We start from the raw sequence: 60,948 nt of genomic DNA, 5'->3' as shown, positions 1-60,948 counted from the left end.
TGGAAAATGTATGAAAGTTTCCTTAGAAACTAGAAATAGACTTTCCCTAGGAACCAGCAATCACACTCCTGGATATATACCTCAAAAACATTAAAAACATTTTATCAGAGATACATGTTCCACCATATTTACAGTAGCACTGTTCACAGTAGCCATAATATGCAGTCAACCGAGGTTTCCAGTATTAGGTGACTAGATATAGAAAATGTGATAAACACACATGCATATACCCACAATGGAATATTATTCAGCTATAAAAAATGAAATTCTATCATTTGCAGCAAAATGGTTTGAACTGAAAGACATCGTGTTGATCAAAATCAGCTGGACATAGAAAAATAAATATCACGTTTGTCCTTATACATGGGAGCTAAAGATAAAAAAAAAAAAACATGGAGGAGGAAGGAAAGGAAAGGGAAATGGAAAGGATTAAAAGAAAAATATACTGGCCGGCGCCGTGGCTCAACAGGCTAATCCTCCGCCTTGCGGCGCCGGCACACCGGGTTCTAGTCCCGGTCGGGGCACCGATCCTGTCCCGGTTGCCCCTCTTCCAGGCCAGCTCTCTGCTGTGGCCAGGGAGTGCAGTGGAGGATGGCCCAAGTGCTTGGGCTCTGCACCCCATGGGAGACCAGGAGAAGCACCTGGCTCCTGCCATCGGAACAGCGCGGTGCGCCGGCCGCAGCGCGCTACCGCGGCGGCCATTGGAGGGTGAACCAACGGCAAAGGAAGACCTTTCTCTCTGTCTCTCTCTTACTGTCCACTCTGCCTGTCAAAAAAAAAAAAAAAAGAAAGAAAAATATACCTGTGCGATTAGTTCAGTTGCAAATACAGTGTTTTGCTAAAGTTCGTATTAAATGTGACCAAAAGATTGATAAGAATTATATGCTCCGATAGTATTAATGCTTCTGTGATTTTTAAAATTTGCTTTATATGAGTGACGTTGGACATCTTTTCACTTGGTTATTGATTATAGACCTTGCCTATTTTTCTGCTGCACTATGGTCTTTCTATTTTTTTTTGAACTATTTATTCAGTAGAACATTAAACCTTTGTAATATGAATTAAAAATGTCATCTCAAAAACTTTTAATAAAAGTGAATTTTAATAAAAGTACTTAAAGTAGCAGTAGTCAAGAAAACGTGATTCCCTGTGGCCACAGGGCTGTCTTCTTTACAGAATTCCTCAGGCAAGGATGAAGCTGGTCTGCGCAGGGCTGATGGATTTTAAAACAATACAGATTATTAAGTATTTCCTTTGTCTTCTGTATGCAAAAAGAAGTTACTGATAAATCTTTATTTGCTGTGTTTACCAAGATTCTGTTTCCCTCCTGTTGTGTGTGTGTGTATGTAACTGAAGTTTGTCACATAAGCTACCTGTGCAGTGCTTTGAACAAGAGAATAGAATGTCAGTGCTGGGGACTGGTGTGTGAAACATTTCTCTTCCCTGGGTTTAAATTTTAGTCTTCTCTGCTGAGCTGATGTTTGGTAACAGAGAGTTTGCAAATCAAGTAGAAGAAGAAAATAGAAATAAGCTTTCTAAAAAATCTGAATACTTTCCCAAAAATATGTAAGTAAATACATATTAATGAGACAATAAAATCAGTCATTTGATGTAAGAGTTTGGTATCTCAAAGATATCCAGAATGATAACCTAATGTTCCTTTGCCCTCTGTTCCACATTTATCTCATCATAAGGTGGAAACTTCTCATGAAGTATATTACTTAAAAAGGAAAGAAAAATACGTCAGCATTGTGGTGTGGCAGGTTAAGCCATTGCTTGTAACTAGTGTCGCCTATTGGAGTGCTGATTAAGTCCCAGCTGCTCCACTTCTGAGTGAAGATAGCCCAAGGGAGTGAAGATAGCCCAAGTGCCTGGACCCCTGCCATCCATATAGGAGCCCTGGAAGGGGTACTGAGCTCCTGGCCTTGGCCCTGTGGCCATTTGAGCAGTGAATCCATGGATGGAAGATATGCTCCCTCACTCTTTCTCTTTTGCATACTCACTCTTTCTCTGTTGCTCTGTGTTTCAAATAAATAAATTTAAAAAATCACTATTGGCACTTTAATGTTTAATTAATTTCTCAACTATATACAATTATATACATGCACAAAAGTTGGTCTATGTGCCTACAAATAGATAGCTTAGGAAAACATGTGTGGTACCAATTAGGAAGCATATGATGTGTGTTATAAGAGGAGGTACACTTAAAAGGGTACCAGCTACAGGATAATTACCTCATGTAGTATTGAAATAAATCTCAACTGCAAAATGTGGACCATAGATGTTCCAGGCTTTTTGTTTGTGTGGGTTGTCCAACTCATTTCGTCTTAGATACAGCCTGAGGGGAAAAGCAAGCACACATTACATTTTATTTTAGGGCTAATAGTCAAGCCCTACAGTAGGGCTCCTTGGCCTTTATGAAAAGCCTTGCTCACCACATTTAGAACCTCAGCCTTTTTTTGTGTCTTCCTTTGCTTCCTCCACATCTCTCACAGAATACCTTCATCTTCACTAATAAGTACCTCAGTGCCAACATACTGCCAAATCTTTTAGCATCTCCTTTTATGGAATTAATGACATCCAAGATTGATAAAGCATCTGTTTGCAAAGATGACAAGTCCACCAGAGGCTTGATGTGTAATAATACCCAGTAACAGTGCCAGCATTGTGGTGTAGTGGATTAAGTTGCCACTTGCAATGCTGGCATCCCATATTAGAGTGCTGATTTGAGTCCTGGCTGCTCTGCTTCTGCTCCAACTCCCTGCTGATGGCCTGGGAAGGCAGCAGAAGATGGCCCAATGGCTTGAGCATCTGTTGCCTACATCATGCCTCTCCCTCTCCTTCTCTGTCTCTCTCTCCCTCTCCCTCTCACTCTCCCTCTATGTTTCCATCTCCCTCTCCATCCTCTCCCTCCTCTCCCGCCCTCTCCCTTGCCCCCACTCCCTCTCCCTCTTCTCCCTATCTCTCTCCTCTCCCTCTCCCTCTTCTCCCTATCTCTCTCCTTTCCCTCTCCCTCTCCCTCTCCCTCTCCCTCTCCCTCTCCCTCTCCCTCTCCAGAGGAGAGGCTTTAACGTACTGTGACACAGAGCTATCTCTCACCTTTCAAATAAATGAATCTTTAAACAATAATAAAACCCAATAATACAGTGTTTTTTAAGAATGACATTGGTGTTTCTGATTAAAAAACATCCTGATAGCTATAAAATCTGCTTTGCCAAGTAGTGTGTACATGTAAAGCTTACAGAAATATTTAGAAACTTACATAAAAATGATCTAATGTTGCTTCTCCGGTATGAACACATTGTTTCAAAGGACAAAACTGTACACTGTAGTAACAGCCATTTTTTAGTAGTAGCACCAGGTTTCTCTATTTGAGGGGCTTTGCTCATGTAATGAATCAAAGTTTATTGTTTGTTTACAACCAGATATGGATAAAAATTTTCCATGAAATCCAGCATTTGCCCTCAAAATGCATTAAATGTACGTGCATCACAGGAATGTGTGTATGATGTTCCCTCTGCTGTCTTCTTGTAGGACTTTGGATGTCACTAGAGCCAGTTCAGGTTTCCAGCAGAGTAGGGTTGGATGTGATGAATAACAAATAAACCCACGTGCAATTGCAACCACCTTAACTCTAACCTGAAGAATTTTCAAAATCTTTTTTCCTTTGGATTGTAGGGTATGTTGATATGATCTTTTCACCCCCACAGAACAAAACCCCAAAGTAGAGCACTTCTAGATTCAGGAATGAGTTTCCAGATATGGGTAAAATGTTCTTTGGAATAATAACCTTCAAATCCATTTAATAAATGCTTTTTAATAAAAAGTTTCATGATTGAGTTGTTAGAGAAATGTGTAATTGGGAGATTATTAAATTATTTCTTGTCTCTCTTGATCCCTCTCTCTCTTATGCTCTCCTCCTTTCTTACCCTCTTGTGCTCTCTCCCCATCCCATTCGGCTTCCCCCACCCAATAATAAACCTTTCCTCTAACTCCTGTGTGTTTTGTGGCAGCCTTACATCAGTGCCATGACTCGGATCCAGCCTCCCGCATTGACCTTGCTCTCCCTTTGAGAGCCTCCAGAAATTGTGCCTTAGATTAGCACAGGTTGATGATTGCTCCTACGTGGATCAGCAATTATTGAGGACCTGCCATATCTTGAATTCAAGGTACTGAGCATAATCATATTGAATTTCACTGGGAGTACATTATCACCACACTCAGCATCTGATTTTAATCCTTTGTAAATTAGAACATAGTCCTCTGGCATGGCCCATGAGGATCATGCAACAGTTGAGTCTCACATAGTTTTTAAATGATCACATTGAGTAAATGCAATAAAGAATGGCGGCTTAGGATTTTCTTGTTTATTATATATCGAGATTATAACAGTTGGCAAAAGAATTGCCATTATACCTTACACACAGGCATTGACGGTTAAGCTGTTTCTATCGGATTTACATTATATCCATACCTGTTGTTTTCTATGAAAGCTGTATTGAACCAGAAGAAGAATGCACATTTGTCATAATATTTGGGGAGATTCTAAAAAGACATGGTTAAAGAAAAAAATGGTTATTTTCACAGTAAAATTGATACCAAGAACTAGTTCCAGAGGATAATCCCTTTGGATTCTTTCCTTTATTCCTCTATATATTGCTCTAACAACTGTACCCATTAAGTAGGCAGCACTCTACCCCTGATAATGCACCTAGAGACACAACAAGGAGACTAATAGAATGCTCTTGCTTTGTCTTTTTGTTTCTATCAGGAATTTCAAGGATGGCATAAGCTTTGGGCATAACAGTTAAGATGCCACTTGGGACACCCACATCCTATATAAGAGTGCCTGGATTCAAGTCCCAGCTCAGCTCCTGATTCCAGCCTCCTGTCTATGCACGGCCTGGAGGCAGCAGGTGATGGGTCCCTGCAACCCACATGGGAGACCAGATTTGAATTTCTGGCTCCCAGCTTCAGCTTTCCCCAGCCATGGCTCTTGTGGGGAGTTGAGGCATAACCTAGCAGATGGGAAGTCTCTTCTCTCTGCCTTTTTTATTTATGTATTTGACAGGTAGAGTTAGACAGTGAGAGAGAGAGACAGAAAGGTCTTCCTTTGCCATTGGTTCACCCCTCAATGGCTGCTGCGGCCGGTGCACCGCGCTGATCCAAAGCCAGGAGCCAGGTGCTTCCTCCTGGTCTCCCATGCAGGTGCAGGTGCCCAATCACCTGGCCCATCCTCCACCGCCTTTCCTGGCCACAGCAGAGAGCTGGACTGGAAGAGGAACAGCCAGGACTAGAAACCTATGCCCACATGGGATGCTGGCACCACAGGTGGAGGATTAGCCAAGTGAGCCATGGCACCGGCCCCTTTTTTTGTTGTTTAATTTATTTTTTAAGGAATACAAATTTCATAAGTACAATGTTAGAAATATAGTTATTCTTCCCACCATACCCACCCTTTCCACCCATACTCCCACCCCGCCACCACCTCCCTCTCCCTTTGCCATTCTCATTCTCCATTAAGATTCATTTTCATTATATTTGTACACAGACCTACCATATGACCTATACTAAGTAGAATTCAACAATTTGCACACACACACAAACTGAGAACTAATATTATAGTTAACTCATAATGAAACTCGTTGAGGGCAGAGGTCCTACATGGGGTTTTAGTACACAGTGACTCCTGTTGTTAATTTAACTACTAACACTCTTATGTATGATATCAGTGAGCACCTGAAGCTCTTGATATAAACTGCCTAGGCTTTGGAAACCTTTTAAGTGCACTGTCAGCATTTGGACAAGGGCATAAGCAAAGTGGAAGTTTTCTCCTTCCTTTAGAGAAAAGTGCATCCTTCTTTGATGGCCACTTCTTTCTGCTGGGGTCTCACAGAGTTCCTTCATGTAGAACGTTTTTTGCCACAGTGTCTTGGCTTTCCATGCCTGCAATGCTCTCATGTGCTTTTCAGCCAGACCAGGAACCTTAAGGGCTGAATCTGATGTCAGAGTGTTATTAAAGCAATCGTCATTCTGTTATTCCACTGTGTGGACTTCTTCCCATGTTGGAAAATCCTCTCTTTTTAAATTCTATCTATTATTATTACCAGGCACTTGATCCTGTGTATACACACACACACACACACATATATATATATATAATTATTTTAACCCTTAATATGATCTTAATATTAATATTATATGTGTTTAATTATTTTAACACTTAATATGATCACTTTAACAACTAAGATGGCATTTTTACCATCTAGCTTAATGGGATTTAGAGTCCCATGACAAGATTTTAAACTGCATCCTTAGAATTAAGTCCACAGGAATGTATGCAGACTTATAGAGCTTTACAATTACAAACTTCCTCTTCCCTCTCTTATTCCCACTCTTATTTTTTATTGAGATCTATTTTCAATTGACTTTATATATATATATATTTATATATATATAAATATATATATTAACTGTTAAGAGTTCAAAAAATAGTATAAGGAAAAAATAATAACAACAGCAAAACACTATTCCTTGACAGTCAAGATAAGGGGAGCTCAAGTCATCCTCTCTTGAAGTGAATGTTGATTTCACTTCTATAGATTTTGTTTTAGGTGCTCTATTATTTCTCAAAGATCAGAGAGAATATATGATATTTATCCTTTAGGATTGGCTTATTTCACTAAGTATGATATTTTCAAGATCCATCCATTTAGTTGCAAATGAACTGATTTCATTTTTTCTTTACTGCTGTGCAGTATTCCATAATGTATGTATCCCATTATTTCTTTCTTTTTTTAATTTATTTAACAGACAGAGTTAGAGTGTTTGACAGAGAGAAAGGTCTTCCTTCCATTAGTTCATCCCCCAAATGGCCACTACGGCCAGAGCTATGCCAATCCGAAGCCAGGAGCCAGGTGCGTCCTCCTGGTCTCCCATGCGGGTGCTGGGGCCCATGCACTTGGGCCATCCTCCACTGCCTTCCGGGCCACAGCAGAGACCTGGACTGGAAGAGGAGCTACTGGTTCTAGAACCTGGTGCCCATATGGGATGCCGGTGCTGCAGGTGGAGGATTAACCAAGTGAGCTATGGCGCCAGCCTCCTATTATTTCTTTGTCCAGTCTTTGGTTGATGGGTATTTATTTTGATTGCATGCCTTAGCATTGTGAATCAAGCTGCAATAAACATGGAGGTGCAGATAACTCTTTTGTTTACTGATTTCATTTCCCTTGGGTAATTCCCAGGAGTGGGATGGCTGGGTCATATGGTAGGTCTACATTCAGATTTTTGAGGTATCTCTGTACTGTCTTACAGAGTGGCTTTACCAGTTGACATTCCCACCAACAAGAGATTAGGGTACCTTTTCCCCCACATCCTTACCAGCATTTGTATTTTGTTGATTTCTGTTTGAAAGCCCTTCTAATGGGACTGAGGTAAAACCTCATTGTGGATTTAATTTGCATTTCCCTGACAGCTAGTGTTCCTTAAAATTTTTCATGTGTCTGTTGGCCCTTTGGATTTCCTGTTTTCCAAAATGACTGTTTAAGTCCTTTTTCCATCTCTTAAGTGGGTTGTCTGTTTTGCTGTTGTGGAGTTTCTTGATCACTTTGTAGATTCTGGTTGTTACTCCTTTATCAGTTGCATAGTCTGCAAGTAATTTCTCCCATTCTGTCAGTTGCCTCTTTGCTGTACAGAAACATTTCAATTTGGTGTAATCCCATTTATTAATTTTGACTTTGATTGCCTGTGCCTCTGGGGTCTTTTCCAAGAAGTCTTCGCCTGTGCTATTGTGAATGGGTTTGATCTTAGACGTTGAATATCAGCTGTGGCATTGTCTGTGTCTACAAAATCTGTTGATTTTTGTGTATTGACTTTATATTCTGCTACTCTCTATAAGTTCCAATAGTCTTTTAGTGGAGTCTTTTGGATCCCCTAGATGTAGAATCACGTCACCTGCAAATAGGGATTGTTTGACTTCCTCCTTCCCAATTTGTATCACTTTTATTCCTTTTTATTGCCTAATTGTTCTGGCTTAACCTTCTAGGGCTATATTGAATAGCAATGGTGACAGTGGGCATCCTTCTCTGGTAACCGATCTCAGTAGGAATGCTTCCAACTTTTCCCCATTCAGTAGGACACTTGTCATAGTTTATTCATAAATTGACTCAATTGTGTTTCTCAACTGTTTCTTCTGTTCCCAGTTTCTTAAGTGTTGTTGTCAGAAATTGCCTTGATTTTTTTTTTTTACCAGAGCATGAAGATATTTTTATATTGCAGAGTAGTATGTTTCACTTTGTGTTTCTATGTGGGTGCAAACTGTTGAAATCTTTATACTAAATTGATCTTCTGTATATAAAGAGAATTGAAAATGAATCTTGATGCAAATGGAAGGGGAGAGGGAGCGGGAGAGGGGAGGGTTGCGGGTGGGAGGGAAGTTATGGGGGGGGGGGAAGCCATTGTAATCCATAAGCTGTACACTGGAAATTTATATTCATTAAATAAAAGTTAAAAAAAATAAAAATAAATAAATTAGAAAAAAAAAAAGAAATTGCCTTGATTGTGTTGAGGAATGTTACCTCTAAACCAATTTGCTTAGAGTTTTCACCATGAAAGGATATTGTATATCATCAAATGCTTTCTCTGCATCTATTGAGATAATTTAGGGTTTCTATTCATGCTTTTGTTGATGTGATGTATCACATTAATTGATTTGTGAATGTTGAACCATCCCTGCATACCAGGGATGAATCTAACCTGGTCTTGGTGGATGATCTTTCTAATGTGCTGTTGGATTCTATTGGCTAGAATTTTATTGAGAATTTTTGCATCTATGTACATTAGTGAAATTGATCTGTAATTCTCTGTTGCATCTTTTTCAGGTTTAGGAATTAAGGTGATGCTGGCTTCATAGGAATAATGTGGAAGGATTCCCTCCCTTTCAATTGATTTGAATAACTTGAGAAGAATTGGAGTTAGTTCTTTAAATGTCTGGTAGAATTCGGTAGTGAAGCCATGTGGTTCTGAGCTTTTCTCTATTGAGAGGGCCTTTATTACTGATTCAATTTCCATCTTGGTCATGGATCTGTTCATTTTCTATGTTTTCATGGCTTCATTTAGGTAGCTTGCATGTGTCCAGGAAAGTATCCATTTCTTCTAGGTTTCCCAGTTTGTTGGCATATAGCTCTTTGTAGTAATTTCTGATGATTCTTTTTACTTCTGTGGTGCCTTGTGTTACATTTCTTTTTTTCATTTCTGATTTTGTTGATTTGGGTCTACTCTATCCTCTATCCTTTTTTTTTTTTGTTACTGGGCCAATAGTAGGTCAATTTTGTTTATTTTTTCAAAAATAGCTCTTCCGTTTGCTGATGTTTTGTATTGTTTTTTGAATTCAATTTTGTTGATTTCCTTTCTAATTTTAATTAATTTTTTCCTACTAGTTTTGAGTTTGGTTTACTGTAGTTTTCTAGATCCTTGAGATGCATTGATAGCTCATTTATTTGGTGCCTTTCCAATTTCTTGATGTAGGCACCTACTGCTATAAACTTTCCTCTCAACACTGCTTTGGCTGTATCCCATAGGTTTTTTTTTTAACTTTTATTTAATGAATATAAATTTCCAAAGTACAGCTCATGGGTTACAATGGCTTCCCCCTCCCAAAACTTCCCTCCCACCCACAACCCTCCCCTTTCCTGCTCCCTCTCCCAATCCCCTAGGTTTTGATATGTTGTTTCGTCACCTTCATTTGTTTCCAGAAATTTTTTTTTAATTTCTCTGTTGATTATTCTATAACCCATTATTCATTCAGGTGCATGTTGTTCAGTCTCTATAAATTTGCATATGTTCTAGAGGTGCCTGGGTTGCTGATTTCCAGTTTCACTGCTTTGTTGTCTGAAAAGATGCATGGTATGATTTCTATTTTTTTTGAATTTGCTGAGACTTGATTTATAGCTTATATATGGTGAATCCTATAGAAAGATCCATGCACTGCTGAGAAAAATGTGTGTTCTGCAACTGTAGGATGAAAAAGTCTGTTGATATCTGTTAGGTTCAGTTGGTCTATAGTGTCCAATAAATCTGCTCTTTCCTTGCTGAGTTTCTGTTGGTTGATCTGTCCATTGCTGAAAGTGGAGTATTGAAGTCCCTCAATACTACTGTATTGGAGTCTAAGTCTCTCTGGTGCCCTGTAATTAGGCGCATATACATTTATAATAATCACAGCTTCCTGTTATATTGATCCCTTAATCATTACATAGTGGCCTTCTTTGTCTCTTTTAAAAGTTTTTGTGTTAAGTCTATTTTGTCTGATATTAGGATGACTTACACCATCTGTTTTTTTGGTTTCTTTTGGTAGGGAATATCTTTTTCCATCCTTTCGACTTCAGTCTGCATGCATCTTGTTTGGTGAGATGTGTTTCTTATATGCAGTAAATAGATAGGTTTTGTTTTTAAATGGTTCTGCCAGTCTGTGTTTCTTATCTGGATAGCTGAGACCATTTACATTCAAGGAGACTATTGATAAGTAACAACTTTGACCTGCCATTTTTCCAAAAATATTCCTATTTTTTACTTTTAGCTTCCCATGAACTTTTACTGACAGATTTTCTTTCTTTACCTTCTGTCGTAGTGATGAGCGTGTTTCTGTGTCTCTGTGTGCAGCACATTCTTAAACATCTTTTGTAGGGCTGGAAGGGTGGTGACAAATTCTATGAATGTCTGATTGTTAGGAAAGGTCTTTATATCACCTTCATTCATATGTGACAGCTTTGGAGGGTATAGTCTTCTGGGTTATCAGTAGTTTTCTCCTAATACTTGGAATATTTCTCACCATTCTTTCCTAGCCTGTAGGGTTTCTGATGAGAAGTCCGCTGTGAGTCTAATTGGAGAAACTCTGAAAGTAATCTGGTTTTTCTCTTGTGCACATTTTAGAATCTTTTCTTTATGCTTTACTGTGGTGAGTTTGATTTACTATATTTTGTGGTGAAGATCTTTTCTGATCATTCTATTAGGTGTTCCATGTACTTCCTGTATTTGGATGTCCCTTTTTTTCTCCAAATTAGGGAAGTCTTCTGTTAGTATTTTACTAATCCTTCCTCTATTTCCACACCTTCATGAACTCCTAGAACCCATATGTTCAGTCATTCGATAGTATCCTATAGATTCCCAATGGTGTTTGTTTTTTTTTTTTTTTAGTTTTTTTTTTTTATTTCCTAGTCTTGTTTTTGGTTTCACTGTATAATTTCCTGTGCTTTGTCTTCTAAGTCCAATAGTCTTTCTTCTGCTTTACTGAATCTGTTGTTTCAGGCTCTCCACTGCATTTTTATTTGTTGTATTGAATTCTGCATTTCATTTTATTTTTCTTTTTTTTATTATTAAACTTTTATTTAATGAATATAAATTTCCAAAGTACAGCTTATGGGTTACAATGGCTTCCCCCCTCCCGAAACTTCCCTCCCACCCACAACCCTCCCCTTTCCCATTCCCTCTCCCCTTCCAATCACATCAAGATTCATTTTCAATTCTCTTTATATACAGAAGATCAGTTTAGTATATATTAGGTAAAGATTTCAACAGTTTGCCCCCATATAGCAACACAAAGTGAAAAAATAAATACTGTTGGAGTACTAGTTATAGCATTAAATAACAGTGTACAGCACATTAAAGACAGAGATCCTACACAATATTTTTTTAAAAAATTAATTTTCTATGCCATTTCCAATTTAACATCAGGTTTTTTTTTTCATTTCCAATTATCTTTATATACAGAAGATCGATTTAGTATATAATTAGTAAAGATCTCATCAGTTTGTACCCACGCAGAAACACAAAGTGTAAAAATACTGTTTCGGTAACTAGTTATAGCGTCACTGCACATTAGACAACACATTAAGGACAGATCCCACATGGTATGTAAGTACACAGTGACTCCTGTTGCTGACTTAACAATTTGACACTAATGTTCATGAAGTCAGTAATCTCCCTAGGCTCTAGTCATGAGTTGCCAGGGCTATGGAAGCCTTTAGAGTTCGCTGACTTTGATCTTATTCTGATAGGGTCATAGTCAAAGTGGAAGTTCTCTCCTCCCTTCAGTAAAAGGTACCTCCTTCTTTGATAGCCCCGTTCTTTCCACTGGGATCTCACACACAGAGATCTTTCATTTAGGTCTTCAAGATCTCACCTTTATAGGAGCAATTTTCTTTCATGTCCTGTATGGATTTCAGTAGTTCATGCATTTGCTTCTGATTACTTCTATGTAATCTTATCATCATTTTTGAATTCCATTTCTTGCATTTCTTCCATCTCATTATCTTCACAATATAGTATTGAAGTGTTGTGTTCTTTTAGGGGTGTCATGCTATCTTCCTTATTCTTCTTTCTTCAATTGGTGCATTTGTTTTTGTTTTTTTGCTGTGATGGCCTTTATCTTTGTACTATGACTCTTTAGATAAGTGGAGTTTCTGCTTTCAGTGACTATCTAGAGGCTTGTAGTGGGTGCAGGGAGCTCTTTTAAGTTCTCCAGGTAAAAGGGCACATCTAAGGTACATACCCAGGTTTTGCCTGGTAAATCTCTCCCAATCATTTAATAGAGGAGGTTTATTCTGCCCAGATGAGATCCTCTCCTCAAAGGAGACCAGTGCCTGAGTTCTAGCCCCAGTGGGTATAATATTCATCTTCTCTACCCCTAAGAACACAAAGGATCTGTGCATTCCTCAGTGTAATTTCAGATACCCCTGCATTGTACACAAGGTAACCATGGAGCCCTGAGTTTGTGGAGTCTCCTACTGTAATTCCTAACCACACTGTAATTCCTCCCACACATCCTCAGTTTTTTTCCATAGTCCTTGCACAGAGGCTTCCCACAGTCACAAGCTCCTAGTCCCCGTTAGTTCTCCCCACTAGAGTCAGGAGTCTCTACTTGGCTGGTTGCAGGGGTGGACAAAAACTGGTACATCTGTATGTATGTTCAAATTGGTGCCAGATTTATCTGCTTGTTGCAGGATGGCATTCTAAAGTGATTGGGGAAAATGTCCCTCCTTTTTCTTTTTTCTCCTCTAGTTTGGCAGGTACACTATAATCCATGGGGCTCCAAGCCAGATTCCTTCTAGGCTCTTCCTGAAACTTTATTGCCAGTGGATTGGTTTTCTGCAGTCTGGTATCACCTCACTTTCCAAGACTGGTGTGTAGGCTCTCAGCTGCTGGAGTCCTGAGTTGTGGGCATCCACACCCTCCATGATGGTCCACCATGTACCTCAAATTTGTGTTTCCTCTGCCGTTTTTTTTTCTAACTCTTACATGAGGCTGAACTCTCTGCACTTTTTTTAAACTTTCTTCTCCTGGACTAGAGCAGTAAGCTCCTTCCCTGCTACACCATCTTAGGACTCTTTCTTCTCTGCTTTTAAATATATAACTTTTAAAAATTTTAGGGGAATGGTGTTGTGCAGCAGATTAAACACTGCTTTCAGTGCCACCACACCATGTTGGAGTGTTGCTTCAAAATCTTGCTGCTCATCCTCCTATTCAGCTTCCTACTAATGTGCCTAGGAAGGCAGCAGAAGATGGTCCAAGGATCTGCAGTCCTGCCATCCATGTTGTTGACCTAGAGGGAATTCGTGGCTTTTATTTTTATCATGTCCCTGACCTAGCTGTTAAGGCCATTACTGCCTCTCTCTGATGCTCTGCCACCTGCTCGTTGATTGAACATCTCCTGGATGCCCAACCCTTTTCCTGTTGACTCTGCAAGGTGTTCTGCTCTCTTCTCAATGGATCTGTGAATAATCAAAGTGACTTTTGGGGTGGGCATTTAGTTTAATGGTTAAAATAGCTTTATCCCATACTGGAGGTTGATATCCATCTCTAGCTCCTGATTACAGCTAGGTTAGACCCTTGAAACCAAAGTGATTCTGTTCCTGTCAAAGAACAGGAGACTGGACTGACTTCCAGGTTCCAGGCTTCCACTCAGCCTCATCATAGCCATTGTGGGCACTGGGAACGTGAACCAGCAAATGGGACCTATCTGTCTTTAATATGTCTCTGCTTCTCAAATAGTTAAAAAAAAAAAAAAACCTGCTTCGTGCGTGTGTGCGTGTGTGCTTCCTCTGTTCTCTCCTGATCAACAGCCCTGAACTTTACTTTCAGTTGGTTTTCTCCTAGGGGGTTTCTATCTTGGTAGGACAAATTGGACAAAGTCCAACAAGGGCCACAAGGGCACTCTTCAGTGTACACCATGGAATGCTACTCAAGAGTTTTTTAAAAAATGAATTCCTGTTGTATGCAAAAAAATGGATGAAACTGAAAAACATCATACTTAATGAAATAAGCCAGTCCCCAAAATATAAATTCCTTATGTTATCCCTCATCTGTGATAACTAACAGAGCATCTAAAAGTAATCTATAATAGTGAAATTGACACTTTGAGATGCAATTACTTTGAACAGCCCTTGTCTTGAATGTTGAGGAACACTTTTATTTTCCATACTATTTGTTGAATGTTTTATTTAGTATAGAGTTAATCAGATGGGTATAAAGTTAAATGAAATAGACCTTAGTAAAAAATTAAGAATAGGAATGAGAGGGAAGAGGAAGAGTGGTAGGAGTGTGGGTGGCAGAGTGGGTATGGTGGCATAAATCACTGTGTTCCTGAAGTTGTACTTATGAAATGCATGAAGTTTGTATTTTTTAAATAAAAGAGTCTGGGAAGAAAAACAGGTTTCTGGGAGAGCCACAGCTGCTACTCACAGGCAGGCACTTAAGCATCAGGTATCTGCCAGGATAATGAAGCATCCTGTGAAAAGCACAGTGTAAACCTCCATGACCACCTCACCTGCAGACCTGTCAGGGCAGGCTACAGTTTACAGCCACCCTCCAGAGAGCCCTCAGGAGCAGATTACTGGGATATACAACAAATATCAACCATTTCTATAAGGAACAGCTGCACTGAATAGCAAGCCCTACTTATTGAAGATGATACAGTGTTGATGATGATAGAAATATCTGACATTTTGAGTGCTTTCATAATCAAAGGTTGGATGTTACCCAAATGCTCTGGGCCAATGACCTTTACACCACTGTTTCTACTTAGAAACTACTGTTTGAGTGAGAATTTAGAGCAGCTCCATTAGGTAGGAGGCCAGCAGCCAGTGTTGTAACTACCCAGGTGACTTGTTTCAACTCAGTGACCATCTAAATACTTACGAGATTCTTTTCCAACAGGCAGCAAGCAGGGGATGAAGGAAGGTACAAAAAATAAATTTTAAGTGCCCCAATATACTTACCTGTTGGCAGTTCTGGTTGATGATTTCATAGGAATATGAATTGAAACTATTGAGGATTATAAATTTGTTATATGCAGAATAATATGCAAATAGAACAATTTATGGCTGGTCAGTAGAAGTTATGCAGATATGTTCAAGTAAAGAAAATGAAAGGCATTCTTATTTCTTATAAATCAAATATAGGCTTAATGCATACTCTTTGTAATAAGCATCAATTTAGAGGAAAGCAAAGTCCCGTTCACTTTATGGCAATGTATTTTAAAGGTATAAAACAAAGAAGTTGTCACTGCAATGTAGTAAAAACATATCTTTTTTAGCACTTTGGTTTTTGTTTTTTGAATAGTAATATATTTATATATATAGATATATATATCAAGTAGAATTTAAAAACACAAATGAGCTTAATACATGTGAATTATATAGAATGTTTTTTTAAAAAGAGCAAAAATTCTGGCATTACATATGTTTTTCTTTTTTGAAAATATGTTAATGATATGATGCTTTTTTCTCATCCCTTGTTAATGATTGACATCTCTTATCTCTTCTCTTGGGATTTGTAGCAACAAACATCCTAAACCAAAATCAATCAAAAGAGCAAACAAGTACAACAGCAGAAGTAATTTCTTGATTACTCACCCGAGAGAGAAATCTGACTTTAACGTCGTCATATAAGATAGGCCAGTTCAACAATTCAATAATGACTTTGTCAGTTTCGATATCATGAAATATCTGTGAATGAATACATGAAATTCAGAGCTAAAAATCTAGCTGCTGATGGGATCTGTAAAACTGAAGTGGTTTTCACTTATCCAGCCTTTCTGTATTTATCAAGTACTCTTAGCCTTATAGCAAACTCACTATATATATATTAATAAATATAAACTGTTGGGGTCGATACTGTGCTGTAGCCAGTAAAGCCACCACCTGTGGTGCCAGCATCCTATATGGGTGCTGGTTCAAGTCCTGGTTCTCCAATTCTGATCCAGCTCTCTGTGATGGTCTGGGAAAGCAGTGGAGGATGGCCCAAGTCTTTGTGTGCAGGGTCTCTGGGGAGACCCAGAGGAAGCTCTTGGCTCCTGGCTTCAGATTGGCTCAGGTTGTCATTTACAGTTCCTAGGCTCATGAAAGAAGCTTTCTTATTATTCCACAAAAGTCCTTATATAGTCTTAGGCATCACTTAAACATTTTACAAACCATTGACTACTAGGGTCCCATTGCTTTGGGTAAAGGGGCTCCTCTTTCATCCATATGCTTGCATAGTTTCTCATAGTGCTAACCCACAGAACTGTTGAGTTAGAATCATCTGGAGCATTCTAAAACTACAGAGAGCTGAGACCTGTCCCAGATTTCCTGAATCATACCTTGGAGGCACAGATGATGAATTTGCATCTTTACAAACTCCTGGGAGATTTTCTTCTGCACTACAATTTGAAATTTCAGTGCTGGACAGTAAAAGGTAAAATGACCAAGAGGAAAAAATATGGCTAAAAATAATTATAATCTGAAATTTTTTTTGACAGGCAGAGTGGACAGTGAGAGGGAAAGACAGAGAGAAAGGTCTTCCTTTTTTCCATTGTTTCACCCCACAATGGCTGCTGCGGCTGGTGCACTATGGTCTTCCATGTGGATGCAGGGCCCAAGCACTTGGGCCATCCTCCACTGCCTTCCCGGGCCAGAACAGAGAGCTGGAATGGAAGAGGAGCAACCAGGACAGAATGCGGCGCCCAGACCAGGACTAGAACCCGGTGTGCTGGCACCACAGGCAGAGGATTAGCCTACTGAGCTGTGGTGCCAGACATAATCTGAAATTAAAATCTTGATAGATTCCTGGTTACATGCTCAGTATTTGTGGGAACCTGAATGGCAAAGCCACAATTTAAAATGATATATATTTTAGAAAATACCCTGAAAAAAACCTTTCTTTTAAAGCAATTTGGTTATTTTAGCTCTGGTTTACAGCCAAACTATTGGTTTCCATGTTGGGTAATAACTACAAAGCAACATAACATCTCCTTTGTGGTGAGTGATGGTTTGGGAAGGCCAACATGATGATTTAAACATGAGCTTTAAAACAAACTTCAGAATTTTTACTTCATAAGCTTTCTCTTACCTTACAGTTTTTAGAAGATGAACATGAAAAGACTGTCTGTTTCATTGTTATAATTTGAATTTTTAGATCACTTCCATCACCTTTCCCAACACCTTTATAGAATTAAAAAGATAGGCACACTAATGAGGAAACAGTAAAATATTCTAGCTGGTTCAAAGTACCACACACTGACAGGCAGATAGTAAATGATGCAGTGAACCTACAGCTAGATGCAAATGGGTCAGTAACCAATTGCAATCCACTGAGCATATCCAGGATTCATTTATTTGTATAAAAGTTTTGCATTATCACTTTTCTACAACTTACAAAGTAGTTGAAGAGCTCAAAGACAATGAAAGATGAAGATAATCCTAGAAAGCATGTAGTAAGACATCACCCACTTCAAAGCCTCTCATTCTTTTTCCCCTCACTCTACCCAGCTCCTCTCTCTTATTGTCACAACCATTTGAAAGACTATTTTTATTCCAAAATCAGGCTGATCCCAGTAGGTCTGGCCTGATTATCTACATGGGTGCAGGACAGTTTTAACTTGCCCAACTGGTCTCCCTGAGTTGGTCTATAAGCTAAGACGCATGGAAAGCTGAAGCCTAAGGTCATGAAACCTCAGATTCCTTTTTTTTTTTAATATTTATTTATTGTAAAGGCAGAGTTACAGAGAGAGAGCAAGAGACAGAGAAAAATCTTCCATCTACTGGTTCACTTCTTCAAAATGGCCGCAATATCCAAGGGTTCGACATGCTAAGGCATGCACCCAGATATCCATCTGAGTCTCCCACTTAGCTGCCAGGGACCCAAGCACTCAGGCCAAACTCTGCTGTCCTCCCAGGTGCTCCCACAGGGAGCTGGATTTGGACAAGCACTTACATGGATTGCTGACATTGTTGGCAATAGCTTAACCTTCTGTGACACAATGCTGGCCCCTCAGATTGAGATTTTTAAATCCTCTATTTTATGTTAGTTTGAAAGAAGGAAATCATGCCCATAAAATTCCACATGACTTCACATCCACTACTATTATAAATCTGGGCTAGTTCTTTTGTTTTCCAGATCTCCACCTTACACTTGTAAGCAGTGTCTCTACAGTATTTAAATAAAATCTAAAATAGTATTTTTGAAAGCTTTTATTTAATAAATATAAATTTCATAGGTAAAACTTCTTTTGTATAGTAGTTCTTCCCCCAACCTGCCCTCCTACCCTCACTCCCATCCCAGCTCCTACTCCCTCTCCCATCTCATTCTTCATTAAGATTCATTTTTAACTCTCTTTATATACAGAAGATCAACTCTATACTAAGTAAAGATTTCAACAGTTTGCACCCACACAGACACACAAGGTATAAAGTACTGTTTGAAGACCAGTTTTATCATTAATTCTCACAGTACAACTCATTAAGTACAGAGGTCCTACATGGGGAGCTAGTGTACAGTGACTCCTGTGGTTGATTTAACAACTGACACTCTTATTTATGATGTCAGTGATCACCCAAGGCTCTTGTCATGAGCTGCCAAGGCTATGGAAGCCTTTTGAGTCCACAAACTCTGACCTTATTTAGACAAGGCCATAATCAAAGTGGAAGTTCTCTCCTCTCTTCAGAGAAAGGTAACTCTTTCTTTGATGGTCCCTTCTTTCCACTGGGATCTATCACAGAGATCTTTCCTGTGGGCCATTTTTTGCCACAGTGCCTTGGCTTTCTGTGCCTGAAATGCTCTCATGGGCTTTTTAGCCAGATCTGAAAGCCTAAAGGTCAGATTCTGAGGCCAGAATGCTGTTTAGGCTTTGAGTTTTGAGAAGCTATTCTCATTGTTCCTATGAGATATAGGTGTTAAAACTTCATTAGGCTAAAATGCCCATTGACTTCCCTGAAATTGTTTAATACTCACCAAGATTTCTTTAGATACCCTAGAGTAAAGCTCATCTGTATATAGCCACAAGCAAATCTTCCCAAAGAATGGGAACATTGTCACTTCTGCCCACTTTTTCAATTATATATAACACTTACTATGAATTGAATGAATGATGATTTTTTTTGGCTGAAGGATTTTTCTGGGTGGGAGAGTCCAGTGGTGGAGACGCTTCACCTTTTCAAAGTAGCCTACATATCTATGCTGCAAAGCAACAGAAGCTTCAAGTTAGATGGAGATGAAAAGCTGAAAGTCAGAAATTCCTATTGTGAGGGCAGGGCTTCGTAAAGACAGCAAGATATTAAGGAAACACTTGCTGGATTCTGTTATAAAACAGGGTATTTTTTATGTTTGTGGCATTATAACTGCCTTAGGAAATAATATTGAACTAAGTGCCATGGAGGAAACCAGAAAGGAGTCAGGTCTGGCTTATAGGTTGATTATAATTATGATTGTACAACATATCGATGTGTGGATAGAAGCAAGGTTGTGACTGAGTTACAGGAAGCTTTGTGATTGGGTGAGGAATTATGACTTGACATAAAGGAACCTCTCCCCTAGGACCTTGCCAACAGAGCTCTCAGACCTGAAATCTGCAACTGAGTCCTTCTATTGCTACCCCAGTGAATCAGAAGATATTCAGGTGTGGCATATGGTGTGCTAGTTCTGGACTAAAGTCTGGGAAACTGTGCATGACTACAGGAGAAATGGAGAAAAGGAGATATATGGAGAGAGTCAGTGAAGGAGCTACATTTCACATACCCTTGACTCCTGCCACCAGATTCATGGCATGAGGACACAGTGGTGAAAAGCTGGGAAATGCAAAGGGTCTAACTGTGTTAGAGTATGGGATATGTGACAGCACTTAGTGGAGGAGAACATTTGAAAAATCCAATTGTAGATCTTGAGAGCCAGATTAGAACATATAGTTGCCATGCCAATAGGGAGCCACCATGGATTTTGGGCATGGAAATGGTGTGATTAAAGATGGACTTCAGTAAGTTGGTATAATACTTTCAGCCTATGGTGTGTGTGTATCTTGTTTTTTTTGGCTTAGGTATGGGAGAAAATTATTAGTGGGTAAGGCTGAATTCTTTTATCCTAACCAAAGACCTAGGGCAGTTACCATGTGTTGCTTTCAAAGCCCAGGGTAGCTATTCAGTTGCCATCACTTCACTCAAAGAAAATTTCTCATTCACAGCTACATTCACATCTCCCTAAGAATTCTCAACCAGCACTCATTTTGGTTTTAGGGGAACAATACAGAAGAGAAGCTGTCCACAGCATGGACTAAACTGGGCTTCAGAGTTTGAAAGATCCAGACTTCAGTACTTGGTTCCAGTGGTTAATTTCTCCGAACCTCAATTTCATAATCTGTAAAATGGGATTCATAATAGTACCTACTCATGGAGTTATTGAGAATATTAAATGAGGAAATGAATATAAAGTCCTTAGCATGTCTCAACAAAATCTAGACTGTTGTAAACTCCATCAGATAAATGCTTTGATTTCTGCAATAAGCAAATCACAGGGAATAAAAATGAGTTGGGAAACAGAAATGGAAAGAACCTAAGAGAAGTAGTGTTCAAATGAGATATCTGGGCCTTCTTTTATCCCAACTGAAACAGAGTTTGCTAAGATACTTAGGCAATTACGAAAATTTAAAAATAAACTAGAAATTTTAAATTGTTAACTAAAATTTGTTAAGGCATACCATTTTTAGATATGATAAATGGTAGTAAGAGTTTTGGGTTCTTCTTGAGACCTTATGTTAGATGTCATATCAAACTATTTGTGGGACAAAATGATCTGATGTCTGTAATTTGCTTCAAAATAACCCAGGTTTTGGGAAAGACAGTATGGAGTAGGGTTAAGGAGTTTGAATAGAGAGAGGAGGGCATGAATGAAACATGATTGGTTGGTTATGGGATAAAGTGATCATCGAAGTTGCATAATGAGTATAAAGGAATTTATTGTATAATTCTCTTTTTTGTATATGTTTGAAAATTTTCATAATCTTTTTAAAGCAAAAAAATTTAGCAATCTCCACGTGAATGTTAGGATTATTAAATGAGATACTTGTAAGTAGAGAATTGTTTGGTGGGTTTTTTTTTTAAGATTTATATATTATTTATTTGAAAGGCAGTGTTACAGAGAGGCAAAGGCACAGAAAGAGAGGTCTTCCATCGACTCATCCACTCCAAATGGCTGGAGCTGGGCCGATGGGTGATCAGGAGCCAGGATCCTCTTTCCAGGTCTCCCATGGGAGTGCAGGGGCCCAAACACTTGGGCCATGTTATGCTGCTTTCCCAGGCCACAGCAGAGAGCCAGATCAGAAGAAGAAATGTCAAGACCCAAACTGGTGCCCATAAGGGATGATGTCAGCACAGGCAGCAGCCCCACCTGCTAGGCCACAGCACCAGTCCCATAATAGAGGGTTTGAAAAATGTTTATTTTCCTTTTTTTCACCATCAAAATATAGTTTTTTCCCTTTCCCTCCCCCTCCACTCCCACATGGAAATCATCCAGAAGTAGTTCTTGTGATGTTCTATGAGGGCAGAATTGCCCTGGGAGGGGCTTGTGGAAAAACTCAGTTCCTCCTCGACAGCAAAATCAAAAGCAACTGACTTTTAGATAACCTTTAGGAGTCTGGAATCTTAGGTATTAGACTTGTCTATTACAGGAAAGTAATCAACTCCTGAACTCTGTATACAACCACAAATATCAAATGTTTTAGAGAAGACCCACTGCTCCTCAAGCCTGGGCAGCAACTGAGATGCAGCTTTTGGACCTGAGGAGGAGTTAAAGCCTGCTGCAGGGCACCCAAGGGCCACTGCCTGATATCCAGCAGAGAAGAGTCTAAAGTGAAACCATGTGTCAGGGGCTAATCTTAACCCACTCCTCCCAAAGAAGTGCCCCCTTTAAAATGAAAACTTACTTGAGAGGGAGTTTCCACTCCGTGATATTTGGTGCTGGTGGTTTGATCTATTCGTTGATGTCCAAAGAATGAAAGACTATCCTATAGAAAAAGGAACAACATAATAATGGTTCATCTGCAACCTTCCCTTTCACATAGTAGATGTTTTTTAAGTTTCTAAGGACACATTAACACATTATTTCCTTAAGGGAGCATTCTTTGAGGAGAGGTTGCCCAAAATAACAGTATTAAAAAGGCCACATCAAAGATATGTCTTCTTTGATTATTCCTACATGCATAGAATTTCAGAACTGGAAAACCCTTGGAAACCATTTGGTCCAACACTTCTTCCTACACTTCCAATATACAAATGAGAAGATTGAGACCAAAAGAAAAACAAACAATCAGCTCTGGAGACAGTGTGGCCAGTTGGATGCAGCACTATTCCATGGCCCTCAGCCTAGGGCCCTGGACTGTAATATTAATTTTTAGAAAAAATGAAACTCTATGAGATCCCATTGGAAATAACGGGCCATCAAAGAAGGAGGTACTTTTCTCTGAAGAGAGGAGAGAACTTCCACTTTGATTATGGCCTTGTCTAAATAAGGTCAGAGTTTGTGGACTCAAAAGGCTTCCATAGCCTTGGCAGCTCATGACAAGAGCCTTGGGTGATCACTGACATCATGAATAAGAGTGTCAATTGTTAAATCAACAACGGGAGTCACTGTGCACTTACTCCCTGTGTAGGATCTCTGTCCTTAATGTGTTGTACTGTGAGAATTAATGATAAAACTGGTCTTCAAACAGTACTTTATACCTTGTGTGTCTGTGTGGGTGCCAACTGTTGAAATCTTTACTTAGTATATACTAAGTTGATCTTCTGTACATAAAGATAATTAAAAATGAATCTTGATGAAGAATGGGTTGGGAGAGGGAGTGGGAGATGGGATCGTTGCAGGTGGGAGGGAGGTTATGGGGAAAAAAGCTGCTATAATCTGGCCAGCGCCCTGGCTCACTAGGCTAATCATCTGCCTGCAGCGCTGGCACCCCAAGTTCTAGTCCCAGTCGGGGCGCCGGATTCTGTCCCAGTTGCTTCTCTTCCAGTCCAGCTCTCTGCTGTGGCCCGAGGGTGCAGTAGAGGATGGCCCAAGTTTGGGCCCTGCACGCACATGGGAGACCAGGAGGAAGCACCTGGTTCCTGGCTTTGGATCAGCGCAGCGTGCCAGCTGCAACGCGCCGGCCATAGCGGCCCCTTGAGGGGTGAACCAATGGAAAAAGGAAGACCTTTCTCTCTGTCTCTCTCTCTCTCTTACTGTCTAACTCTACCTGTCAAAAAAATATAATAATAATAATAATAATAATAAAGCTGCTATAATCCAAAAGTTGTACTTTCAAATTTTATATTTATTAAATAAGTTTAAAATTATTAAAATAAAGAAAATAATTTGTCAGATGGAAAAAAATTGAAACTCTAATCCACATTAATAAACACAGGAGACAGACAAGCACACACATAGACACACACACAGACACACACACATCAAACATTGACACTACACATTAAGTTGCTTTTACAACTCACTGAAAAATAATGATGTTTGACTTAGTGTCCTCGAACACTTACTTTAAAACATGTGTATCTTAACTTATAAAGACAGAAGTGGCTAGATTAGAGGGCTGGCTGTTGTGCATAACCCTCAGCTTGTCTTCTCTCTACTGCAGACCAGCAGACCAGAGCTGCTGGAAGTATGTGCTTAAGTGGCAGCTTCCCAACAATATCATGGCAGAAAATGAATGCTGCTTAAGACATGGGAACAACTCACCTTGTTTTCTCAGCAGTTTCTACGTGTTAGATATAATGTCTATTGACTATGCAAAAATAATAATTAACCATTAGAGACTCAGTGGTAAAGCGAGACCTATTATCTATTTTTAGCATATTCAAGGGTAGCCAAGGTCCTCCAGAAAACTCATCTAATTAATCTTGATATTATCCCCATGAGGAAGGAAGAAGTCTCCCTAGTGGCAAGGATGCATCTCTTTTCCTGCAGTGCTCTGCATTTGTATAATATGGCTTTTCTTACCTCACTAATCCTGCCCCTACTGGGACCCACCTGTATTTAAAAGGATAATAAGTATATACATCATGGCTTTTTTAAAATTGTTTTTATTTTTAAAATATTGCATTACAATTACCTTAACTACTGATTTTTGATATTCCCTTAAATTTTGTGCCTCACAAATTTCCCCCTAGTCCTGGTCCAGAGTAAGAAGTAGTCATCTATTAATTTCATAGTGGATATGAAACAAAAGAGGAGCCAAAAAATACTTTCTAATGACAACCTCCCAATTACAGTTTCACTTAACCATAGGACTCAGAGAGTCACTGTAATATCCTAGCAGTGATGTTTCAGAACTAGCAATATCAGTCAGCACAAGACAGAGTGTAGCAACATCCTTCATACCTCTGCAGTACCAAAGAGCTGATTAGCAATGAGGCAAACACAGACCATGGTCCCAGTTCTCCCTAAAAAAGAAAAGAAGTTAAAGAAGCCAGTTCATGGTAGAACTTAGTATGAAAATACACTCAGAAGTATACAGAGTGTGTTTTGGATTGACTTTTATACACCCTGAATGTGCTTGTCTAACCAAAATATTTAAGTTCAGTAATAGCAAGGTATTTCACTGTTTTGTGGATGTATCTTTAAGTTCCCCCATTTCATTTTTTAAAATTCCAATATAAGGGGCTGGTGCTGTGGTGCAGTCGGTAAAACCACTGCCTGCTGGTGTTGACATGTCATAGGGGTTCGGGTCCCAGCTGCTCTACTTTGATCTAGCTCTCTGATAATGAACCTGGGCCCTTACATCTATGTGGGAAACCCAGAAGAAGCCCTACCTCCTGGCTTTTGAACTGCCCAGCTCTGGCCATTTCAACTAAATGGAGAGTGAACCAGTGGATAGAAGACCTCTCTTTCTGTCTCTCCCTCTATCTGTAACTCTGCCTCTCAAATAAATAAAACTTTAAAAAATTCTATATTTTAAAACTTACTCATATTATTTGATAGTAAGATGAATCTGCTTTATACTTTAATATACCTTTTGAATTTCTTTGGAAAAAAAGAAAAAGTGCTATTACCTTTGCCGCCTTTGCAGTGAATCACTACGACATTTTCCTTGTCTTGAGCCAGCCACATATTTACTTCTTTGGCAAACACCACCATCTCACTGATTTTAAAAGTAAGACTTTTAGCTGAATTAAAATATTCCCCATAGAATAAAGCCCAGTGCATTTAACCCTCTTGTGACAGCCAGTGTGGCATAAAACTTACCTGAGAGTAGGGACGTTATGATCATCAATCATGATTCTTTGGACTCTGTTATGAAAATATTCAGGATCGTAAGCTTTTTCACCTAAAATAAATCATACAGATGTCATATCTTCATAGCTAGTAACATAATAAATGATGAAGTTATGAATAAGTTAAAGTTTTCTTTTGGAAGTTCCTTATCCACTCTCAAAAACAGCTGAGTGGCTCTAACTGCTCTAAAACTAACTTAATGGTCTCAAAAACATAAGAATATTAGTGACTTATCCATTTCAGGTGATCTAAATCCAACTGATTTTTGTTCAACAGGCTTTACTTTAGCTTTATAGCAGACTATTCATTATACTATTATAGGGTATTCGGAAAAAATGGAGCAAAGGCAATGTAACTGGCCAAAATGCTTTCCCTCTGAAAATGTCTATTTAATAAACAAATAGAGGAAAAAATCAGGAGAGACAAGAGTGATAACCTAGGGATATAATTTGTTAATTTTCTTTAAATGTTTTAGTTTCTTTTTTTTATAATTTTTATCCACTCTATAACCACAGGCGTAATTCACTACTAACCATAATATTCAACAAGTAAAAAGTGAGAAGACCACAGTTCCACAGGAGTATAGACAAAAGCTAAAAATGACATTCATCTCCACCCCCACCTACTTAGTTGTTTTTAGAGAATTCTTTTTTTTTTTTGTCTGTGTCCTCTATGCAATATGCCAGAGAAAATAGCAAAATAGAAAGTCTTCTTAACCCTGAAACCACTGGAGTGGTCCATCCCTAAAATGGTTCACCTCAACTTCTGCCTCCTAGTTTCTAACAGGCCTGCTTCTGTTGAAGGGCACTTTGTGCTGCTGAGCTCAATCTTCCTATTAAATGTACCTGAGCAAGATCAATACTTTTGAACTCACTCTCCTCACTGCCACCAATTGCTTATGATTAAATGACAAGTAGAAATGAAATTGTCTTCCAATATACAGAATTGTTTTTTATCTATAGTAGCAAAATATCAAGTCATGTACATACTGCATAGATTGTAGACACGGTAGTGGTTTGGATGTTTGGTATCCAGGAACCTCACAACTTCCTAAAAGAGACAGACACATATCTTACTATCCAGCATAACCTAGGAATGACCCAGGAGTTAGTTGCAGGAACACAATGTCTGTTACTTCTGTTTGTCTCTCACTCATGCTTTCTATGGGAGATTCATAGAATATGAAGGTACATGCAGTCCAAGTCATGTCTAAGCCATGGATGGCTTTCAGACAGTTCACCAAGTGTGCCTGGCTACTCAAATTATTTTCTACTCTAAATGTGCATTGTTTATTGCCACCAGAGAAGGAAATTAGCTGATTAGCTAGCTTTATTTTATGTATTGTCCAAATAATTAATTTCCACTTAACATATAGTTCTTATTTAAATCTAATTTTCAATAGATGGCTTTTAGACAACATTCTGATTATTATGGTATAACTAAGAATTATATAAAAAATGCAAAAGTACATAGTATTTTGTGTATACATGGAAGAAAAAGATAAGATTTTATCAAATTTTAGATAAGTCATGGCAATATGGAGATACTTTGATTCATTTATTTTAAAAATGAATATATATCTGTGCATATGTAATTTTAAAAATAAATAATAGCTGTTACTTAAAATACAGCAAAAATACATGATATCAATCCATTATGATATTTTACCTCAGAGAATAAGATTTCAGAGGAATACTAACAAACCTGGGTCAACAGTAAACTATGACTGCACATCTGTGTTCGCTGAGAAATGAGTATTTAGTAGATAAATACTCTTACCTTAATTGGATTCCTGTAGAAAGACTGTTTACCAGAAGATGGAAATGACATGGCAATAATGCGATCTAAAAGTCAAAATAGTCACTGTTATGAATGTGATTAAGGATGTGAAATAATATATGAAAATTCATTTTAAGTATGTTTAGATACTTAATAGAAAAGAACTTTGTTTTTTAAGTTAATTTCTTTTTTATTTATTTACTTATTTATTTGACAGTTATTTATTTATTTGACAGACAGCAAGAGGGAGAGACAGAGAGAAAGGTCTTCCTTCTATTGGTTAACCCCCCAAATGTCCACTACAGCCAGAGCTACACCAACCAAAGCAAGGAGCCAGGTGCTTCCTCCTGGTCTCCCATGTGGCTGCAGGGGCCCAAACACTTGGGCCATCCTCCACTGCCCTTCCAGGCCACAGCAGAGAGCTGGACTGGAAGAGGAGCAACTGGGACTAGAACCCGGCACCCATACGGGATACCGGTGCTGCAGGCGGAGGATTAACCAAGTGAGCCAGGGTGCCGGCCCTGAAAAGAACTTTCAAGGGGTTGGCCTAGTGGTATATTGGGTTAAGCGGCTTCCTGTGAGGCTGACATCCCATATGGGTGTCAGTTTGAATCCCAGCTGCCCCACTTCTGATCCAGCTCCCTCTAATGTGCCTGGGAAAGCAGCAGAAGATAGCGCAAGTACATAATCTTTTGCCACCCATGTGGGAGACCCAGATGTAGCTCCTGGCTCCTGGCTTGGGCCTGGCCCAGCCTCAGCCAATGCAGCCAACTTGGGAGTGAACCAGTGAATGGAAGATATTTCTCTTTCTCTCCCTCATTCTACTCCTCTCTCTTTTCCTCTCCCTCTTTCTGCAACTCTGCCTTTCAAATACAATAATGGAAACTTTGGAAAAAACTTTCAAGATTGAGGTTCACAGAAAAAAGCTAACCCAGACTCTGGATAATCAAGAGAATATACTAAATCATCCAAGATAATGACCAATAAACTGTCATGGCGATCTAAGACTCAGTTGATTCTAATAATATGCCAGAGTTGTGTTGGGCTCATTCCAGAGCACCCTGTGAAGCACCAGAGGAAAACTGAGAGGTCTGGATTCCAGTGATTGTGGGAACTTCCAGGGTTTCAACACTCCTGACTCAGAAGACTTAAGACCTACAAAGCAGTGGCCTCCATCTCTGGAGTTCTAGGAAGGAAAGAGGGCTCTCTGGAATCTGTATGACCAGAGAGAACTATCAGAACTTAATAAATTCTCAAGAAACTCAAATGGCATCAGAAGAAATCATTCAACTTTCTGTACAGCAGGCAAGTATTCCTGATTTGGTATGACATGGTGATCTTCTATTGTGAGGGTTGAACTACAGATATGTCATACCACCCCACTGGCATATGTGTTTGTGGGGAAAGAAAACCTGGGATGAAAATGGCTTAGAATGGGTAAAAGAAAAAGAAAAATTTAACTGCACACAAGAAAAATAGGACATTAATGTAAGTAAATTAACAGCTAAGCTTCACAAACCAGTTACGTAAGTGAGATCTAGGTCAAATCCATCTCTGTTGTATCGCCTTTTGTTTCCTGAAACCTGAGAGTTCAAAACAGTCATTAACTTATTTGTAAAACACAAATCAACTTAGAAGTAGAGAACATTATATAGGTATCTACAACCCTTGCCATTATGTCCCAAAACTCATGTTTTGCCCACTCACCAATCTTCTGGTCAGCTTTTCAAGTTGTCTTTTTTGGTAAGCCAGATGGAAAACTCTTATCAAAATTACAAGGCGTAGAGGTCGAAGCAGAACAGCCAGCCTAACAAACATTTAAAAGATCAATTTTTGTTTCAGAAACAGGATTTTATCAGCATGGACAAAGTCTGGAGCAGTGGTTCTTAACCAGGGGCACGTATGCCATCTACTTCTGGCCACCCACACAGGGGAACCTGGCATTGGCTGGAAACATTTTGGATTGTCACAGCTGCTGGTATGGGGTGCTACTCACATCTAGTGGATAAAAGCCAGGATTGTTACCAAATACCATACAATGAATAAAATTGCCCCCTTCCCCATAACAAAGAATTATCTGACTTTAAATGCCCATAATGATAAAGTTGAGAAATTCAGCCTAGAAAAATAGTAATACGTTCTTAGAATTTGTTTATTCAACATTTACAGTTTAAGAAATATTCAAGTTTTCCCCATCAAAACAAACTTATTATTCAACAGTGTTATTCCCCTCAGTAACATAGGCTCACTACCACTGCTAATGAACATCAGGCAGATAGCAGATTGACACCCTTCCCAAGTGCGCTAGCTGGGAACTGATATTCTGGACTAGTACTTCTCTAACTTGGGCACACATAAATGCATCATCTGGAAGAGCTTATTTAAAGATAGACTGCTTGGGCCCCAGAGATACAGATTTAGTAGGTATGGAATGGGGACCAAGGTGTTTTTCTCCTAGCATTTCTAGTAAGCCCTCAAGTAATGCTCAGGTTGCTTATAGAGGACCACATTTGCTCATGCTATTTTATTCTATTAAATTCTATTTAAGCTGTAAAATGTTCATATATTTCATACATACAGATTTAGGATTTAGGATTATGGTGGCACTTTCCTCCCTCCCCTCCCTCCACGGCTTGTTATTTTCAAACAACTCCAAAGCCTAACACATAACACAGTTATTGAAGCTCATCAAAGCTGGAGTATAGAAGAAAGTCAGCTATTTGACTAATGGATAAGCCTGGTGAGCTCCCTCCTACTATATGTGCATCCCAAATCATATTTGCTTCTTTTCCTCATTGCTCCAGTAAAAAATAATTAATTTCCTAATCCTGAACAGTTCTAACTTTGGCTCAACTTTCCTCATTTCTACGATAACTGTACTGCAAAACCACCTCTGCATTGCTATCCATATCACTTCTGGGTTTTCTGTTTTGTTTGCTGTTCCTTGAGACTCAGGATTAAAGTCTTTCAAATTTTGCCTATGCTAAAATCAAAGGTTTGAAATATGTGGAAATTTATCTAAGATTTCATTTTTAAGTAGCTTATTTAGTACAGAATCAGAATATTCCAAGTTAAAAAGACCATATGGAATAAATGCCACAGAAAATACAAAAAAAAAATTAAAAACTGACCTTGGTATGTCTTTCAGAATTCTTAGGTCAAAAAAGAAGTAAATGGTATCAATCACGAGAGTTATTGCAATAATGACAGCATCTAAGGTGTTAAATCGATCAGAAAAATATTGCTTCCTCCTGCAGTATAAAAAAGAAGTTTGTCCCTCACAAGGGAAGATAAGAATATATTTAAAGTGCATATTATTTGACTCATTCCAATTAAGCAATCTACTTTCAATAATTATTTAAAATGTAAGTTCTAGATGCAATTTTGATAAAAATGAAATGTGAATGGCAATTTTACATACAGAAAATTTATATTCATTATGAGATTTGTATATATATAACTAAGGCTTAATATGGCAGTTTCAGTGTAGTAACAGAGGAGAACCACACAATAAGAGGCAAGCATTGATTTCATGTAGGTGACAGAAGAAATGGGGGGTGTTGGGCAATGGAAGGTGAATATTTCACAGCATTAGAGCACCTGGAGCCGTGAGGAGTTATAACAGAGAAGCTTATGAGAGGAAGAAGCATCACTATTTAGACCAGCAAACTCATGGTCTGGCTCTGAACTGACACTGGAATACCTGCAGGCTTGTGTAGCCTCCTTTAGGCAAAGATGAACTCCATACACCACAGCTTCTTCCTCAATTGTGGCTCCTTCAGACATGGGCACTTGTTCTCCAGGTAATGCTCCTTCTGAGTCAAGGAGGCCCCTTTCAGGGACTGAGAAACCTGACTTTGGGCGACTCTGCTTAGTTCAATGGCATGAGGATGGGGAGTCAACAGAGAAGAGACATACTGCCTTCTGAGATCTTCTGAATGAAACGAGGCTGGAGAACTTAGTCCTTGACTCCCCTATTGGTCATGTCCAAGGCTTGCCTCATACCACACACCTTCTCAGAAAGCTGGCAGAGAAAAAATGACCGCTGCTTCACTGCCCTCTAATGGGAAGAGCATGCTTCATGTCTCCGCTTCACCTCACTAAAATTTGCAATCTTTTTTATAGAGATTATTTACTTGAAGGGCAGAGAGTTATAGAGAAAAAGAGAAGGAGAAAGAGAGAGAGAGAGAAAGAGAGAGAGAGAGAGAGAGATCTTCCATCTGCTGATTCACTCCCCCAAATGGCCCAAATGGCTAGGGCTCTGCCAGGCCAGAGCCAGGAGCTTCGTTCAGGTCTCCCTCATGAGTGCAGTGGCCTAAGGACTCGGGCCATCTTTCACTGCTGTCCCAGGTACATTAGCAGGGAACTGGATTGGAAGTAGAGCAGCAGGAACTCTAACTGCTTGCCATATGGGATGCTGGTACTACAGGTGGCAGCTTAACCCACTGCACCACAGTGCTGACTCCAAAATTTTCATTCTGAGATAAGACACAGAGTTATTTATTATTTATTATCTAGTACTTAGTATACTGTTAAATGTCAATTATGATTCAATTATTTTTAAATATTCATTTTTTCAAATGGCAGAGTGACAAAGACACAGAGACAGAGAGACAAAGACATTAACAGAGAGAGAGAGAATGTTTCATCTTCTGGTTCACTCCCCAAATGACACTCTATCCAAGTCTTTCATGTAAGGGCAGGGTCCAAATACTTGGACCATCTTCCACTGCTTTCAGAGAAGTATTAGCAGAGAGCTGGATCAGAAGTGGAACAGCTGGGACTTGAACTGTTGCTCTGAAATGGGATGCTGGCATTGCAATGTGGCAGCCTAGCTCACTCAGTCACAGTGCCAGCAACATGAGTCAACTCTTTTTTTTTTTTAGACTTATTCATTTATTTGAAAGGCAGGGTTACAGAGAAGTGGGGGAGGGGGTCTTCTATCCACTGGTTAACTCCCCAGTTGGCCACAATAGCCAGAGCTGAGCCAATCTGAAGCCAGGGGCCAGGAGCTTCTTGTGGGTCTCCCACACAGGTCTTCCACTGTTTGCCCAGGCCATAGCAGAGAGCTGGATCAGAAGTGGAGTAGCCAGAACAAGAACTGGTGCCCATATGGGATGCCAGCACTGCAAGAGGTGGCTTTACCTTGTACACCACAGTGCTGGTCCCATGACTCAACTCTTAATAAAAGTATCAATATTTGTACTTCATATATGTGTTCCTATTTCTTTTTGAATATTGTTATTTTAATGGTACATATTTATATTTACTTTGATAAGTTGATACATGTTTTTAATGTGTGATTATCAGATCAGCTTAGGTAGCATTTATATCTCCTTAAACATCTTTTCCAAATCTTTTCTTTTTATTATTATTAATTTGACAGTTAGAGTTAGACAGTGAGGAAGAGAGACAGAGATAAAGGTCTTTCTTCTGTTGGTTCACCCCCTAAATGGCCGCTATAGCCAGAGCTACACCGATCTGAAGCCAGGAGCCAGGTATTTCTTCCTGGTCTTCCATGCGGGTGCAGGGTCGCAAGCACTTGGGCCATCCTCCACTGCCCTCCCAGGCCACAGCACAGAGCTGGACTGGAAGAGGAGCCACCAACACTAGAACCCAGTGCCCATATGGGATGCCGGCGCCACAGGTGGAGGATTAACCAAGTGATCCCTGGCACTGGCCCCAAAATCTTTAACATTTATTAATTGTACACATTTAGGCTATAGTGTGGTGTGTCAACAAGTGTGCATGAATCGTATTGATTAGATCAGTATACTTAATGTTCCCCTCTTTTTACCATTAGCTTATGCTTGGATCTTCAAACCCCTCTCTTCTAATTTACTCATAAAATATCTCATAGGTTAGTGTCATCCCACTGTATTGTAGAACACTAGAATTTATTCCTTCTTACTGTATTTTGGCACCTATTACTCAACCTTTAACTTCCCTCTCACCTTTCCAGGCTCCAGTAATTACTATTCTAAATATAGGTTGACTTTTAACTTTTTATTTGTTCATTTCCACATATGAAAAAGAACATGCAGTATTTGTCTCTTTGTGTCTAATTTACTTCACTTAACATAATATTCTCTAGTTCCATGCATGTTATTGAAAATGATAGGATATTCGGGCTGGCACTGTGGTGTAATGGATAAAACCGCTGCCTGCAGTGCCAGCATCCCATATGGGTGCCAGTTTGAGTTCCAGCTGCTCCACTACTGATCCAGCTCTGCTATGGCCTGGGAAAGCAGTAGAGGATGGCCCATGTCCTTGGGCCCCTGCACCCACGTGAGAGACTCGGAAGAAGCTTCTAACTCCTGGCTTTGGATTGGTGCAGCTCTGGCCATTGTGGCCAATTGAGGAATGAATCAGTGGATGGAAGACCTCTCTCTCTCCCTCTCATTCTCTCTCTCTCTCTCATTCTCTCTCTCTCTCTCTCTCTCTCTCTCTCTCTCTCTCTCTCTTCTCTGCCTCTCCTTCTCTCTCTGTTTAACTCTGAATTTCAAATAAATAAATAAATCTTTAAAAAAAGAAATTGATGGTATATCATTCTTTGTTATGGCTAAATAATTTGCCATTGTGTATATATGTCACGTTTTCTTTATTTATGCATATGTTTATGTACACCTAGTTGATTTCACATCTTGGTATTGTGAATAATGCAGCAATGAACATGAGAGTACAGGTGTTTTTATGACATGCTGAATTGCTTCCCTTTGAATTTGTGAAGTAAGATAACTGGATCATATGGTGTAGTACATCTATTATTTTAAATGTCTACTTATTTACTTATTTAATTTAAAGACTTATTTATTTTAAAGAGGGAGAGGGAGAGAGCTCCCATCCACTGATTCATTCACTCCCAAAATGCCTACAATACCTGGGATTGGGCCAGCTCAATAGTACTTGAGTAATCACCTACTACCTCCCAGGGTGCACATTAGTGGGAAGCTGGTTTGAAGTGTGGAGCTGGGACTTGAACACAGGCACTCTGGTGTGTAGGTATGTGAAGCAGTGGCTTAACCCATTGTGCCAAGACTTGCCCCCAGGTATATCTGTTTTATTTTCTTAAAGAGCCTCTACACCTGCTGTACTAATTTACATTCCCTTCAACAGGGTATATGAATTGCTTTTTTCCCACATCCTGACCAGCCTTTATAGGTTTTTTTGTCCTTTTGGTAATAGCCTTTCTAACTGGATGAGATAATATCTCACTAGTTTTAATTTGTATTAACTGATGGCTAATGAGATTGAGAAATTTTTCATAAATTTGGCCATTTGAATTTCTTCTTTTGAGAAATGTCTAAATTTATCATTTTCACATTTTAAAATTAGATTTTTTGAGGCCAACATTGTGGTATAATGGGTTAAACCACTGCCTACAATGCTGGCATCCCATATGGTCACCAGTTCACCTCTGGGCTGCTCCACTTCCAATCTAGCTCCCTGTTAATGTGAAGTGGAGGATGATCCAACTGCTTTGGCCCCTGAACCCATGTGGGAGATTCAGATCAAGCTCCTGGCTCCTGGCTCCTGGCTTTGGCTTGGTCTAGCCTTGGCCATTATGGCCACTTGGGGAGTGAACCAGTGAATAGAAGATCTCTCTCTCTCTCTCTCTCTCTCTCTCTCTCCCTCCCTCCCTCCCTCCCTCCCTCCCTCCCTTCCTCTATCTCTCTGCAACTCTTTCAAACAAATAAACTTTTTTTAGAAATTGAATTTTTCTTTTAGTTCCTTATATATTAATCCTCTGTCAGATATATAGTTTAAAAATATTTCTCCCATTTCGTAGTTTGTCTATTCACTGTGTTGATTGTTTCTCTGGCCATGCAAATGCCTTTTAGTTCAATAAAATCCCATTTGTCTATTTTTGCTTTTTGTTGATTGAACTTTTGTTCTCCTATGTTTTCTTCTAGATGTTTCACAGTATCAGGCCTTATATTTAGGTTGATCTATATTGAGTTGATATTTGTATAGGGTGAGAGGTAGGGAAGGGTGATGTTTTAATCTTCTGTCTATGGATATTCAGCTTTCCCACCAACATTATAGAGGACATTGTCCTTTATCCATGGTATATTTTTGGTGACTAAGTTGAGAATTAGTTGGTTATGGATGTGTGGATTTATTTCTGGGATCTCTATTCTGTTTCATTGTTCTATGTATCCTTATGCCAATACTGTGACATTTTGGTTACTATCACTTGATGACATGTTTGTGTTGCTTCAAGCTTTGTTCTTTTTGTTCAAGATTACTTTGGCTATAGGGGGTCTTTTGTGCTTTTATGTGAATTTTAGGATTTTTTTCTAGTTATGTAAAGAATAGTCATTGGTATTTTGATGATTGTATTCAATATGTAAATTACATTAAGTAATGTGGACGTTTTAACAATCTTAATTCTTCCAATCCACAAACATGGGACCTCATTCCATCTGTATGTGTATGTATTCTTCAATTTCTTTTATCAATGTTTTGTGATTTTCATTGTAGATGTCTTTCTCATCTTTGGTTAAATTTATTCCATGATACTTTTTAAAAATTGGATCTTTTGAATGAGACCGCTTTTATGATTTCCTTCTCAGAAAGTTCATTATAGGTATATAACAAGGCTGCCAGTGGAGCAGGCATTGTGGTGCAGCAGGTTAAGCCACTGCTTGGGACACCCACATTCCATATTGGAGTGCCTGGTTTGAATCCCAGCTACTCTGCTTCTGATGCAGCTTCCTAATAATGTGCCTGGGAAGGCAGCAGATGATAGCTCAAATACTTAGGCCCCTATCACCCATGTGGGAGACCAAGATGGAGTTCCTGGATTCTGGCTTCATTCTGGCCTATTTATCTTCATTCTGGGATATTTAGGTGTTTCTGTACATTTAATTATATCATCTACAAATATGTATAATTTGACTTTACCTTCTACATGCCTTTTAGTTTTGTCTCTTGCCTAATGAATCTGGCCAAAACTTCCAGTATGGTAGTGAATATAAGTACTGAGAGAGGACATTATATTTTATCATTCTGGATCTTAGAGGACTTGCTTTCAGCTTTTCCCCATTCAGTGCAATGTTGGCTATCAGTTTTTCATCTATAGCCTTTATTATTGAGGTACACTCTTCATAAACCTAATTTGTTCAGAGTTTTCATTATGAGTTGATTGGATTTTACTGAGTATTTTTTTTAAGGCAGAGTGGACAGTGAGAGAGAGAGAGACAGAGAGAAAGGTCTTCCTTTCCCGTTGGTTCACCCTCCAATGGCCACCGCGGCCAGTGCACTGTGGCCAGTGCACCGCGCTGATCCAAAGGCAGGAGCCAGGTGCTTATCCTGGTCTCCCATGGGGTGCAGGGCCCAAGCACTTGGGCCATCCTCCACTGCACTCCCTGGCCACAGCAGAGAGCTGGCCTGGAAGAGGAGCAACCGGGGCAGAATCTGATGCCCCGACCAGCTCTAGAACCCAGTGTGCCGGCGCCGCAAGGTGGAGGATTAGCGTATTGAGCCGCAGCGCTGGCCTGAGTGTTTTTTCTGTATCTATAAGATGATCAGGATTTTATCCATTACTTTGATGTGGTATATAATTGATTGGCATTGTTTCCATCATCCTTGCATCCCCAGGATAAATCCCATTTGATCGTGATGAATGATCCTTTTGATGTGCTGCTGGAATCATTTGTTCATATCTTGTTGAGGATTAGTGTTATCTATATTCAACACATGTTACCCCTGTTAATGTACATATTGACCCATCAGCTGCATGGTCCTATTTTGCATTCTCTTTAAGCTTTATCTGTTCAAAGAAGCATCTAGAATACACTGTTGGAGAATATATGCTATTAACATGCAATCAATGAAAAACTGGGATTGGAGTTGCTATTTCTCTATGGACTGTGCCATCCAGGAGAATGATTCTGATAAAGAGGGACACATTTGGTTGGACTGACCTACTAATTATTTTGAATGTGTCTTATGATAATACAAAATTATTTTGTGTCCTAAGAAAAAAAAGAATCAGACTTACCCCTCAACATATACGCTGAGTAAAACATCAAAGAAAAAAAAGAGTGCAATAGCCAAAGAAGTTGAACGAAATTCCAAAACCATTATGTTTTCATGGAAAAGTACATCTGACATGATGAGAAATATATCCACAAATATGAGTAGAATTCCAAATACTCTATAATAAACAAAATGTAAATAATGATTATGCAGATAAAGAGATTTTTGCTCTATAGTTAGACTATATTTAGTTTAGTAATCAGATAGCACTATGTAATTATTTAGAATTAAACTGTCAAATTAAAGGAAGGACCATGTTGCCTCAGAATCTCAAAAAAATTACTCAGTTTTCACCCAACCAAAGCAGTAGCTGGTGAATAAAATTCTCACTAGCCTATTTTACAATGTTATCTTGTCTTTTTATAGGATGCATATCAGACTGACTCCTCAAGACACAGCAGGAAAACAACATTAGAATTATATGTCTCTGTTTGTAAATTATGGTTGTAATTTGAGAATTTCATAAGGAGTAGCTATGAATTTCCCATAAAATTTAAACCTGATTAATCTGGAGAATATTTAAGAATTTGGTAATAAAAACCAAGTGAGGGCATATTTAGCATCAAGGTCTTCAAAGACAACTCTGACTAGTAAAATTTTTTTATCAGTATTTGTTTCAACAGTACATGATTACATATTCATAGGTGCTTCTGGCCCAGTAATTCTCACATAAGAAATAATTTAATTCTATCAGTATTTTGATTGTTGAACTTTAAAGTGCCTCCTATGTCTTTTTCTTATAAATTCTAAACACATTCCTTAGAAATTGATTATATTATTAGCAGTATGTGATGATGAATTAATCTTCAATGTACATTGTGATAATTCCAACTCAAATGAGAATATTAATTTAAAAGGAAGGAATTGTATTGTATTAATCTGTATGAAGTCTTCCTCTCCTCTGTGTACAGATGAGGAACTAGTAAAATGATTCCAAAATTAAAAAGTAATTCTAGTGGTGTATGGTATTTAACAAAATGCCCTATGGAATTTTATCTTGTTTGTTGCATTATTTTCACTTGTACAGATAGAAAACTTACCAGTATATTACTGTTAGATTTAGGCAAATACTAGTTCTTTGCAAGTCCTGATATCCAGCTTAAGCCAGAAATCCAAGACAAATTAGATTGTATAAAAGCAAAGCACATGATATAATTAACAACATTAAAAAAAAACACATATAGTTTATGACTGCTTTAATGCTGCAATAGCATAGTTATTTAACAACATATTAATGGTAAAAATATTTTTGTTTTGTTTACATATCATTTTCCATTAGAATAATGATATTAAATATCATACATATTTAATTACATTCTTTTTAAAAGTATCACCTGAATGCAAAGGCTGATACAATTAAGCGAGCAATGTTCTTTATCCTGCTGCTGCAAAAAGAAGGAAATATATGATCAATCACAGATTTCCATTAAAATACATTATGATTTTAATTCAGGAAGGCACTTCAATTTTACAAGAAAGATTTTCAGAAGTTGTAAAACAAAGTCCATTTTGCTAATAACTGAAATGTGTTTAGCTTTATGCAACATCAGGTTTTGTGTGTGAATAGAACACTAAGCTTTGGATATTTAGTAACATTTCCCTTAGGTATAAAGCCCTGACTCTAACTAAATGGTAATATTAAACGTAGGGACATAAACTAATGCACATAGTATGAACAAGAAGAGAGTGGTAAGGTAGAACTATTTTTCTCACATCAACTCTTAAATGAATGAGCTAGGGCATCATGGGCAGGTCACCAGATTCGGGATAGACCTCAGGATCTACAGATTTCAGGGATGGACATCAGGAATAAATGGTATTCTTATCCTATAATGTTCATTTGTTGCTACTGGATTCCCAGTGAACAGATAATCATTAATGAGAGCTACAGTTGGAGTTGCAAATGTACTTTGGAGGTAAGGAAGTTAGGCACATATTTCCAAGGAAAAATGTCCTAAAGACTGAGCGCCTTCCATTCATGACAGGAGGGAAAGCCTGGTTGATGTAGTCTCTAGTGATGCTTCATTTTACCACATGGCTGCAGACAAGGTAACTATTGGGGACCGATTTCCTACCCTGCTGAAACCTCCAATGCAAGACTCAAATTCCATCCCAAGTGGAATCAACCCCAACACAGCTCTGACAGCCTGTGCCCAAAACTGGAGAATGGAGAGAACAGATACTGAGCAGAACTTAGGACATGGATGAATGTTGTTAGGGTAACCTTAAATATAAGAAAGCTCCAATACTTTTAATATCTCCTTAATCTACCTGCACCCACCTTTTCCACTCAGGCTTAGGGAGCTAAGACTTAGGTAGATGAGCAACTGATTGATTAACGAAGTAAAATTTACCTTGAGGTAGGCATCCTCTTATTACAAGCCCTTTCTGACTCCTGCAGTGCACTGGATCTCCAGGAAGCAAAGAATTGTTACAACCCTGAAATTGCTTAACAGTGCAGCCATAGAGAACCATGCTTGACAGAAACATGGAGGTACAAAGGAGTAGCTAGGAATGACACTAGCTTCTCTATTCTTTTTCTGCATCTTTTCAAAACTATCCAGAGTAAATATACAATTCAGACTATTTTTTTCTTATCAAAATATGCAATTTAAATGCAGCTTCAAACAGTGTTGGAGGGAATGCAAATTGGATCAACCATATGCAAAATATGATGAATATTCCTCAGGAAACTAAAAATAGACCTGACATATGATCTTGCTATCACACCCCTGGGAATATATGCAAGGCAAATGAAATCAGTATATGAAAGAGGTAGCTGGACTCCCATGTTTATAGCAGCTCAATAATTGACAATAGTAAAAACATGGAACAACCTAGATATCCATCAAATGGTGACAGATAATGAAACTGTGATATAATTGTCTTTTAGTAAAATGTTTAGAAAAAGAAAATGTGGCATATATGCCTACTGGAATATCACACAGTCATAACAAAGAATGAAATCCTGACATTTGGAACAAGTGGATAGAACTGGAGATCATTAGATTATGTGAAATAAAGCAGACCAAGAAAGACAAATATCACATATTTTCTCTTATTTGTGGAAGTTAATATACAGGGAGAGTATAAAAATTCTGTGGCTGTCATCATTTGGCATATAGTTATAAATATTGCTTCTCTCATTCATACCATGTACATGACTCTATCTCCTTCTTTCTTCACATTTTGATCATGATCATAAATACCTCACTTTGTCATATTAATCTGTTTTCAAGAAAAAATAGTAGGAGCTGGGCTTTGGCACAGCAGGTTAAAGCCCCTGACTGTAGCACCAGGATCTCATATGGGGGCCAGTTAAAGGCCCAGCTGCTTGAATTCTGATCTGGCTCACTGCCAATGTGCCTAGGAAAGTAGCTGAGGATGCCTGCAACCATGTGGAAAACCCAGAGGAAGCTCCGGGCTCCTAGCTTCAAATCTCCTCAATGCTGGCCGATGTGATCATTTGGGAAGTGAACTAGTGAATGAAAGGCCTCTCTCTCTGTCTCTACCTCTCTCTGTGACTCTGTCTTTGAAAGAAATAAAATAAGACTTTTAAAAGAACAAATAGTATATTTGTATGTGTATATAATCTCCACATATGAAATGAATGTGGCAAAATGTTAACAATTAATAAATTTTCAAGATGAAAAAAATAATAAACTTATAAAATAGAAAGCTACCTACAGATAAAAGGAGACTTTAGAAAACTATGTCAATGACATGCTGATTGTCACTGATGCTGCTAATCAGAACTTCTCAAATCTCCATCTGTCTGGGTATGTATGTATGTGTGTGAGTGTGTCTGTGTGTCTATTTACATGTGTGTTGGTTTACATATACAAATATGTATTCATTTATAGAGAGCTCACGTTTCATCGACGCCTTCATCAACAGATATTGCTGTTGACTCACTTAATGTGGTGCTGGAGGATTAAAAATGTGTGTATCAGATACAACATAATTTCCTAGATTTTATCTTAGTTCAATTAGTTACAATTACTCATTAATTTATAAACTGGTTTATTTGTAAAAAAAAAAAAAACAATTAAAAAAGTTAAACTGTAGACATGGCAAAAAGTTAACAACTACAGATTTAAGTATAGTTGTTTACAGTTGAACCTAACCACAATTTGTAACAGTATTTATTTCAAAATTCACCCTGAGTTTGCAGGTACCTATTTCTCTTGCTCTATCCAATTTCATGATTCTCAAGTACAGTCACCATCTCAATCTCCATGATCATGACATCTCTACAGTCCCTCAGGTAAGGTCAAGCAGACCTGGGGTGGCAGCTGCTTTTAACGTGATGGTGTGTTTGTGGGTAGGCACCAGCCTCACATGTGGCACAGCTCTGGAGGGTGAAGGATACATCCAGGATGCATTAGCTTTATTCCTTTCTGCTGAGGGCACCTCAGCTGCTGTCATTGCCACTTCCTTGTTCCATCCCAATGGCTTTCTCTGCAGCCTTGGCCTGCTCTGGTAGAGTGTCGTACATTCTGATACTTTCCTAGGGGTTTTGGCTGCTACAAACTAAGGGTGAAGTAAGCAGTAAGTAACAAGAGAAGCAGGTGAAGTAAGAAGCAAGAAGACTCCCTTCTCAAACTATTATTATTATTTTTACATGAAGATTCAAAACAAAGAGTATTACATACAGAAGCTTCCCATGAAAAGAACATTAGGAATGGCATGGAAGGAACTCTGTATTCCCATGGATGCTCCTGACAGTGACTATCCCAAATTCTCTCTCTCTCTCTCTCTCTCTCTCTCTCTCTCTCTCTCTCTCACACACACACACACACACACACACACCAGTTCATTTATATATTATTACCTTGTAAATTCACTTGGGGATGTTTTCAAGTCTGACTGGACAGTACTAGAGGATTAAAAAGGTACATAGTAAGATGCTGTGTGTCTTGCATAATTTGCTGTTTTACTTATAATGGTTACAATAACTCTTCAACTTATAAACTGGCTGACCCTTAAAAACTTCATATATAAATTAATTATTTGGAGTAGAATATACCATGTTCCTTAAAAATGATGATTTATATCACTGTGTTAAGTACTTTAGTCCTGTCAAAAATGTAATGGTTCAGTATTAAAGTGCAGTTTCTTTCTTTCTTTCTTTCTTTTTTTTTTTTTTTTTTTTTTTTGACAGGCAGAGTGGATAGTGAGAGAGAGAGAGAGACAGAGAGAAAGGTCTTCCTTTTTGCCATTGGTTCACCCTCCAATGGCCTCTGCGGCCGGCTCATCGCACTTATCCGAAGCCAGGAGCCAGGTGCTTCTCCTGGTCTCCCTTGCGGGTGCAGGGCCCAAGCACTTGGGCCATCCTCCACTGACTTCCCGGGCCATAGCAGAGAGCTGGCCTGGAAGAGGGACAACCGGGATAGAATCTGGCACCCCAACCAGGACTAGAACCCGGTGTGCCGGCGCCGCAAGGTGGAGGATTAGCCTGTTAAGCCACGGCGCCAGCCTAAAGTGCAGTTTCTTACTACTGAATCTGAAGCAATGTGTAAAAACCTTTTGTGATGGAATTTATTTGAAATTTAACTTTAGGACTCTTATTGCACCTAAAGCCCTGCTTCCTAAGCCTTTCCTTCACTCCTTACTTTAATTTATCAGGGTGATCTTGCTTCCCTTTAGACAGGGTCTAGTAGCTGGTAGCATGAATCAGGGTTCCCTCCAGTATGCTGTTATTTTTAGCTTCAGGGTACCTGCCTTACTAGGTAGCAGAGAACTGGAGGATGAGAGACACATCCATTACCACCTCCCCTTTCTGCTAAAGATTTATCTGCTCCCTGTCCACTGCTTCCTCCCCTTTTCTCCAAATATGACTTCTTGCTACTTTCAGCCAATCCAATAAGGTCTCATACAGAGGATTCTGAAGATATCCTGAGAGTTTGGCTAGTGATGCCCAGGGTATGAATAACATGGGAAAGAGGAAGCATTCATCTTGTAACATTTTTCTCTCTTATCCAATCCACCCCAAAAGAAAGGTGCCTACATAGGCTACAGAGAGACTAGTTAGAAACACTGTCAAAGATGCTGTATACCATATACGTTTCTGACTATGAACTTCCCAAATTTCCATCTCTTTCTTTATCTATGTATATATATGAATGCTTGCATATATGTATAAATGTATATATTTATATGTATATGTATGTTGATATATTTTTATTATATATATATATATATATTGCTTCACTTGTAGCTCCATAACCATGTAGTGTTTCATGTTCATATATATAAAGTCCTGTTGGATTTTAACACATATAGTCAGAACTCTTTATGACTTTCTAGGTTTAACTTTTGGTCTTAAAGGTTTATATATTTTGTGTATTTTTTCCTAAAATCAGCTTTTCTTTTTGTTGATCTTTTGTATTTTCTTTTTTTTAAGATTTTATTTATTTATTTGACAGGCAGAGTTACAGACAGTGTGAGAGAGACAGAGAGAAAGGTCTTCCTTCCATTGGTTCACTCTCCAAGTGACCGCAACAGCCAGAGCTGTGCCAATCCAAAGCCAGGAGCCAGATGCTTCTTCCCGGTCTCCCATGAGGGTGCAGGGACCCAATCACTTGGGCCATCCTCCACTGCTTTCCCAGGCCAAAGCAGAGAGCTGGACTGGAAGAGGAGCAGCCAGGACTAGAACTGGCACCCATATGGGATGCCAGCATCACAGGTGGAGGATTAACCTAGTACGCCATGGTGCTGGCCCCATCTTTAGGTTCCATATCATTTCTTTCTTTTTTTTTTTTTTTGCATTTCACTTATTTCTGCTCTGAATCTTAGTATTTCTTAGCTCCTTTTAATTTGGGATTTGGTTTGTTCTTATTTTTCTAAGTCCTTAAGATTTCACATTAGATTCTTTATTTGATATTCTTCTTTTTTGAAATATAAGCACTTAAGCAGTGATGCCAGATGAAAAGATGGTAGACATGGTACCAGCCATAACATGTTTTCAGAGCACTCGAGAGGTGACTTTTCCAGGGCTGTTAGCTTTTTGTTCCTCTTTTTTGCTTAACGTTCCTTTGCTCCCTCTTCACTACTCTTTGTTCCACATAATACTGAGTGCCCCAACCCCCTATGCTTGGCCCACTTTACTAAAATCTCATACACAAAACATTTGAGTTTCCTAAGTGTTTTCCTGTAACTAATGGTGATAATACACTAACAGAAAGAAGCATCTTCCATGATCTATTTTTCTTTTATCCAGTACAATCTTTGAAACATGGAAATTTACCTACAGATGGTAGTGTGAAGGTCTCACTCTCTATTGCCATGGCTTCTCCTGACTGTGAAGTTCCTATATCTATTTTTTTAAGATTTATTTATTTATTTGAAAGTCACAGTTACACAGAGAGAGGAGAGGCAGAGAGAGAAAGGTCCTCCATCCAATGTTTCACTCCCCAGATGGCTGCAATGGCCAGAGCTGTGCCGATCTGAAGCCAGGAGCCAGGAGCCTCTTCCCGGTCTCTCACTTGGGTGCAGGGGCCCAAGGACTCAAGCCATCCTCTACTGCTATCCCAGGCCATAGCAGAGAGCTGGACAGGAAGTGGAGCAGCTGGGTCTCGAACTGGCGCCCATATGGGATGCCAGCGCTCAGGCCAGGACGTTAACCCACTGCACTGCAGTGCCATCCCCAGTTCCTATATCTCAATCTCCACCTTTCTGTGTGTATGTGTAAGTCCATAATGAATGGCTGTGTGTATGTGTGCGTGTGTGTGTGAGTGTGTATGTATGTAGAAGTTATATATCTTATTCATCTATTTGTATTTATTTTTTCTCAGAAACCTTTTATTTAAGAAATACTAACCATATATTTCATAATTACAGCTTCATAGATAAGATAATTCTTCCCAATGTACCCACCCTCCCACCCAATCTCCCACCCCTCTTTCTCCTCCCTCTCTTATTTTTTTAACTAAGATCTATTCAATTAGCTTTACACACATATGATTAACTCTATGTTAAGAGTTCAACAAATAGTTGAAAAAACCTGTTCCTTCTGTAATTATTTGTTAATGTATCTTTATGTATTCATTTATGTCTCACATTTCGTTGATAACTCCACCAAAAGGTGCTGGTCCACATGAAGGAGAGCTAAAGAATTTAAAATACATATAATCAGACACCACTTAACTTCCTAGGCTTAACTTTTTGGCTCAAATTAGATATAATTTATATACAATTCATAATCCTTCTGCTTATTGCAGGACAAGAGTCAATATACAGAATCAAACTAAATATCAATAAATGAATAAAGTAAATGTGGTATATAGGTATATACACAAAATATGGCTACTTAGCAATCAAAAAGATAAATCTTGTCATTTGCAATGACATTAATGGAACTAGAAATATATTAAATGAAAAAGCTGGGCCATAAAGACAAATACAGTAAAACCTCATTAATACATAGAATCTAAAGACATCTAGTTCATGGAGGTAAAGAGTAGAATAGTGCTTATCAGAGAACTGAGAAGGTAGGTGGGAATGGGGAAGAGCATCTCAGCAAGTTAAAAGTTACAGAGGGTGTGGTACTGTGGCACAGTGAGGTTAAGCCACTGCTTGTGACACCCACATGGCATATTGGAGCACAGCTGAGTCCAAGCTACTTGACTTCCAATCCAGCTTCCTGCTAATGTGCCTATGAAAGCAACGTAAGATGACTGAAGTGTTTGGTCTCCTGCCACCTATGTAGGAGTGAAAGGGTTCCTGGTTTTTTACCTCAGACTGGCCCAGACCTGGCTTTTGTGGATGTTTGGAGAGTGAACATGGATGGAAGATTTTCTCTCTCTCTCTCTCTCTGTCTCGTGCTCTTTCATATGAATAAATAAATCATTTTTAAAAGGTTACAATTAGCAGGAATATGTATTTTGTTTTTTGGGGGTTTTTGTTTTTTTTTGTTTTGTTTTGTTTTGTTTTGTTTTTTTGACAGGCAAAGTTAGACAGTGAGAGAGAGAGAGACAGAGAGAAAGGTCTGCCTTCTGTTGGTCACCCCCTAAATGGCTGCCACAGCCAGCGCACTGTGCCGATCTGAATCCAGGAGGCAGATGCTTCCACCTGGTCTCCCATGCAGATGCAAGGCCCAAGCACTTGGGCCATCCTCCACTGCCACATGGTAGAAGACTTTCCTGCAGGATTCGCTGTTACTAAGAATGACAAATATACAGACTGCAAGAATCATGCCACTCACAACTGTCCTCTCATCCAGTTAGATCTAAAAAAATAGAAAATTCACTACATTTCTGACAGTGAGAACAGATGATGCCAAAGTTATCATCAGTTTTCAAGGATACTCCCAAGAGTAGACTTACAAATTTCAACCTAATTTTCCTTTTTGTGTCTCATTTGTGTGTGTGTTGAAATACATTTGTATATAAACATACATAGGGTACTGCTAATAGTTTTTCAGAAAACAGAATTAAAATTAGCTATGAATTTTGGAAATGCATTCATAGTTTTATAATAGTATCCATATTCTAAGAACTTTCTAAGATCTCTCTGTGCTTGAATTTCAGCATAAATTTTGATTTTAATTCCATTTTCATGAAATTCTTGAAGTTCTCTCCTATATCTAGTCATGAGTGTGTATACATGGGCTTGGTATTACACATATATATATCTTTTAACATTTATTTATAACTCACATGGTACTGGGTACCTCCTCATGAGTGTCTGATGCCCATTCTTCTGTATTTAGTCTAAAGAATTGAAAAGTAAATAGTGATATACCATAGGTTATGAGATCTTATCTTTTTGTGTCAACTAATTACATTCCTTCTAAAAACTGATATACATACATATATCACTGTTTTTGAATTGGCTTTTTAAAAATTAGAAATGAAGTTCTTTGTGGTGAAAATGAGTATATTGGGCTTGTGAAGGCTGTAATATATACAGATTTAAGAACCTATTAACACCAACTTGTAAGAGTCTTTTGAAGAGGCATTTATTTCAATCTCCACTACTTTTTATAGGTATAAATCTCACTTACCATGTCTAGATTCCTCTCTCTTATGTCCCTCTTTCCCCTCTTTATTTTCACCAATCACCAATCACCAATCACCTGGTCTCCCATGCAGATGCAAGGCCCAAGCACTTGGGCCATCCTCCACTGCCTGCCTGGGCCTCAGCAGAGAGCTAGACTGGAAGAGGAGCAACTGGGACAGAACTGGTGCCCCAACCAGGACTAGAACCCAGGAATAAGATTTAATATTCTATTGCAAGTAAACTTATTACTGTCAATGATAATACATCATATATTTCAAGATAGTTAGAGGAGAGAACTTTAAATGGTTCAGCATAAGGAAATAATGTGTATAGTAATGAATGTTATTGACTCTGATGTGCTGATTATATGAAATATAATGCATTGAAGCATCGTATTGTACCCTGTGAATCTGTACAACTTAAAAATGTGTTAAAGGCCTGCATTGTGACATAATATGTTCAGCCATCATCTGCAACACTAGCAACACATACCAGTACTGGTTCTCCCTCTCTCTCTGTAATTCTTTTCAACTAACTAAATAAATTTTTTAATTTAAAAAATATAAAAAATATAAGCATCTAAAATGCATTTGTATTTCTGAGGGAGGGAAGGAGAGAAAGAGAGAGAGAGAGAGAGAGAGAGAGAGAGAGAGATCTTTCATTTGCTTGTTTAATCCTCACATGTTTGCAACAGCCAAGGCTGGGACCTGCTAAACCCAGAAGCTCAGAACTTATTCTAATTCTCTCACATGGGCTGCAGGGACTTAAATATGTGAGCCATCACCTGCTGCCACTCAGGGTGTACATTAGCAGGAAGCTAGAATTGGGAGCAGAGCAAGGACTGAAGCCCAAGCACCTTGATTTGGGATGCAAGCATCTCAATCAGCATCCTAACTGCTCCACCAATTGTCAGTCTCTGTGCATTAAAAAAATACTCTACTTGTCATAGAAGCTCCTGAAAGTGAGACTCGGAAATCTCAGTCTCCCTGTGTCATTGCCTTACGTTTTTTAGTGTGTGAGTATATGTGCATGTGTCTTTGTGTATATGAATAAACACATCTACTCACATTTCATTGGTTACTCTGTCATGGGTTACTTTTGTTGGTTTACTCAGATTTGGAATAAAGGATTAAAATGGTACATGTTTATTTTTGGGTCTATGAGATTTGATCTAATGTATCTTTAAATATCCATGTACATATCACCAATTTGGATTGGCATGTCAGTTCCAAAATTAGATTGAGTCTTTATAGAACAGTATTGAATATCATAGACTTGTGAAATACTAATACATCCAGACTAAGTAACTAGACCTTTTACATTTTTAAAAATTTATTTTCATTTCATTTGAAAAGCAGAGAGAATGTGAACTTCCATCCACTGGTTCACTTGCCCAAAAGGCCACAATAGCCAGAGCTGGACCAGGCTGAAGCCAGGAGCCTGAAGTCCATCTGGATTTCTCATGTGGGTTCCAGGGACTCAAGTATTTGAGCCATCACCTGCCACCTCTCAGGATGCAGATTTTCAGGAAGCTGGGTTGGAAACAGAGGGGCTTTGACTCTAACTAGGCACTCCAATATGCAATGTGAGCTCCCCACTATGAGATGAGAGTGTCTCAATTGATTACTTAGCTGTGACAAATGCCCACCTCATGTAAGTAGGTCTTCATGCTAAAATATAATCCCCATTTGCTATGAAATCTACTTGAAGTTCAATTTCTGTTTTTAGGTCCCTATACTTTTGCTCCCTCAAAATTCTTTATTCTCCTTCCCTCCATTACATCTTTAATTTCACCTATCATGGTTGTATTTCTTGCCCAAAGGATAGATTTGAGAAGCTGCAGCCCTGAAGCAGGGACTCTATCCAGTGTGATAATGTGTGTGGGTTTGGAGCATCAGCTTTGTATGGTGGCAGAGCTGTAGAGGAGAAGGGGTAGACCAACATCTCATTAGCTGAGGATTCCTCTGCTTTCTGCTCACTGCTACCTCCACCTTGCTTCAAACAGGATTCACTCCTTCCTTTCACTCTAGTACAGTCTCTGCCTGGTAACCAAAGGCAATAAACAGTAGGAATAAGAAGTTCCCCTCTGTAAATTGTTCTTTTTTCTACCTTAATCTCAAAGACAAAAATATTCCACACTGAAGTTTACCATGAGAGGAGGGTAGAAGCAACCCTATTACAAGGAAACCCAATACATGGATGCTCCTGACAATGAATAATCAAAATCCAAGATTTCTGTGTGTTTGTGTGAATGCATGGATTTGCATGCATGTATGTATGTCTATAGAAAGACAGAAACAGAGAAAGGGAGACAGACAGACATAAATGTTTATTTATTCATTTATATCTTACATTGCTTTGATTTTTCTCCCTGAGGATTCTGACTCATACAGGACATTGCTAAAGGATTAAAAAGGTACACAGTGAGATACCATATAACATCTTAGACTTACTTTTTAAGCTTAAAATATTTACAGTTACTTTTTAATTTATCAACTAGTTGTCCCCTGAACAAGTCACCTGTAAATCAGTTATTCTTCCCTCCATCACCTCTCCTTACTTTCACCCATCAACAGTTGTTTTTCTTCCTGTGAGGTATAATCAAGTATCTGCATGCCTGGGACCAGAGTTACATCCAATGTAATGGTGAGTTTGGATTTTGGCACCAGCCTTAGTTGGTTGCAGAGATTCAGAGGGTGGGGACTCCCCCAGGTTCCATTAGTTCTGTTCTTTTATGCTGAGGGCTCTGCTGCTTGCTGTCCACTGCTACCTCCAACTTATTTCAAAAAGTAGTCTCTCTTCTCTTCACCCACTCTAATAGCATCTCATACACAAGGACTCTGACAGTTTCCCAAGAGGTTGGCTGCAACTAAGAATGACAAATATGCCAACAAAGAGAAGCACCCCTCTTATGACAGATTCCTCTTTAACCAACTCAACCTAAGAAACACTGGAAAGCTACCAACAAATGTTACAGTGAAAAAATTTCAAGAGTATCAAGAGGTACCCTGTGTTGCCAAGGGGAACCTAAGAGTAATTTCACAAATGTTTATCTCTTTTTCTTGTTCACCTTTTCTATAGTGTGTGTTTGTATATGTGGGTTTCCAGAAGGATGTGTGGATATATATTTATTTTTCTCTCTGTGTGTGTTTTGTGTTTATGTGTGAGCTAAGGGATTTTAAGAGTATATAGTTGAAAATAAATTAATTAATTAAAAAAGAAAAATTTAAAAGAAAAAAGAGTATGCATTTGAACATGAGGTGTAATTCTAAATTTATTTTTATTTGGTCAGAAATCTATTATTACTCTACATAAAGTGGTTGATCTTTAAATTTCATGTGTACATCACGGTTTGAACTCAGCCTGTCATTTTTGTTAGAGGCTTTCTATGCCAGTAATCAATATCTTAGTCCTGAAAATATCTGCTTCAAGATTTATGTAAAGCTCTTTTTTATTACTCTAGACCCAGTGAGGGTCAGCCTTTTGTGGTAGAATTTATTTCAAACTCCACTTCACTTTGAGGCACTACCATCTCACCAAATTTCTGATTCTCAAATCCCTCCATTGCCTCCCTACTTTCAAATCTGTGTCTTTTATCCATGAAATACGGATATGGTAAAGTAACTCCAGGCCTAATTCAAAATCATAATGCATTTCAGAATGGGTTTGGGGCACCATTCCCACATGGTAGAAGACTTTCCTGCAGGATTCGCTGTTACTAAGAATGACAAATATACAGACTGCAAGAATCATGCCACTCACAACTGTCCTCTCATCCAGTTAGATCTAAAAAAATAGAAAATTCACTACATTTCTGACAGTGAGAACAGATGATGCCAAAGTTATCGTCAGTTGTCAAGGATACTCCCAAGAGTAGACTTACAAATTTCAACCTAATTTTCCTTTTTGTGTCTCATTTGTGTGTGTGTTGAAAGAAATACATTTGTGTATAAACATACATAGGGTATTGCTAATAGTTTTTCAGAAAACAGAATTAAAATTAGCTATGAATTTTGGAAATGCATTCATAGTTTTATAATAGTATCCATATTCTAAGAACTTTCTAAGATCTCTCTGTGCTTGAATTTCAGCATAAACTTTGATTTTAATTCCATTTTCATGAAATTCTTGAAGTTCTCTCCTATATCTAGTCATGAGTATGTATACATGGGCTTGGTATTACATATATATATATATATCTTTTAACATTTATTTATAACTCACATGGTACTGGGTACCTCCTCATGAGTGTCTGATGCCCATTCTTCTGTATTTAGTCTAAAGAATTGAAAAGTAAATAGTGATATACCATAGGTTATGAGATCTTATCTTTTTGTGTCAACTAATTACATTCCTTCTAAAAACTGATATACATACATATATCACTGTTTTTGAATTGGCTTTTTAAAAATTAGAAATGAAGTTCTTTGTGGTGAAAATGAATATATTAGGCTTGTGAAGGCTGTAATATATACAGATTTAAGAACCTATTAACACCAACTTGTAAGAGTCTTTTGAAGGGGCATTTATTTCAATCTCAACTACGTTTTATAGGTATACATCTCACTTACCATGTCTAGATTCCTCTCTCTTATGTCCCTCTTTCCCCTCTTTATTTTCACCAATCATAGTTGTCTTCCTTGAATATCAAATAGAATCAAGTGACTATGCATTTGGAGTGTAAAAGAGTTTTGCCATACTCCTCACTACAAAGTTCCCAAATCTCAATTTCCTCCCTTTCTATATGTGGATATATGAGTATGAGTGTTTGTCTGTATATATTTGTGTGTGTGTGTGCACGCGCATATGTTTATATACATATATTCACCTATTTTTTATATATAATGAACATATATTATTTTGCACCTGTGTGTATTTATACATATACCTTCTTATTATATTTATATCTTACATTTCACTGATAGCTCCTTCCCAGGAAGTTGACGTGAATTCATATACCGTGGTGCTAAAGAATATAAAATTCAAATAGTTAGATACCAATGTGACTTCCTGGACTTCACTTTCAGTTCAATCTACTCTATAATTTGTATACTAGTTGACATCAATTTACATGTAAGTTGGTTATTTCCAAGAAAATGAACATTATTTGTTTATAATGTGTATCATTAAATGATTCAAGATTCTTGTTCAGGACTGGTGCTGTATTATAGTGGGTTAAGTTACCACTTGCAGTGCCAGCATCTCATATGTGTGCCAGTTTGAGTCTCAACTGCTCCACTTCCAATCTAACTCTCCACTAATGTGCCTGGGGAAGCAGCATAAAAGGTGGACCAAGTCAATGACAGCAACCCAGATGAAGCTCCAGGTTCCTGGTTTTGGACCTGCCCAGTTCTGGCCCATTGTGGCCATTTGGAGAGTGAACTTTCTTTCCCTCCCTCTCTCTCTCCACACTCTATCTTCCAAATAAATATAATAAACTGGGGCCAGCCCTGTGGTGTTATGGGCTAAGCCTCTGCCTGTGGTGCTGGCATCCCATATGGGCACCAGTTCTTGTCCTTCTTGCTCTACGTCTGATCCAGCTCACTGCTATGGATTGGGAGAGCAGCAGAAAATGGCATAAGTGCTTTGGACCCTACATTTCCATGGGACATTTGGAAGAAACTCTTACCTCCTGATTTCATATTGGCTCAGTTCAGGCCATTGCATCCATTTGGGGAATGGACCAGCAGATGGAAGACTTTTCTCACTGTCTCTCCCTCTCTGTGTGTGTAACTCTACCCCTCAAATAAATTTATAAATAATTTAATATTTTTGAAAAATAAAAAATGAGTAAATAAAATAAATCCTATTTTTATAAAAAGATTCCTGTTAAATTTGTTAGTGTTGAAACTAACAGAGCTCTGGAGAGTGAAGGACTCTTCCAGGGTTGTTAGCTCTACTTTTGGTCCCTCCTGCCCCCCAAAATTTCTCTGCTCCCTGTCCACTGCTGCATTCTTCTGGCACCAAAAAGGATTCTCTTCTCCTTCTGTCCAATCCAGTAAGGTCTTTTTTTTAATATGATTTTTTAAGATTTATTTATTTGAAAGTCAGAGTTACATACAGAGAGAAGGAGAGGCAGAGAGAGAGAAAGAGAGAGAGAGAGAGAGAGAGGTCTTCTATCCACTGGTTCACTCCCCAGATTGCTGCAATAGTTGAGCTAGGCCAACCCGAAGCCAGGAGCCAGGAGCTTCTTCTGCGTCTCTCACCTGGGTGCAGGGGCCCAAGGACTCAGGCCATCTTCTACTGCTTCCCCAGGTCATCAGCAGAGAGCTGGATTGGAAGTGGAGCAATCAGGGCTCAAACTGGTGCCCATATGGGGATGCCGACATTGCAGGTGGCGGATTTATTTGCTATGCCACAGCGCCAGCCTCACAGTAGTCTTATAGAAAGTTAAATCAGACATAAAAAGTTAAATCTGGTGAGCCTTGGATTGCTACTACTTAAAGTAGACAAGATCCTAACAGGAATAAGGATGTGTCTTATAACATGTAGCTCCTTTATCCAACTTGACCAAAAAAAGAGAGTTACCTACAGATTCTCCACTGAGAAAATTAAAAAATAGTGACATATGTTGCTATTGATATCCTTGTCAGTGAATCTCAAAAACTCCACTCTTCTGTCATTCTTTCCTTTGTGTGTGTGTGTATGCTTGTGTGCATTCCAATATATGTGTATATTTTAATATTGTGTGTATATGTTGAAAGGAGGATTTCCATACACATATGCATATATATACATATACATATATATCTTTAAATGTTTATTTTATAACTCACGTTTCATTAGTGACTCCATCAGAGGCTACTGGCATCAAGTCATTAGAGGATGGGCTAAAGAAACATGAGAGTACATAGTCATACACAACACATAATTCTAAACTATTTTGAGGGTCACATAGTTAAAACTATGGTACTACCCATGAAATGATTGACATTTAAATGCACTTGTATAAATCACTAATTTGAAATTGGTAGGTCTTTTTAAAAATTAGCAATAAGGGTTTATATACCAGTAATAAGTATCTCAGGTCTATGAAAATAGATGTATATCCAGAGTGAAGTAACTATTATATTAACGCCAAGCTGTAAAAGTACTTTAGGGTTCCATTTCTGTCAGATTTCACTGTAAGTTACAGGAAACGTCCCTTTTACCCTACTTATATTTCTGATTCTCAAGTCCTTCACTTCCTTACTTCCATGCATCTTTGTCTCTCTTGCCTATGCCATACGGTCAAGTAGCTGCAGGCCTGAGTCAGGGGCTCCCTCCTAAGTGATACTGAGTGGGGACACCAGCCTTATGTGGTGGCAGAGTTTGGAAGATGAGGCACAAATCCAGGTTCCATTAACCCTGATCAATTCTGCTGAGAACACCAGAGTTCCCTGATGACTACTTCCTCCTCTTTCTCCAAATGTAAATCTCTCCTTCTTCAGCCCACTCTAGCAGAGACCCACAAATGGCAAGCCTGAGTTTCCTAAGGGACTGTTTGTCCCAAACTAAAAATGACAAAGATACTGACTGGAAGAGGCATGCCTTTCATGACTTCTGATTCTGTTACCAAATTTGACCTAAGAAAGACAAAAAGTTCTCTACACATATTGAAATGTTCTCAAGGACCCTCCTTCACAGTAAATTTCACAAGACTCAACTGTTTTCTTTCATTGTATTATGTTTCTACATGTGTGGTGTTGATAGAAATATCTAGGTGTGTATGAGAGCAATTAAAAATGTTCATGGTGGCTGGCGCCATGGTGCAGTAGGTTAATCCTTTGCCTGTGGTGCCAGCATCCCATGTGGGGGCTGGTTTGAGTCCTGGCTGCTCCTTTTCCAATCTAGCTCCCTTGCTATGGCCTGGAAAAGCAGTAGAAGTTGGCTCAAGTACTTGAGGCCCTGCAACCCCATGGGAGACGGAAGAAGCACCTGGTTCCTGGCTTTGCATCGGTGCAGCTTTGGCCATTGCAACCGTTTGGGGAGTGAACCAATGGAAGGAAGACCTTTCTCTCTTTGTCTCTCCCTGTCATTGTCTGTAACTCTACCTCTCAAATAAATAAATAAAATCTTTTAAAAAAAAAAAGTCCATGAAAATGGAATTGAATGATAAGCTTATTATAATGCAAACATTTTTAAATACAGGCATAGTTATTTCATAACTTATATTTACATTCATTTTGGTTTTAAAAAATATTTAGTTGAGAGGCAGAATGATGGAGAGAGAGTGGGAGAGAGAGAGAGATACCTGGCCTTTACTGATTCACTCCCTACATGGCTTCAATGACTGCAGCTGGACCAGGCCAACATCAGGAGGCAGAAACTCTATGTCAGTTTCCCTTGCAGGTAACAGGGCCCAACACTGGATCATCAGCCATGTCCTTCCCAGATACATTAACAGGAAGTTGGACTGGAAGGGGTGCAGCCAAGACTGGGACAAGCACCGTAATCTGTGATGCCTTAGCTGCAAGTAATATCAACCTGCTGCACTACAATGTGGGCTGCTCCGTGAGTTTTTGATGATTATTCATCCACCCACCTAAACACATACACACATACCACATATACATACACAGACAAATATATGTAATCTGACATAAATGCAACCCTTATAGATTAAGGATTAAAAGAGTAGTTAAAATTTCACTCTGGATATATTTCTGTTTTAATAGTCCTGAGATATTCATTATTGTCATATGAAGCTTCATTTTTAATTTTCAGAAATGCCTTCCAAGTTCAAATTAGTGATATGCACATGTGTATTTAAATATCAATCAGTTCACAAGTAGTAGCTTAATTTTAAGGATTGTATATACTTACCTGTGTCTTGGGGAATTCATGTATACATACACACATATTGAATTTGTTTTTCACTCACTTTTCATTGATGTATTCCACATCGGTAATGGATTTTGAGTCTTCTGAGTGTAAGCTAAGGGAATATAAAGATATATGGTCAGAAATTACACAGGATTTTATCTTACTATTTTTGCTCAAATGACAACAGTTACTTTGAATGTGAACTGGTTGATCTTCAGATGGTCATGTTATATCACTGTTTGAACTTGGTATGTGTTTTTAATAGAAATGAATCTTTATGGGGTGTGGCTGGGACTTTGGGCAGTCACTGTAGGAGGCTCCACATGCTCAGGGCTCCCAGGTTCCCTGGTGAGGGACATTGCTGGGGAATCTGAGTTTACACTGAGGAGTAAACATATCCTTGGTGTGGTCCTAGTGGCAAAATGAACAAATATTATACCCACTGGGGCTAGCGTCTAGTCACCAGTCTCATTTGAGGAGAAGAGGTGAGCTGAGGCTATGTCAACAGAGCAGAAAAAATTTCCCCTCTGATTAAAAAAAAAGATTTTCCACACCCAACCCATGTGTCACTTTAGACACTGCCTTCACCCTGGAGTACTGAACAGAGCTTGCTGACCACAGCCACCAGACACCTCTAGGTATTCACTGAAAAAATAGACACTCTGCTAATACAGAGGCATAATCCAAAGATAAAAGCTAGCACAGGAAAAAGACAAAGGAACCAATGAGTATCTCAAGAAATGCTGAATAATAAATGCACCAATTCAAGAAACAAGAATAAGGAAAAAAGCATGATGCCTTCCAAAAGAATACAACACTTCAATACTAGATTATGACGGTGAAGAGATTGAAGAAACGCTAGAACTGGAATTCAAAAAATTTATTGTAGGATTACTCAGATGTAATCAGAAGCAAATGCACAAACTAATGAAATCCATACATGAAATGAATAAAAATTTCTCCCATGAAATTGAGATCTTAAAGAGAAATCAAAATGAAATCTTAGAAATGAAGAATTCAACAGAACAAACAAAAATGCAGTGGAAAGCCTTAACAAGAGAATTTGTGAACTAGAAGAAAGAATATCCAACTTAGAAGACAAATTGAAGGAAATTATACGTCAGACCAAAAGGAACAAGAAGAAATTGGAAAACTAAAACACACTGTTGGAAATCTACAAGACACTATCAAGTGATCAAGCATATGGGTCCTAGAAGTTCCTGAAGGCATGAAAAGAGAAAGTACCAGAAGGCCTTTTTCGTTTAATAATAATACAAAACTTCCCATTTTGGAGAAAGAAAGGGACAACCAAGTAAAGGAAGTACATAGAACTCCTAATACACATGACCAGAGAAGATCCTCCCCAACACATTTTAATCAAACTCTCTACAGAAAACCATAAAGAGAAGATTGTAAAATGGCATGAGCAAAACGCTAGATTACTTTCAGAGTATTTCTAATTAGACTCACAGTGGACTTTTCATCACAAACATTACAGGCTATGAGAGAATGGTGAGATACATTCCATCTTGAGAAAAAAAAAACTGTCAACCCAGAGTACTGTATCTGGAAAAGCTATAATTTTTGAATGAAGGTGAAATAAAGACCTTCCATAACAAAGAGAAATTCAAAGAATTTGTCATCACCCATCCAGCCTTGCAAAAGATGCTTCAGGATGTGCTGCACACAGAAACACAGAAAAATGGTCATCCCTACCAAAGAGAAGATAAAGGCAGAAAATCCCCCAGTAAAAACACAAAGGAATCCAAAGTAAAAAAAAAAAATAGGAATAGTAAAGGAAAAATTGCAGGCCAAAGTCATTTCTTATCAATAGTCACCTTGAATGTAAATGGCCTCAACTCTCAAGTTAAAGGACAGAGACTGTCTGAATGGATTAAAAAACAAAACCCATGTATTTGTTGCCTACAAGAAACACATCTCACCAACGAAGATGCATGCAGACTGAAAGTGAAAGGAGAGAAAAGATATTCCATGCTCCTTTTGATGATTATTCATGCACACACCTATACACATACACACAACACATATACATACACAGACAAATATATGTAATCTGACATAAATGCAACCCTTATAGATTAAGGATTAAAAGAGTAGTTAAAATTTCACTCTGGATATATTTCTGTTTTAATAGTCCTGAGATATTCATTATTGTCATATGAAGCTTCATTTTTAATTTTCAGAAATGCCTTCCATGTTCAAGTTAGTGACATGCACATGTGTATTTAACTATCAATCAGTGCATAGTTAGTAGCATAATTTTAAGGATTGTATATACTTACCTGTGTCATTTGGGGGATTCATATATACATATACACACATTGAATTGGTTTTTCACTCACTTTTCATTGATGGATTCCACAAAAGTAATGGATGTTGTCTCATTTGGGTTTGAGCTAAGGGAATATAAAGATATATAGTCAGAAATCACACAGGATTTTATCTTATTACTTTTGTTCAAATGACTACAGTCACTCTGGACACGAACTGGCTGATCTTCAGATGGTCATGTTATATCACTGTTTGAACTTGGTAGGTATTTTTATTAGATAGGTAATGTTATGGAGGCTGATGTAGTGGCATAGGTTAAGCTGAACCTAGGATGCTTGCATCCCATTGGGCACTGCTCTGCTTCCCTGCTGCTCCACTTCTGATCAAGCTCCCTGCTAATGTGCCTGGGAAAGTGGCAGAAGATGACCCAAGTTCTTGGGCCCATGCATCCACATGGGAGACCTGGAAGAATGTCCTGGATTCCTGGCTGTGGTCCAGCCTCATACCAGCTATTGTGCCAATTAGGGAGACTAACAGCAGGTACCAGGAGAGTGCTGGACTTCTGCAATCAGCCAATGTGGGCCTGCCACAGGACTGAAGATGGGAGCTATGCTCCCTTGCAGCCCTCTCCTCCCATCAAGCTCTCTCTTCCCCATCTGTGAATTCTGCTTTTGGAACTGAGGGTGGGTTCTACAAGTGCCCCACATTCTGTGGGGTGGCCAGCTAAAGCTAATTCCTCCAACCGAAGAGTACATCCTGATGGTGTCAGAAGAAATATTCATCCTTATTCAGGTGCTACCACTTCCATTACAGGAATGGCCTAACAGTGGAGACCTCTCCCCTCACTACTGTGTGTTCTGAACAGGTCTAGAGTATCTCCACTCTGGCATGACCCCTGGAAACTGTGAGTTACTCTGATTCCAACACTGTAGGCATTGATTACAGTCAAAGAAATGATAACACCATGCTACAGTGCCCAAGTGAAACCAAAGCCAACAATGTTTGCCAATTTGACACACTCCATGTCAAATCCTGAAAAGTAGATTATCATGAAGCCTAATAAATAAGAGAACATAGAGACATCTTATCTACCAGATATGCAATTCTCAACGTAGGTTCACAAGTAATATGAAAAAATAAGGTGCCATGATGCCTAAAAAGGAGCAGAATACCATTCTTGTATCAGATCTCAAATAAAAAGTGATTGATGAAATGACTGAAGAAGAATTCAGAAGAGGGATTACATGGATTATCAAAGAGATACAAGTTAACACAGACAAATAGTTAAATAAAATCAGAAAATAATGCATGATATCAATGAGACATTCAGGAAGGAGGTAGACATCTTGAAGAAGAACCAAACAAATCTTGGAAATGAACTCAACAGGTCAAGCAAAAAATAAAGTTGAAAACCTCAACCACAGACTTGATCAAATGGAAGAAATAACATCTGAATTTGAATAAAAATCATTTGGAATATCACCTCAGCCAGATCAAAGAAAAAAAGAAAAGAAAAAATGCAGAGAAAGAAAATGAAGACATCCTTGAGGCATTTGCAAAACCATAAAACAAATAAATATCCAAATTGTGGGAATCTTGGAGAGAGAAGAGAGGATTAATGGACTAGAAAACCTACTCATTGAAATAATGGCTAAAAACTTTCCAGGTTCCTTTTGTTTTCTTTAATTTATTTGACAGATAGAGTTAGACAGTGAGAGACAGAGAGAAAGGTCTTCCTTCTGTTGGTGCACCTCTCAAATGGCCACTACAGCCGGAGCTGTGCCAGTCTGAAGGCAGGAGCCAGGTGCTTCCTCCTGGCCTCCCATGGGGGTGCAAGGGCCCAAGCACTTGGGCCATCCTCCACTGCCTTTCCGGGCCACAGCAGAGAGCTGGACTGGAAGAGGAGCAACTGGGACTAGAACCCGGCACTGATATGGGTTGTAGGCACTGCAGGAGGAGGATCAACGCAATGAGCCACGGCACCGGCCTCTCCAGGTTCCTTATTTTAATCTGGAGAAAGATAATGGACATCCAAGAATAGAAGACCCACAGAACCTCAAATAAAATAACCAGAAATGATCTTCACCATGACATATGGCTGTCAAACTCTCAAAAGTACAACATAAGGCCAGCGCTGTGGCTCAATAGGCTAATCCTCTGCTTGTGGCACCGGCACACCGGGTTCTAGTCCCGGTCAGGTGCCGGATTCTGTCCCAGTTGCTCCTCTTCCAGTCCTGCTCTCTGCTGTGGCCCAAGAAGAGGATGGCCCAAGTCCCTGGGCCCTGCACCTGCATGGGAGACCAGGAGAAGCACCTGGCTCATGGCTTTGGATCAGCGTGGTGCGCTGGCCGCAGCGGCCATTGAGGGGTGAACCAACAGAAAAGGAAGACCTTTCTCTCTGTCTCTCTCACTCTCACTGCCCACTCTGCCTGTCAAAAAAAATTACAACACAAGAAATATTAAAATCTG

At 38.8% G+C, this 60,948-nt stretch overlaps 1 protein-coding gene across 1 annotated transcript; it reads right to left on the bottom strand.

The window, feature by feature from the left end:
• Window positions 1-1,117: 1,117 nt before the first annotated feature.
• On the bottom strand, window positions 1,118-29,128 carry LOC133762337 (phosphatidylinositol 3,4,5-trisphosphate 3-phosphatase TPTE2-like). The gene is made up of 13 exons (XM_062195337.1): window positions 29,044-29,128; window positions 27,337-27,401; window positions 26,547-26,607; window positions 25,528-25,609; window positions 25,335-25,423; window positions 24,664-24,725; window positions 22,220-22,300; window positions 19,380-19,485; window positions 17,380-17,471; window positions 15,906-15,998; window positions 4,475-4,545; window positions 2,235-2,338; window positions 1,118-1,213 (listed from the first exon to the last, which is right to left on the bottom strand). Exons 2-12 carry the CDS (start codon window positions 27,385-27,387, stop codon window positions 2,236-2,238), a joined length of 891 nt encoding a protein of 296 aa, XP_062051321.1. The 5' UTR covers window positions 27,388-27,401; window positions 29,044-29,128; the 3' UTR covers window positions 1,118-1,213; window position 2,235.
• Between the last annotated feature and the right edge of the window lie 31,820 nt (window positions 29,129-60,948).

The sequence above is a fragment of the Lepus europaeus genome, chromosome 6 (genome assembly GCF_033115175.1).
Source record: "Lepus europaeus isolate LE1 chromosome 6, mLepTim1.pri, whole genome shotgun sequence".
In the NCBI taxonomy this organism is placed as follows: Eukaryota; Metazoa; Chordata; class Mammalia; order Lagomorpha; family Leporidae; genus Lepus; species Lepus europaeus.
Note: the sequence above shows the minus strand (reverse complement) of the source record. Positions and strands in the feature narration are given on the sequence as shown.

What these genes read in the sequence shown, in the direction of transcription:
- LOC133762337 (XM_062195337.1), bottom strand. Translation starts at nt 27,387, where the DNA reads ATGTCATTTCCATCTTCTGGTAAACAGTCTTTCTACAGGAATCCAATT. An exon ending in CATAACGTCCCTACTCTCAG is followed by an intron (nt 25,424 to 25,527) that starts GTAAGTTTTATG and finishes TTTTAAAATCAG; the next exon opens with TGAGATGGTGGTGTTTGCCA. An exon ending in AAGTCAGATTTCTCTCTCGG is followed by an intron (nt 4,546 to 15,905) that starts GTGAGTAATCAA and finishes ATGTCTTTTTAG; the next exon opens with AATCTCCCCAAATATTATGA.